A 68609-nucleotide genomic window follows, 5' to 3' on the forward strand; every position below is an offset into this window, starting at 1 on the left:
TTTTTGGTATGGGTGTCGATCGACACCCTTGGTGGCATCGATCGACACCAAGTGTTCCGGTTTGGTCGGGTTCGTTTTAATTGCTGATTGGTTCGGTTTTGGTTAATTAAAATCCCTAAATCGCATTTAGGTGTTAAGGGACGAATTAAGGGTTTTGGAGAGTCTCATTGTTGTCGCCGTTGAGTGAAAAAGAGAGAAAAGAGAGAAAAGAGAGAAAAGCGTTCTTGAGTTTTTCTGGGCTTGTTCTTGGAGATTTTGGAGAGATCTGAGGCAGTAGAAGTGTTAGCTGTTGCTGGAAACGAAGGGGGAGCTTCTGGGGGTGTTGTTTTCCACGTTCCTCAATTCAATCTTCCTGTTCTTGAGGTGAGTGCTTGACAATGGTTGATCTAAGCATGAGATCTCCCTTGTTTTGTGTGATTCCTTGTTATTTGTGGTGTTTGCTTGCTTGGGTACATTGTATTTGTGATTTCTAGTGAATTCCGAGATGGTTAGACGTGTTTGGAGTCGATTCTGTGTTGATTGGAATCGGAGTTCGTCGCTGAGTTTCGCGCAGATCGTGACTGCAGAAGAGGCATCGATCGATACCACTTTTGTGGAGCATCGATCGGCACCGTCTCGAGTAGCATCGATCGGCACCATTCCGGCATCGGTCGACACCAGTTCCTGTAGCATCGGTCGACACCGATTGAGCATCGGTCGACACTAGTACCTGCCGAGTCTTATTTTCCTGGTTTGATATATTGATTGTGTTATTGTTGTTTGTTGACTTGGGAGTCTCATATGCTTGTGTGTATAACCCAGTAGATGGGAGGACGGCCTCACTAAGTATTTATGATAATACTTACGCATCTCAATTGTTGTTTGTGATGTGCAGGTAAAGGCAAAGTGTGATCGTGGAATCAAGGCGATGATGAAGGGGTGTTCTAGAGGCTTGATTGATTGTGGTCTAGCTGATGTTAGGTTGCTAGATTAAGTCATTGGAACATTGTAGGATGTTAGCTTTTGGTTATTTCTTTGTTTGGATTATGATGTTGTTGGAATATTATTGGAATTGTTTTATTTGGTTATCCGCTGTTAATGATTGTTGTTAGGATGTTAGTGGGTATGGGACCACTAGTAAATGAGGTATAAAAAAAAAAAAACGGGAAGGGTTGTTTCATTTTGACACTATTAAATGGCAGGTAAGTCACATTTATTGCATCTTTACTCATATTAAGATTTATAAGTCTGACTTTATTTGGTAGAGTGTAACAAGTATATTCATTTGTAGGAATGAAACTGTAAAGTGTCTTGCAATGGATTACTATGCTAACCTTTTCATATCTTCATGGGAGTCATCTGGATGCCATCTCACATATCAAATTGAACCGGTGTTTTGTGTACTGCGTTTCTGGAGGGTTGGAGAGTATGAAGGTATGTACTATTAATAGAATTTGCTAGATTGAAAAAATTCTTAAGAGTAGGTTGTATACTCATCTAATTATCTTTTTAACACTTAAAACATCCCTAGGTGAACCGTGTATTGTAAACACGTTGGCCTCCTCCAAGATCTATTTAAAACCGGAGTTTGTAGGACTTGAGAATCACAAGGCTATGTAAGTTTTTAATGTTCAAAAATATCAAGTGGTATATCATGTTAGGGTCTAACTTATGGATGTGTTTTCTATTTTTTTAGCTCGGAATTTGCTGGACGTTATTACATTAAGCACATAATGCAGCATGAAGGGTAAACTGGAGAAGTTTAAGCTGAAGGCATATTTGTTAACAATCTTTTTGTATATGCTAACTTTATAATTATTTTGAAGGTTTGTATGATCAAGTACTACAAACCCTTTTAAGGGTTGCTTTCCAAATTTTCTTGATGGTTTAAACGAAATATTAAATTATTCTGACCCAACTTCTACCTAATTTAAATTAACCACATAATATGGATCAGGCTCAATGGATTTTTCCCATTTTGCAAATGGGCTTAAAAAATTTTTTAACAAGATAATATATATTGAAGACTTTAATTAAGGTTTTATTAAATACTCTTTTTAAATGTCCATTTAGAAATATCAGATTAAAAGTTTAAAATACAAAATTAATTACAATTTTGAACATAGGTTATTTTTTTTGACATTTAGTTTTTATTTAACTCTTGCCCGCACAAGCGTGCGGGTAACTCTCCTAGTTAGATTTTATTAACTCTTTCCCCCTTTAATGGTAGAATCTCATGGTTCTTAAGAAAAAAAATTTGAATTTTCTAAAACAATATATGTATGAAGTGTTGATAAACATTCAAAACAAGATTCATTTGAATACACATCAAAGACGAACTATACAAGTTTGCAGCAAACCATAACCTGCAGCAACATTCATTTTCGCATCCTTAGCGACTTCCCCCACAAAACTACCAGCTGATTGCTTGGCTTCGTTCCTAATTCAGTAAAAACCATCGTAAACTTTCCACCACAAACATACACACACACGCGCCAAAAAAAAGGGAGATTAGTACAAAAATCATCAAACCTGATGAAGAAAAACCTACTAGTCTTCTCTTGTCATTGTTGTGAGGATAGAGAATGCATTTTCCAATACCAAAACCTTCTTTCAAAAAACGATACATAACTTCTTTTAAGTCCAGCAAAATGAAGTACCTTCCACCTGCAAATGATCCATTTAGTCACACTAAAACGGACAATTTGTTTATACAATGCCAACAATTATAGCTCTACATACGAACCATCTTTACCCAACGACAACAACACAATCAACACAATGAGCAGCGTAAATCGTTGTCGCGCCTAGAATTTAACAATGACCAGAAGAATAAGAGGATTCCAAAGGCAATTTTCTAATATGTAAATGATTTAGAGAACCATAAATTTTTAAAACCGGACATATCTGTAGCCTATTTGAAACAAAGAGCATTTAATCTACATCATCCATCACCACATGATATGTCACAAAAGTTTTCCTAATGGGATTCAAGTAGACTACAAGGGAAGAAGGACAAACAACACCCATCACGAGTTCGGAATCGGGCAGCAAAAGTTTTCGGCTTTGCCTTATCCCATAGAGAGACAATCCTAAACAAAATTAACCTATGACATTAGTCTATTACATTTAATCTGTTTTAATACTTAAGCAACTTATAAGCAACTTATTAGACACATTGATGGAGATGGTCTTAGAGCTTGAATTAAAGATATATACTCATTTGTTATAAATAGAGGTTGCATGCCCATATTAGACTTGGGTTAACGTTAGCTTATAGCTAGAGCGATCTCATTATAAGAAATGGACGTATCTTGTGGGCAGGTAAAGTCAGTAGATACGTTCACGAAATTCATGTACAATTTAACTTAAAAAAAAACTTCTTGATTGGTCCACATGCACGTATACTTTATCAAACATACACTATATATATATATATATATATATATATATATATTTAATATATAATATCTGTAAGTCCATGCATGAGCATGACGTATATGCATATTGTATTTTTAATCCGGTATTTTCTTCATCACAGTAACAAAATCAATATAAACGCCAAGAAAAAAAAAGTCATTTTTTCTTAAAAGGTTTCTAGAAAAAGTCATTTAATATATGATCTTTTACGAGAAAACAATAGAATTATAATTTCTCGAAACTATCTAACAAAAATTCTCTCCAACGACCAATGAAGAATAATCAGTTTTTATAATTTTATTTTTGTGGCTTTGGTCTTTCACGAGTAAATGAAAGTTATTATTTAATGGATTTTGGTGAGAAGAATAGGAGCTAAAAGCACATGAAAATAAAATGTAAGTATTAAATGGTAGTTGTCGTTTCCTTTCGTGTAACGCCCAACCATGTATCCGCAGCACGTTACGACTACCTCCCTTTTTTTGTTGATCTATGTGTGTTAATGATCTAACCTAACACTACTATTACAGAGAAATAAAACTATATATTCCTTTGTCAAAATACTAAATTCCAGCAAAATCTGACACATAACCATATACTATTTAAAAAAGAATTTGCTTACATTTACACCAACAAAAGAAAAACTTAAATAAGAATTTGTTCTTTTTTTTTTTTCTTACCACAAAACGAAGTAGTAAAACTAGCAGATCTCATGCAAAAAACTTAATAAACAGAAAATAAAACGTTACAATTTACAAATGATTTTATTGATCATGATAGTCATGAGCCATCATCGACAAAGCATGCATTAGCATTACATGCACTTGAAAAAGTGATAGTTCTTTCCCTATAACACAAGATATTCAGTTAATTACCAAATACTAGATGATAGTATAAGAGTTTCCATATTTTGGCTTATAGTTTCTACGTTTGAATCCAATATATGATAACAGATGCGCATGCGAAACTTAATTATACTTTCATCTAAACATAATGGTCCCGAACAGTAGACCAATGTCGAGAATTTTCTTAGATACAAAACAAAACTAAAGAAGTTTTCTTTTACCTGTAAAATACAGAGTGGCAGAGACAGACACACAACGAAGAGTTTAATTTCAAAAAAAAAAAACTTTAATGTAGGCAAATATGGTTGTGAATGTGATCATCTTCTAACATGTTACGGTCCTACCAATTCTCTCTAGTCTCTACCCACCCCTTTTCATTTTTCAAAATTATATACTACTAATAATTATAACTAACTCCAATCGTATACTCCATAGTTTAATACTATTATTAACTCTGTGAAATGTTCAACTAAACGAGTAGGTAGGTTGCTAAATCATCAAAGAATCTTTCGACGAATGCTAATTAGAGAATTTTGACCAATTTTATTAACATAATACTAATAGTACTATTAAAAGAGGAAATTGAAGAAAACAAACATGGGAAAAGAGGATTAGGCTGTTGACTGCTTTCACTCCCTTTTACACCTCTCTGTCTCTCTGTTCTTCTTAATAAAGTTTTCATTTTTAAGCTTTCTCTCTCTTCTTCTTCTTCTTCTGAATCGTCGTCACAACAACACAATGCGAGTCTTTCCCAACTCGTCCATGGCGATTCTCTCTGTTTTTCTCTTAACCCTTCTCCTCTCTTTCCCTCTTCCATCAACACAAGACCTCAACGCCGACAGAGCAGCTCTTCTCTCTCTCCGTTCCGCCGTCAGAGGCCGTACGTTTCGCTGGAACATCAAACAGACCTCACCGTGTAACTGGGCCGGCGTCAAATGCGAGAGTAACAGAGTCACCGCCCTCCGTCTCCCCGGCGTTTCTCTCTCCGGCAACATCCCGGAAGGTGTTTTCGGTAACTTAACTCAGCTCCGTACACTCAGCCTTCGTCTCAATGCTCTCTCTGGCTCACTCCCTAACGATCTCAGAACTTCCTCCAATCTCCGACACCTTTACTTGCAAGGAAACAGATTCTCCGGCGAGATACCTCAAGTTCTGTTCAGTCTTACAAACCTCGTGAGGCTTAATCTCGCTTCCAACAGCTTCACTGGAGAGATCTCCTCTGGTTTTACAAACCTCACGAGGCTCAAGACTCTGTTTTTAGAGAACAACCAACTCTCTGGTTCAATCCCTGAGTTAGATTTACCGTTGGTTCAGTTCAACGTCTCTAATAACTCGTTGAACGGATCTATACCTAAGAATCTGCAGAGGTTTGAGTCTGATTCGTTTCTACAGACTTCGCTTTGTGGCAAACCGCTTAAACTTTGCCCTGATGAAGAAACTGTACCGAGTCAGCCTTCTTCTGGTGGAAACAGAACACTACCACCAAGTGTTGAAGGAAGTACGGAGAAGAAGAAAAAGAGCAAACTTTCCGGTGGAGCTATTGCCGGAATTGTGATCGGATGTGTGGTTGGTTTCGCTTTGATTGTTCTGATACTAATGGCGCTTTGCCGGAAAAAGGGTAAGGAGAGATCAAGAGCTGTTGACATTTCAACTATCAAACAGCAAGAAACTGAGGTTCCCGGCGATAAAGAAGCGGCGGATAACGGAAATGTCTACTCGGTGTCGGCGGCTGCAGCGGCGGCGATGACCGGGAACGGAAAAGCTGGAGAAGTTAACGGTCCAGCGACGAAGAAGCTTGTGTTTTTCGGTAACGCGACTAAAGTTTTCGATCTTGAAGACTTGCTGAGAGCTTCAGCGGAGGTTTTGGGGAAAGGAACGTTTGGGACGGCGTATAAGGCGGTGCTTGACGCGGTGACGGTTGTTGCGGTGAAGAGGCTGAAGGATGTGATGATGGCTGATAAAGAGTTTAGGGAGAAGATTGAATTGGTTGGTGCGATGGATCATGAGAACTTGGTGCCACTGAGAGCTTACTATTTCAGCAGAGATGAGAAGCTTCTTGTCTATGACTACATGCCTATGGGAAGCTTATCAGCTCTCTTACATGGTGAGTTTTTACATCAAAAACATTTAATAAGCTTCATCTAGGGTTCTTGTAGATTTAGTTTGCATTTACAATAGCTTTAGTGCTTAGTCTCGATTGAATTAGCATTGGGTGCTTTGCTTTGTTTAGTTTAGTTTTTATAATTGTCTTTTATCTGTTTACAGGAAACAGAGGAGCGGGAAGGAGTCCACTAAACTGGGACGTTCGATCACGAATTGCTATTGGTGCAGCTCGTGGCTTAGACTACCTTCACTCACAAGGCACTACGACCTCTCACGGCAACGTCAAATCCTCAAACATCCTCTTAACAAAATCCCACCATGCTAAAATCTCAGACTTTGGCTTAGCCCAGCTCGTTGGATCATCAGCAACAAATCCAAACCGTGCTACGGGTTACCGTGCGCCAGAAGTAACCGATCCAAAACGCGTGTCGCAGAAGGGTGACGTGTTCAGCTTCGGAGTTGTGTTGCTCGAGCTGATCACGGGAAAAGCTCCTTCGAACTCAGTGATGAACGAGGAAGGAGTTGATTTGCCGAGATGGGTCAAATCAGTGGCGAGGGATGAGTGGAGAAGAGAGGTTTTCGACTCGGAGTTGCTTAGCTTGGCGACGAAGGAAGAAGAGATGATGGCGGAGATGGTGCAGCTAGGGCTTGAGTGTACGTCACAGCATCCGGACAAGAGGCCGGAGATGTCGGAAGTTGTTAGGAAGATGGAGAATTTGCGACCTTATTCAGACCAAGTTGACGAAGCTGATTAAGTAAAAAATGTTTAATTATTGAAATTTTTAATTATTTAATTTTAATGAAATGGTTGGGGGAAAAATCAGAAATGAAGGGTTTTTAATTTTAATTTAAAATTTTTGACCCTACTTGTCAAAAAGGAAGAAGGGTTTTAGTGGTTAACTCTGCTGGCAATTGAAGTTGTGTTGTGTTTGGGCGTGAAGGATTTGGTGGTGATTTTTGTAATTATTGTTGTTGCTTAAATCTACTTTTCTAAATTGTTGCTAATCATTTTGTCTCTTATGTTATAATCATACTCGTGACTTCATATCGTAATGTAAAGTTGTGTATATAGTGGCAAACGCAGTTGGTCAGTGTTTTGTGAAAATGATGTATTCAGTTTGTCGAACAAAAATACAAATCTGTTTGGATTTAAAATATATTTTTGGTTGGCCACTTGTGGATCGCCCTTTTCCGGCAGATTTGATGCGTTTGATAGGTTTGTTGTACACTTTAGCTTTATCCACTAGAGAATAGTGTTATATCCGAAAACAACATTAGATCATTCGAAATGAAAAATTAGTTTAAAACTACTTGTTTAGGTTTCGCCTGTTTAGCACTTGTTCAGCTTATTATGGTGTGGTGGAAGTTATGTGTAATTTTATGATACCAATACATTAGTTTCGTCAACATGTGATATATAAAGAACATGCTATATAAATTATCTTTTGCTATCACAGAGACCCACATCCAATTTTAGTTCCGATGGAGAGACAGCTAATTATACCCAAAAATAAACACTTAACACATGATCTATAGAATGAATGAATCAATACAAATTTGCTATTACTGAAATGTGGACAACTCTTCAATTAAGTATACCGAACTTTGGAATAATTTGTTTTTTTTTCTCTTTCACAAAATCACTACTATGAGTAAAGAGAGGTTGGCTAGCAAACATTGGCAGCTTTATGAGTAAAGCATTTAATGCAAAAGGTTTAAATAGGTAGGAATGGGTGCAACTGTAACAGTACTAAGGCTGCTATAATTGTATGACTCTTTTCACAGAGGTCCCAAAGGTACACACATGATATAGGGGAGGGACCATAAAGAGAGAGAGAAAGATAAGAGGACTTTGAGAAACTGAGATGATTCTAATATATGAGCAACCCCAAAATAGGGTTTATGAAAGGGTCCTTTTTATAGACGTGGTCTCTTATACCTACATTTGCGGTTAATGCGGCTGCTAATTGCCTACACTTTTAGAAACCCGCAAACGCAATGGCTAACTGTGTATGGGTTTAAGAAGTTTGGACTGTGTCCATCAATTATGATAGGTTTTAAAACTTTGGTTTGGAAATGGTATCTCTCGTTCAGAATCTAATGAAAATATGCTAAAAGAGACAAATTGGGAATCTTTAATAATGAACATTGACATCCCTTTTCACTCGGTTTACTTTAAGACAACATTTCACAACCTTCTGTGAAGGTGGAACGCAATAGCCTCAGACCATGTACATAAATATGTTAAACCACAAATCTTAACAACTATCAAACCGCAAAACAACAATAAACCACATGTGCGGCTGTGCGTTGTGCGACCAAATAATGTTTTCCTTTTGCTTTTGTTTTTCTTCCTGTCTCTGCATCAGAAAGAGAATAACTCAAAACAAAAATCAGCTTGTTATGGATACCACAAATTTAGTAACCAATGATGACTGACTTACATGTACAGAATAATAAGTTATGTTCATTTGTTTGCTATCTTCGATGCGAACTTGGTTGAGTTTCATTCTTTGTGACCTTTGGACATCAGATCATAGTTGATATATGCCAGCTGCGAGAGGTTCTTCATACCATAAAAAGAGCTAGTCAGAATACTAAAACTGGTTCTTCTCTCTTGAGAACACCAGTTTCAAATGCTACTCGAATCACTTGCCATAATGGTACAAACTACAAGCCAGTTATTGACTTGAATTAGGTAGAAGCACAGCCCACAAGTTCATGACCTAGCAGTCTATAGTCTCAACCCAAACTCGAATCTATAGCCGAAGGATTCTGCAAGTCTGTTATAAAAGCTAACAGCCTATGTTTTACTTGAGGTGATGATACTAATACAAAGCCATCTTTGCAACTTTTACCAGGACCCAACTTATATAACTAATAAAGTTTGCAGCAAGATCTCAATTCTAAAATGAATATTTCTAGGGACTTTTTATACAACTGTATAAAACTATGATCAATCGTATACTTGGGTGACAAGGTATCTTAGGAAGAAAGTCATGAGACAATACCTTGAACGAGAAATTATTGAATGGGTAATTTTCAGAGATACCAGTTTCAGACTCCGCAGGTCCGCGGGGTATATCAACCTGCATATCATCATTGATCCAATTCAGGGACTTTATACATCTAAAAATTTAACGTTAATACTTCTGAGGGGGGAAAGAGAGTGGATCAGCCGATATTACCCCCTCGTCGTGATGATTGTTCAACCGACCACTGCTGCCACTCAAACTGTCACCATCACTAGAATCTTCATTCTCATTGGTTGATAAACATTCTTCATCCGGATATTTCTCCGAGTAGCGACTATGGAAGTAACTTGTGTCAAAAGCATTTTCTGAATCCGGCACAAATGCAGCCTAGAAAAAACAAGCATTAAAATGTCTAAAATAAAGAAAAAATAATATAATAACATGAGTATGAGCTTTGCAAAGCTTCGACTTTAACAGCAAAAGATAAATGAATGCACCTTCTGCTGTGCTAGAGTATGCCAGTTTATGTCTTTAAAGAAGATGTGCTGCTTGACCTGGGTCATGATATTTGTTTCATCACTACACACAATTTACAATAAACTAGAACCAGGCATCCAAGAAAAAAGACATCAATGTCACCTCAGCTGCCCCTCTAGCTCCAAGTCTCTGGTGAGGATCTTGCGTTAGTAACCTAGATAAAGCACATGACACGGTGTTACAGAAAATACTACTTGTCTTCTTCTCGATTTTGTTATAAGCTGATCTTGAACCAAACACTAAAATGGGCATTTACTCAGTCATAACTCGAACAAAACATGAGAAGTGAAGGGTTACTTATTAATGTTTACAACGGAGCTGGTGACAAATTTTGTAAAGACTATTCTTACTACGCATATAGAGACTGAACAGAGGATATTCACATACCGATCTATCAAATCACGGGCTTCATGGCTCATATCTTCAGGAATAGTAGGCCATTGTATATTACGGTTGAGAATATTGTCAAATATTTGCTAAAACCCAACAAAGAAGATGCAGATCAGATATGAGGGAGTTGGGAAGTGAGACTAGATATTAAATACTAGCTAGCAACATATGATGATGCTAACTGGTAGTGTTTGATAGTTAAGAGGCCAATACCAAACACATGACATTTGATGACCAGCCAAAATTATAACAATAGTTTTCAGAACCTTGAGAAACCTCTAGTTCCTCTAACAATATACTTACAAGAACGATGCAATATCTAGTCACTGACCTGAGGATAGTCAGCATTGAAAGGTGGAATCCCCACAATGAATTCATACAAAATGATGCCAACAGACCACCAATCTGCAGTTGCACCTGAACAGTTATGAAAATATATGTCTTTACAATTTTGGTATGTAATAACAAAAATTATATAATCTGATACTATAGTCAGACAGGTAGCAGAACAACAATTTAGTATGAACCTAAAGTTGGGAATAAGTTACGTATTCGAGCTTTCTACTTATACCACCACCAGATAAGTAGAACTGTAATCAACTTGATATATCACACATTGTTATTTAGATAAACAATCTCAACCAAGCACCAATTTTTATTCAAAAGTAAGATTTGGAATGATAGAAAGTAGCAAACAACAAGATGAGAAAGAAATGTGTATGCACCATGTCCTGTCCCCAAAAGAATTTCTGGCGCTAAGTAGTCAGGAGTGCCCACAGCAGACCGCTTATCCTCCAACGTTGGCCATTTTGGTTTCTGCTCAACAAGCAGCGACGTTGCACTGGAAACTGGCCCAGAAAGATCATCTGTGCTGTTGATGAGGCCAACTTTTGAAAGCCCAAAATCTGTCAACTGCTCAGACGAAACAAAACGGTACCATAAGGTCTACAGGGAAGCGTGGTTCTGATAATTTATCCATGTATTATATATACAGATTATAAATGCAGAGGCTAATTATCTGTGTGGATTTTACGAGATTCAGATAGGACTATATAATCGCCAGATCATCACATTGCATGACATCAACAAAACATTCTGAAGGCCTGATATATTCAATACAAGTTCCCAAATGGTTATTGTATTACCTTAACATGACCATCATGGGCGATCAACAAATTGTCAGGCTTCAAATCACGATGCACAACACCCTCGGAGTGTAAATACTCCAAAGCAAGGACCTGACACGAATAATCGACACTAAATCACAACATCTAGATAAATTACTTGTTATTACGGCATGATCTGTGAGAGCCTTCAACACTTACAACTTCTGCAATGTATACACGGGCATTAGTTTCATCCAAGCAACCAAATTTTCTCAACATTGAATAAAAATCCCCTCCATTAAGATATTCCATCACAAGATACAGGTTTTCGCTACAAGTAAAAGAATAGAAGAATCGAACCTGGTAAAAAGAAGGTTACGTTAGCATGAGAAATCTCAGCAGAGGACAAAATATACTTAAAGCTAGAACAGCTCACCACAAAAGGATTGCGGGCATGGATCAAAATATCTCGTTCAGCATGTATACTTTCCACAGCATTCTTGCGGATCATATCTGCCTTCTTTAGAACCTACGGAGTATGGCAGCACCAAAAAACAAGATTTAGAAAAACAGTTTGACTGATTTTGGTAACCAAGTCAGGCTTACTGCACAGACAAAATCTTTCACAAAAGTAACAGAAGCAAAACGAACTGAAATTTTGGAACACCTTAATCGCAAATAGGTCTCCTGTAGTTTTCTTACGAGCCAAGATAACATGCCCAAAAGCTCCCCTACTAATTTCTTTTACGAAATCAAAATCATCGACGGATATGCGGTCCCGCGGATGTACTGGGCTGGTCCTCAAGCTGCGAACAACATCATCTTCCAAAGGAGCATCTTCATCAATTATGGTGCTTGATAGATCAAAATTTTCATCACGCAGAAGCTCGCACAGCTGAAGATACTTTTCCCTAAATAATAAAGAAAAGTATTCTTTTTTTTTTTTTGGAACAAAGTAAAGAAAAAAATTCATTCAATAGATTCATAGCCTGAGCTATTCTTGCCTCAACTGACAAAAGAATAGTTCTGGAGACCAGAACACTTGCATTCCAATTTTCAAGCAAAGACAGCACTGGGTGAGAGCCAACAAATATATATTCAAGACAAAAGTGGTACTAGGAGGAACTCACCGTATCAACTTTTCTATGCGTGTACCAAAAGTTTCTATTATAAGTGCATCGAACTTTCTGTGCTCAATGACAACCCTCAAGTCTTCAAGACAAGAAAGTAAGAGTTGAATAGATTGATCATCAACTGGAATAGCATTTGATGCACATCTTGCAATATCAGCAAGTTCACTCATCTGCATCATCAGTTATCCACGGCTTTATTCGTCAGTGCACATATTCAATAACAAAAGACTGGGAAGATATGAAGATAGAGCAGAACCATCACAAACCTGTGAAATATCATCCTGGTCATGTAATATACCCTTGCCTACTAATATCAATTCAATTGGATCGCGTCTAGGGGTTGGAATAGGGGAATTAGGAGTCATGCTACCGGCAGATGAAGGAGTCATGCCTTGATCAGACTTGGGACCAAAACGAGTTCTGCATGACATTGAAGGTAAACATCTTATATCATCCATGGAAACTAAATTATTAGCGTCTGGAAGACAGTCAAGCATATCCTCCGACCCTCTTCGCGACCAATCACTTAGCTTCGGGGAGAGAACATCAAATTCTTCGCTAAAGCTTGCGTTAGATATTTTCATACAATCTGGGCTTTCTACTACTGCTAGGCTATCCTTTTGTGTTAAGTTCTCGGTTATCTTTTCAAGGGTTACAGCAACTGCCGCCAGCCGCTCATCAACACTCGCACCCTTTTGGTCAGATACATCAGCCAATGCACAGATTCTAGAGTGATCTTCCACATGGGTGGTGGGAACTTCCTCCTCGCATATACGGCAAATAATTGAGTTTTCCTCAGAAATACATGACTGATCTCCCCAATAACCCCAACAAATATTGTGCGGATGCTTGGACATATGTTCTTGAAGAGTGTCTGGAAACTTAGAAACAGCCATATCATCACTCATAGCTACTCGATTTTTAACGACCTGTGGAGGTTCAAATTTGCTATCATTCTGCTTTTTAGATACTGCAGCTTCTTTTACACACTTCGATGCTGGAGATGGAAGTCTTTTCCAAGATGACATTTTATCGATGTTTGCAGGCGATTCAGAATCCTTTGACATTTCATTGTATGGAGAGGAGAGAGATGCTGGACTAACAACAAAGCCCTCGTTCCAATTCAAACCACGCTGCTCCTGACAATAAGCTTTCTGGGTGGATGGTACCTTTAAGTTATTGGCAGAACTTGAACCCATACCGTCCCTAACTTCTCCAGTGGGGACTCTTTTATCAACAGGATGCAAGACTCTTGACTGACATAGTTGTACGGCATCTTCCTCCTGCCCCCAACTTTCCTTATGAAACTGAAGTAATCTGGTACATCTGGTAAGGATAAAAAGCATCCGAGTGTGAAGTTGCTTGAGCACGCCCGGAGGAAGCTCTTGACGTTTATCATCTAAGTCTTGTACTATGCCCTCACACTTACGCCAGAACTCTTCCGAAGTAGTCTTAGCACAAACCTTTGCCAAAACCAACAAGTCTTCAATTGTTTCTAGCAACTCAGGATGACTTTCTTTTTTTTTATCATAAATATCCAACAGATCCCCACCAAATGCAAAAAGGTCCGAATTTACTTCTTCCTTTGCTTTGTCAAATTTTGTTCGAATTAGATCCAAGATTTCCTGCATAAGACAAATCATTAGAGAAAGCACTGCACAGATTTTAGATAAAAGTAATACAAAAACAGGAGCGTCAAAACTACCTCCACGTTATTTGACCATCGAGGCTTCCAAAATGGAAAAGGCCGTACACCTTTAGAGTTGAGCTCATGAGAAAAGCTCTTGATGTCACCAGGAAGCCTCTTTCTTGGAGCACTGGTCATACGAAGTAAGGCTTGATAATGAGGCGACTCTGACACTTTTGTTTTTTCCAATTCATATGAATTCTAGAAAAGATAGACATCAAGTCACCAAGGTCACTTAGAACTGTCTATATATATACATAGCACATACTTAGTAAAAGAGAAAGGAATACCTCTGGCGTGCAAACTCCTGAGCTTCCTTCAGGGCTAGATATGCTAGGTAATACCTTCAGTTGACCTGCTTAGTAACATCAAAATCAAACTTGAGAGAAGCAAAAAAAACTGAAACATCAACGGGTGCCACGATAAAATGCAAGAAGTATTAGCCATACCATTTCCGATATCAGGAGATTTGTGATCAGCTTTGCTACTCCCAGCTTCCTTCTTGCCACTACCCGAACTAGTATCATCAAACTTCGACAGCTTGTAACACGGTAAGACCGGAAGTTCATTATCATTCCCAAAATTGAAGAAATTTTCCTGCGGCAACGGGCCAGACCTCGTCTTGATTCGATTCAAACCAAGAGACGAAGCCATGATAGGCGTTTCAGCAGCTAGCTTCTTCTTCGCCGCCTCAGAACCTGAAGATGACAGTTTCGATTTTCCAGGACTAGAAGAGTGAACTTCTTTACCCTTTGATGAGCCATCCTTCTTCGGGTAAGGGCTCCAAGTCTCCTCTTTGGAATTCGATTTCGGTTTCTTCTTATCGGATCCTCCAACCGGAGAATTAGAGCCAACGGATCGAGGACTGTTTGCGTTATTGGGACTAGACGATCCTGATTTCTTCGAGGAGAAGAGGAGTTTACTCTTAAACACCATTTTTTAATATTTCTTCTCCCAAGCGGAGAGATTTCAAAAAAACCTAATCCTTTACAATTTACAACACAACACGCTACGGCAAAACTCCAAACACCATCTACAATTCGAAAGAACAAATTCTCTTAATATCTTCAATCTCCGTTTTGAAAACCTTGAGAAATTTTCAAAACGAAGCTTTTCGATGAACCCGACGAAGAAGACGATGGACGTAACTGTTGTTAGGTGCGAAGCTAATCCTTTTTTTTAATTAAAACGAAGAGAGATTAGGGATAAACTAGTCAAACCTGTTAAAGACGCAGCTTTGACTATATAATGATTAAACGTTTAATGACTCTTTCAACTTAAGATTAAACATTTATATATGAGAGTAGAGGGGCAAAATTTTCTTATTTATATGAGTAGAGTTGATAAGATTATGATGAACATTGAACACTTTTTTATTTTTTCTTGAGGATTTTGTCATTAATGAATTTATTGTGTGACTTGTAAGTTTTCATTTGTTGAGAAAAATATACAAAGAAATTTCTAAGTTTTCTTTCTATTACGAGATTTCGCGCGTCATTTTGTATTTTAAACGAACAAATCTAACTAATTTTAGAATTTTCATGACCGTTGAGATTTGATATATTCACCTCTAATCGAATTATAATTGGTACATCCCCAAATTTCTTTTTATAAAATTATAGTTTCGATTGATATAAGAAGAGATTTCCTACGTTTTTTCTAAGTTTGAATGTATAAATCCAACTAATTTAAAACTTTTCAGTACTATCGAGATTTGATATAATCACATGAACAAGTAATATTTTGTTAGATAAAAAATTTAAAGCTATAGTTTTTGATTATCATAAGAAAACTTCTCCAGTATTTTTTTTCTAGATTTGAATGAATAAATCTAACTAATTTTAGAACTATTAATATTGTTGATACTTGATATATTTAATAATGGCTAGATACAAATTTAAAACTAGATTTGAATGAATAAATCTAACTAATTTTAGAACTATTAATATTGTTGATACTTTATCTATTTAATAATGGTTAGATACAAATTTAAAAAGTTATAGTTTTGATTAATACGAGAAGATTTCATGCCTATATTTCTTTTTATATTTGAGTTGATAAGACAAAAAATATATATAATTAATGATTGATATTAAAAATTTCCTTGAATAATAAGCATGTATTTTTGTGTATATTTGAGTGTATAAAATTAAATTATTAATACTAATTAATTTATTCAGATTTTATATTAATATTTGTTAAATTTAGTTGATATTTATTAAAATATTTAATACTAAACTGACGGTCTCTAATTTATTGCAATAGAGTTAAAAAAATGGGATCCAGTAATTTTTTACTCCCTCTGTTTCACTAAGAGTGTCCTTCTAAATATTTTTCCCTGTTTGATAAAGAGTGTCACTTTACAATTCCAATGTGTTTTTTACATTAAATTTTCTAATTTACCCTTTAAACCAAAGTTCATTTTCATTGAATTTAAACCATTAGTCATTTATTAAATAGGGGTAATCATGTATAACTATATATTTTCTTAATTTGTGTGCATTTTGTCAAAATGATACTCTTTGTGAAACATGAGTAATGTGTTTTTGAACCTTGAGGATTAGTAGCTGGGTAAGCGCTTATATCTCTCAAAGTATGCGGAACATCCGAACATGACACCTTTGAATGAGTTATAGTAACAATGCGATATATACAGTGTTAGATCAGGTTATTGGGTGGAAACTCATGTCCATACTAAAGAAGATGGAGAGATTATCCCACCTCCTGTGGCTCAGTTGCTTTAAAGAAGAAAATATGGGGACTGCAAATTGCTCAAGAGATTCGACATTTCCTATGGCGATGCTTATCGGGTGCTCTTGCAACACTAACTCAACTTAGAACAAGAACATTTTTGGTTGATCTCATGTCAAAGATGTCAAAAGAAGGAAACAATAAACCATATATTGTTTACGCGTACCTTTGCTCAAGTTATTTAGAAATGTGTAGACAGAAATGACAAACAATTCATAATATCAGATGGTCTAGAAGACAACGTTGGTTCTTACATGTTACTAAAATAATGGCGGACCTATGTAAAAGGAAGGGGGTCAATTGACCCCCCTAAAATAATAAGGGCCTGTTCGTTTCTCTATTTGGATGATTCAGTTGAATGGAAATGAAAAATGATGTTCGCTTTTAACAATTTAACAGACCATTTGGATGTATCAGTTAGATGACTTTTTCTAAAGTCATTAAAAAAATATGAAAAATCTGGCTGAGTCTGATTGGTGCATTCAACTGGAGATGATTCAGCCATAACTATTAAATGTCCAAAATACCCTTGCCTAATTTAAACAATTATACTATGTCACCATCTCTTTCCCCCGACACCGTAAAACACAGATCTAGGTTTTTTCACTCTTCGCCAGATCTCTCGCTGGAGTAATCATGTTTATTTCAATTCCCCTCCCTCTCTCTCGCTTTCTTTCTCTATCTCTACTTGTAGATTGCAACAAGAATACGAATTAGTTTTTGGGTATTGGTTACTTTGTTTGAGAAGGATTTTGAAGAGTATGAACTGGACTCAGTCTTAGGTTTGATTATTGATTTGAAATACTAGTCCAGATCGATATTGATATTGAGATTTTTGTAGTTTTGTTTGGTGTTAATGTTGATTTTTTCTTTATTGGAATAACATGTTTTAAATCTTATAAAAATTTGTATTTCATGAAAATGAAAATTTAGAAATGTCAAAAATAGTAATTTGTAAATTATTTAGGTGTATATATATTTTAGATTAATAATTAAAATTAACATACATTAAGATTTTTAAAAATGGTTATATCAAAACATGGGCATTTTAGTCATTTTTATTATCAAATCCATCTTAATGAGAAATGTAAATAAACAAACAAACACATTTTCATTCAAATGCATCATCCAAGTGAACCATATTTTTGTCTTGTTTGGTTGATCATTTGACATCCAAATGATTCATTTGGATGAATCATTTGAAAGGATCATTTGAATGGAAATGCCAAATGACTAAACAAACAAGGCCTAAGAGGAAGTTTTTTGCATGTAAATCAGTCAAGTATCTGTAGCACAATTGGTTTATTCCCCCTAGATTGACCCCCTAACCACATATCAATTCCCCCCTAATACACCAAAACAAATTATTTTTACATTTTAACAGTTTTCTAAAACAAATTGACCCCCCTAACTTTTTTTCCTGGGTCCACCACTAATAATCGTTACTCTCCACCAGCGTAACTACCGTTTTTGATTATGTGGAGACTTTGGAAATCGAAACGTTACGTTTCTCTTCCAAAATAATGCAGATAAAAGGATAAAAGAAGCGAGGTGTTCAATTTTAACAAAAAAAAAAAGAAAAAGAAGCTAACAAATGGATAGAGAAGCAAATAATGATAAGATGCATGAAATGTTTTTCACTCCTCTTGGAAGTAGACTATGAAAAGAGACAAAGGCTATCAATGGTCTCCACCTCCAAATGGATGGCTTAAGTGTAACGTTGATAGTAGATTTTTGTTCATGCATGGTCGTTCTTTTACAAGTATATGTGGCTGCTTGGATATATAGTTATGGACATGTTCTCCTGGCGGGTTATGCACAACAACACGCCTCAACTAGTCCGTTACAAGCCGAAACTCTCGGTTTTTTACATTTTCTTAAAATGGTGTGGACTCATGCATGGTCTGCGATATATGTGGTTTGAAAGCGGTAATAAAGTGTTAATTAACCACTCTAATTAACGGTGGAGAAGTCCTATGTCTTATTGGGATCTTTATTATATAATATACGATACTTGATGTCAAAGCTCCCCACCTCATTTTTTAGATCATGTCAACCGAGAGAGAAATAGTGCAGCGGACAAACTTGCTCAAGCCCATACTTTTTTCTCTCAAGTCTTACTTTGTATATATACGTTATACTCTGTTACACCACCTTTGGTTGGTTAAATTATTATACACCATCATATGTATAAACAAATTACAATGGAATGACTTGGGCCAGAAGCCCCGTAACCTTTGCGCTCAAATGGTTAATTGGCAAGTGGCAACCACATTAAACAAATTACAGAATTGAAAAGAGGTAGCTGAAACTTGAACCCTCGACAAAAAAGAAGATTAATATTTCCTTAATATTTTAACAATTGTCTAAACATATTATTTATAGTATTATACCACATAATTAATTAACTACCATCATGGTACCATGTTGTGTAGTAGAGAATGAGTCAATGCACTTCGTGTTTGCCCTCTTTGAATTTAAGAAGAACGTTTCATGTTATAATTGGTTTATCTCAGCAGCTTTAAGCTTTAGTATACTTGAAATATAAATAAATTAATTAATTAAAATATGATTTCTAAGTCCAATGATTAAATTTGTAATATTGGAAATCTTTATTCCGGAACAGGAAAGCAGACCTTAGATATAGTATATCGCATGGGTTGATTTGTATATTATTAGAAGAAAATTAAATTATATAATCTCGGCGGTGTGTGTAACTTCAACTCACGTTTTTCATTTTTTTTTCCTCCAAAGTCTCTTTTAGTCGTTTATATTCTCTCTATCATTTCTTGATCTCTTCTCCGATCCGGCGACTCTTCTCTCCGGTGAAAGCTTATTAATCGTTTCTTGGTTTCTCAACGATTTGCGTGATGGAGAGAGATTTTCTCGGGGTTGGATCAAATCTATATCCGAAAACTGTGAAAGAGGAAACTAACCAAGATTTAGGTAAAATTCCCCTACCAAATCCTCTCATTATGATTACTTATAAATCATAGCTTTGATTATGGAACACTTTATCGTTAAAGACGTACTCGATTAGGTTTTTTTTTTTGGTGGTTGTCTTGTTGAAGCTTGAACTTTTACGTCCTTGCTTGGGACTTCTATTTTCATGTTGTCTCTCGGGAAACGAAAAAAAGAAACATATTAGGTTAGCCAGACCTTATAATTTGTTTTACGTAGTCGATCTGTCGATGAAAGCATGTTTTTGGTCATCGATTGTTTAAAAACTCATACGTTTACTCGTGAATTTGTTGTGTTTTTTTTTTTGTTTTTAAGCTTGAGTTTCTAGAACTGTTGCCTGTTGGTGTTGATCGATCAGTGTTCTCAAAATAAATTTTTTTTCTTCTAACAGCCGACAATATAGATGCTGTTCTTTTTGTTTTTGTTGTTTCTTACGAAATCATATATTGGTATATGAGCAGTTTTCTCTATATGTATCTTTTTTTTCTTCGTCTAATTAGCCTGATTAGATTGAGAATGAAAACACTGGTTGCTCTTTTTGAAAAGTTTATATGCCATCGTTTTATTAATTTAAACTACTTGAATTCTATATATAATTTAAAAACGAAGACGTGAAATGTTGGGAAAAGAATGGATTAAAATAGCGACCGGCTGACGATTGAGAATTTAACAACAAATGCAAGTTGAATTGTTTAACTAAAATATATGCGATCCATCATCCATACATGATTTAAATATAAGCCAAGATTGATTGTGACTTGATTAATATCATTTTTTCTTTCCAATTGTAGACTAATTGATTAAGTTAGAACCATGTTGGGTGTTAAATTTAGCTTAATTTACAAATTTGGATGAATGATTTACCTAACCACGGGGAATTTAATAGTTCTTGTTTTATATTCTGAAACGTGCAATTTCTTGGAGGTAGTTGGGATTGTTATGTGTGTTTGGACTTTAATATGAGTCTCAACTCTAAGTATTTTTTAAAAAATATTGTGTTTTTGAAGTATTCGTATGATCCTTATATTCCCCAAGGTGTTAGCTTATTCAGATTTGTTTCATTGTTGGTGGATCTTTCCCTTCATCTGCGATGTTTCAAACTTAGATAAGAGTTGTCCACTTTTAACTTTAGCATTGATCTTGAGTGTTCTTGAGACATATTGCTCATGTTTCAGCCCCAAGTAGAGGTATGATGGAGTGGTCATTCTCAAGCAAAAGCTGTTCTGCTCCTCAGATTCTTTCTTTTGGGACATCCCATCAAGACAGGTGTAGAACTTCAGTCAGTGACCATTTGCTTCCTTGTGGTGATACTGATGTAAACCGGAGAACTTACTACAGCTCAGTTCAGGTTAGGGTAATTCTTGGAAAAACAAAACTGTATTTATTAAGTGTGATTTATTGACCTTAATTGTAAAAAAAAAACAACATGGCATTTGGTTTGGTATCTAGAATAAGAAAACTTTCTTGGGAGGCAAAAGCTTCATCAACGGTTTCTTGAACGACCAAACTTTGAGAGGATCTCCTACCATGGCACCTCCAGTTTCAGTCTTTCAAGCTCCAACCACTATTAGGAACGCAATGCTTTTATCTTCCTCTTCTTTACGTAGAGACACAACTCCTTGTCCCGTAGTTGACTCGAGCTTTCACTCTCTTTTTTTTTTGTTCCAGATGTTCTTCAAATCCTACAGGGTCACCACCTGAGCAGTTGACAATCTTTTATGCCGGTTCAGTATCTGTTTACCAAGACATATCTCCTGAAAAGGTAACCATTTCCCCCATGCCAATATACATTACATTTTCAAACCACTTTCAACGTTGGAAGCTGTCAATGAAAGAAGTTAGAGTTGGTGGGTGTGTTAGTAACATTAATTATAGGCTCAAGTCAGAAAACCTCTTATCTGGTTCCAGTTAGAAGGTGAATGATTCATTAATCTGATAAATAGTATAGTCTGCTTAAATCTCCATTTGTCCCTCATAGGCCCAAGCTATCATGTTGCTAGCCAGAAATGGACCTCAGGCTAAACCGATTTCAATGCCTAGACCTCAAAACCCGGTTCATCACTCTCCTGCGACCACTTACTCTCCAACTTCATTTCCCTCTAACCGAATCACTGGACTTGTACCCAGACAAAATATGGCGAGCTTAGTATCCACGTACAACAACCAAACCGATGCCTTAAATATGGCTCCACCAGGTTTACAATGAAGTCTTAAGATAACCTAATAATATTTTGTCGTCAAATTTTTTTATGTCAGCTTGATATTGCTATGATCCAATACAGTGGGTTTACCGCAAACGCGCAAAGCATCTTTGGCTCGGTTCTTAGAGAAACGCAAAGAAAGGTACTAAGCTACAAGATCATTGATCACTTCTTCACAGTGATCAAGTGTGATCAACACATGTATTCTGTTTTGCTTTTGTTTTCTTGCAGGGTCATTAACGTATCGCCTTATTACGTAGACAACAAGTCAACAATAGACTGTAGAACACTAATGTCTGAATGCTTAAGCTCTCCTTCAGCTCATCATCTGCGCTAAGACCAATATCCCGTCATGGTTCTAAAAGGCTTTTTCTTTTTTTTCCTCTGGCTATTTTAAGTATCTGTATCTTGTAGACTATATAGTATAGTTATAGCTTTTGTTTCTTCAGATTTGGTAGAATGTGCTTTGTAAGCAAGTTATAAGTTTAATTTTGGAAACTGTCTGCTTTTGTCTTTACTTTTTGTATATATGCGCATAAAAAACGTTAAGATAAAACTCTTCAAGATTTTGTTGAAGTCTACTTTGTTTATAATTCTTATTCCAATAATAGTTATAATAAAATATTTCCATATATTAGCGGGTGATATATAATATTAGATATAATATTAGACAGTTGAGGCCATGTGCAGCAAAACATAAGATAAAGATTTAATCAGTTGACCCAAAAAAAAAGAAAAAGATAAGGTCTTCCATCTTACTATTCTAGCTAGATTCTACTGGAATTGAATTCATCCAAGATTAAATGCCAGTAGACTGTCGACTAGTGTTGAAGGTCCAAGCTGTAATCGACTCATCATAATTTTGTTTTTCTATACCTTACTCATGTGAAACCGATGATGAATTACATGACAGTTGAATAACTTAATCAAACGTAGTCGTCGTCATAGATTGAATCTTGAAGGAGACAAAGATGACGAAACTCTTTTCTAAGACTTTAACGAGGTTTATCTCTTACAGTCAAAGGTCTTCTTCTTCTTCTAAAGCTACTACCAAACTCTCTGCTGCTCCAGAAACTCCCAACCTTGAGAGCAAATGGATTGTTTCGGTTACACCACCTGCAAGTAAGTATCTCGTGCGTGCTCTCTCTCAGCCAAATTTGTGATTAAGCTCTCAATCTTGTTGGATTTTTGTTTTTTAAAATGTTTGCAGAGATGAGAGTCAATGTTGTTATGGTACTTGGTTGGATCTATTACCTACGGTATCGGGGAGGTGTATAAGTTACAACAAGGAGAAGTGGTCTGTGATTTTCATTTATATATTAAACTATTCGATATATGTGTTGTTCTCTTTTCATTTGTATATATATATATAGATATTTCGAGTTGAATCTTTTGATCTGCTAAAGAACTTGTTCACACCCGATCTCTTGTTTCAAGGCCAAGAAACATGTGGATTTCAGACGACAATGCTTGGAAACAAAACCAAGGAAGCTGAATACAATGAAGAAAGTGGATGAGTTAGGATTTCAACGGGTTGTATGCAAAGGCGTTTTCGATGTGAAAAGATCGATCTATGTTGGTCCAAAGCCTAGATCCAAGTCTAAAGATTCCGAAGATGGGTTCTATGTTATTACATCTCTTTTGCCAATCCCAAATGAACCAAATAGGTGAGGGCTTTTGTGATCTCAATATCATCTTGATTCAGATATATCTTGTTGCTTGTGTATTAAGGTGTTGATTGTGTATGTGTTTGGATGCAACATCTAGACTACATGCATATTTTGCACGTTTCTTTATTTGGATTTTGATACTAATAAGATTGCACTCAAATGCAAATAAAAAAACAAGACTAACATGCTCTAATAATTTTTGCTTCTTCCTTTTGTAACTAGTGTGAAGTCCCCTGTTCTAGTAAATCGCGGATGGGTTCCTTCGGATTGGAAAGAAACGTCTTTAGAATCTCTAGATCCTGGTGTTGTTGTTGCTGCTGCGGAGGATGAGTCAAGAAAAGCTAATAAACTAATATCCTCTCTACAAAATCCCTTATCGAAGTTTTGGTACAAGTTTAACAACCCAATGATTTCTGAGGTTGGTATTTATTTCATAAGCTTAAAAAATAGTACTTAATCTCTCGTTAATTGTATATTTTGATATCATATAGATTAGTTTTGTGGGGTTTTTTTTAGCAGGACCATGCCTCTAGGGCTATGCATGTGGAAGTGGTTGGTGTGATTAGGAAAAGTGAAACTCCAAGCATATATACTCTAGTAAATTATCCAAGGTCGTTTGGGTGGTTCTACGTTGATGTTCCTAAACTGGCTCAAGCCATGGGATTTGGTGAGGACACAATGTATATAGAGAGTAACCACAAAGATATGGACGAAAGCAAACCTTATCCAGTTCCGAGAGACGTTATGAACTTGATCCTTAGTAAAGAGTTACCACTGGGCTATTACTACCACACGTTGTTATGGTAGTGAACAACATAACCTCAACTTTATTTCACTCGTTACAAGTTTATATGTTTGGTTAGTTTGTTGATGGTGGTGCGCGTGATTGTTTATATGTGCAGTTTTTGGAGCTCCCTGTTTTGCTTTGGCAAGGCCAAACTGATTCTTTTGGAGAAATATACAATTTATAGTAGTAAGCCAATGTTGATTCTAGTAATTTTTGTCTTTTATATACTTACCAAAATATACAGTCTTCGTAGCCTATTTAGTCAAATAGACACAATTGGTGTTGGGTGTGTCACTAAACTCGACTCCAACGAACACATCTGCCATAATGAAGGAGGAATCAGTTCGACAGATGTGAATCTTCTCAGTCCTTAGTCATTCTTCTCTTATCTTTTATGCAATTTGGTTTACTTGCAGTCCTGTTTTAATCATCCATATATGTAAGTTCTACGGCCAAAGGAAGAAATCAATCAACTATCTATTATTCAAACATATGTATTCTGTTTTGCGTTTGTTTTCTTGCGGGGTCATATTAACGTATCACCGTATTACGTAGACAATAAGTCATTAATAGACTGTACACATGGATGTCTGAATGATTAAGCTCTCCTCCGGCTCATCATCTGCACTAAGACCCAATTTAGACCCCTCATGGTTCTAAAAGTTTTTTTTTTTTTTTTCTCTGGCCAGTATCTGTATCTTCTAGAAACTATAGTATAGTAGTGCATAGTTTATGTTTCTCAGATTTTGGTAATTGGGCTTGTAAAAGCAAGTTTTAAGTTCAATTTGGAAGCTCTCTGTTTTTGTCTTTACGCTTGTATATGTGTATTAAAAACATTAAAATAAGACTACATGCTCTCTGAATTATTGCTCAAAGTCCATCTTACAATTGTAGTATCAAGTGTAATCAAGTAATCAACATGTGTACTCTGTTTTGCTTTTATTTTCTTGCAGGGTCATTAACGTATCACCTTATTACGTAGACAACAAGTCAACAATAGATTGTAGAACAATGTCTGAATGCCTAAGCTCTCCTTCAGCTAATCATCTGCACTAAGACCAATTTAGACACCTCATTGTTCTAAAGGGTTTTTCTTTTTCTCTGGCCACTTTAAGTGTATGTATCCTATAGACTATATATAGTAGTATAGTTATAGCTTTTGTTTCTTCAGATTTTGGTAGAATGGGTTTGTAAAAGCAAGTTATAAGTTTGATTTTGGAAACTGTCTGTTTTTGTCTTTAATCTTCTGTATGTGTATAAAAAACAATAAAATCTTTTAGATTTTGTTGAAAGTTCTAATTTGTTTATAATTTTTCTTTCGATAGTTGTTATAAAATATTTCCACCTACGGCAACACAGATGATAATAATTTTATAAGTTGGTGCCATGTGCTTTATAAATCAGAAAATAAAACATTAAATAAAGAGTTGGTCAAAGCTCGTCGAGTCGTCGTCGTCGTCATTATAAGATTTAGAATCTTGGACTTGGAGGAGACAAAGAGAAGAATCTTGAAGGAGACAAAGATGGCAAAACTCTTCTCTAAGACTTTAACGAGGTTGATCTCTCACAGTCACAGGTCTTCTTCATTTTCTACGACTAGCAATCTCTCTGCTGCTCCACAAACTTCCAACCTTGAGAGCAAATGGATTGTTTCGGTTAAACCACCTGCAAGTAAGTATCACGTGTGCTCTCTCTAAGCCCCATTTTTTGATTAAGCTCTCAATCTGGGTGATATATATATATATATATATATATATATATATATATATTCTCAAGGATGAAGATGGAATTTTGTTTTCAAAATGTTTGCAGAGAGGAGAGTAGGGTCAGTGTGGTTATGGTACTTGGCTGCATCCATTAGCTACGGTATCGGGGAGGCGTATAAGTCCCAACAAACAGAAGTGGTCTGTGATTTTCATTTATATATTAACCTATCCGATATATGTGTAGTTCTGCTAAAGAAACTTGTTCACACTCTTTTGTTTCAAGGCCAAGAAACTTGTGGATGTCAGACTAAAATGCTTGGAAGCGAAACCAAGGAAGCTGAATACAGTGATGAATGTGGATGAGTTAGGATTTCAACGGGTTGTATGCAAAGGCGTTTTCGATGTGAAAAGATCAATCTATGTTGGTCCAAAGCCTAGATCCAAGTCGTCTAAAGATTCCGAAAATGGGTTCTATGTTATTACACCTCTTTTGCCAATCCCAAATGAACCAAATAGGTGAGGACTTCGTGATCTCAATATATATCATCTAAGATTATTCAAATATCTTGCTACTTGTGTATTAAGTTGTTGATTGTGTATGTCTTTGGATGCAACATCTAGACTAGCTGCAGATTTTGCACGTTTCTTTATTTGGACTTTGATACTAATAAGATTGCATTCAAATGCAATAAAAAATCAAGACTAACATGCTCTAATAAAATTTTCTTCTTCCTTGTGTTACTAACTTACTAGTGTGAAGTCCCCTGTTCTAGTAAATCGCGGATGGGTTCCTTCGGATTGGAATGAAAAGTCTCTAGAATCTCTAGGTACTGGCATAGTTGTTTCTACTGCAAATGAGTCTAGAAAAGCTAATAATCAAAGTCTCTTGTCGAACTTCTGGTATAAGTTTAACAACCCAATAGTGGCTGAGGTTGGTCTTCGTTTCATAAACTTAAAAAGTACTCAATCCTTCATTGTATAATTCGATCATATCATATAGATTAGCTTTGTGTGGTATTTTTTTTAGCAGGACTATGTCTCTAGGGGCCCTAGGGCTATGCATGTGGAAGTGGTTGGTGTGATTAGGAAAAATGAAACTCCAAGCGTATATACTCTAGTAAATTATCCAAGGTCGCTTGCGTGGTTCTACCTTGATGTTCCTAAACTGGCTCAAGCCATGGGATTTGGTGAGGACACAATGTATATAGAGAATACATACAAAGTTATGGATGAAAGTAAACCTTATCCAGCTTCGAGAGACGTTCAGAACTTGATTCTTAGTAAAGATTTACCACTGGGCTATTACTACCACACAGTGTTATGGTAGTTAACAACATAACTTCAACTTTATTTCACTCATTAATTACTGGTTTTTGTTTTTGTTAATGGTGGTGTGCGTGATTGTTTATATGTGCAGTTTTTGGAGCTCCATGGGATTTGGTGAGGACACAATGTATATAGAGAATACATACAAAGTTATGGATGAAAGTAAACCTTATCCAGCTTCGAGAGACGTTCAGAACTTGATTCTTAGTAAAGATTTACCACTGGGCTATTACTACCACACAGTGTTATGGTAGTTAACAACATAACTTCAACTTTATTTCACTCATTAATTACTGGTTTTTGTTTTTGTTAATGGTGGTGTGCGTGATTGTTTATATGTGCAGTTTTTGGAGCTTCATTACACCTCTTAGCTATGGATTCTTTCATATTTCTAATCAAGTGTAGGAACGTGTGACATACTCACCTTTCAAAAAATGGTGATAAAAATGAACTTAGCTAATGTGTTTATTTGGTTCAGGTACTCTCTTTAGTCCCATCATATGAAGGCAAGTCTGTGCTGGAACTTGGAGCTGGTATTGGTCGTTTCACTGGTGAATTGGCTCAAAAGGCTGGTGAAGTTATAGCCCTTGACTTCATCGAAAGCGCCATTCAGAAGGTTTTTTTACTACTTTGCTAGCTGTTGTTATGTTAAAAAAAGTTTCTATGTTACCATGGCTGGCTACTCATGTTTGTTTATTTGGTGATGTTTTGTTTTTTGCAGAATGAAAGTGTTAATGGGCAATACAAGAACGTTAAGTTTATGTGCGCTGATGTAACAACTCCAGACTTGAAAATCGCTGATGGATCTATCGACTTGATTTTCTCAAACTGGTTGCTCATGTATCTCTCTGATAAAGAGGTGAAATCTGATTCTTATTTTACTCTTTTTGACTTTCTAGAGAAGAACTAATCTTTTGGATAATGATGATTGCAGGTGGCACTAATGGCAGAGAGAATGCTTGGATGGGTGAAGCCAGGGGGCTACATATTCTTCAGAGAGTCTTGCTTCCATCAATCTAGGTACAGCAAGCGTGAATCAAACCCCACACACTACCGTGAACCAAGATTCTATTATAAGGTTCAATCTTTTACATATCACTATTTATGTTACTGAGATCTAAATTTTTATATATTGTACACGAGTGTGAGACTAGCTACATGGGGTGACAATGTAATGTAATGCAGGTTTTCAAAGAATGTCAGACACGTGATGCTTCTGGAAAATCATTTGAGCTCTCTATGGTTGGCTGCAAAAGCATTGGGGCTTATGTGAAGAACAAGCAGAATCAGGTAACAAAGTTTCCCTTATCAGAGAGTTTAGTTTCTCCTTATCATTTGATCGGATCAAATTGATCCCATAGAGTTACAAGAGATCCTCTATGCGCTGGCAGATTTACTGGATATGGCAAAAACTTAGCTTGGAGAATGACAAGGACGTCCAGCGTTTCTTGGACAATGTTCAATACAAGTCTAGTGGGATCTTGCTCTATGAGCGTGTCTTTGGGGAAGGATATAATAGCACTGGTGGATTTGGTAATTCCATCTTTTAACTCTTATATTCATAAGGACATGCGTCTAAGTTCCTGGTTTCCTTAACAGAGACAACTAAAGAATTTGTGGCAAAGATGGACCTTAAACCTGGACAGAAAGTTCTAGATGTTGGTTGTGGTATTGGTGGAGGTGACTTCTACATGGCTGAGAATTTCGATGTTCATGTTGTTGGAATTGATCTATCGGTCAACATGATCTCTTTCGCGCTGGAGCGTGCCATTGGACTCAAATGCTCAGTCGAGTTTGAAGTCGCGGATTGCACCACGAAAACATATCCCGACAATTCTTTCGATGTTATTTACAGCCGTGACACTTTTCTGCACGTCCAAGTATAAAGCAAAACTACTACACACAACATATCTCCTCTTTTTCACTCTTGAAGATGCTTTTTTGGGTAATCATCCGATCCTCTGCATCATTTGTCTCTTTGTTCAGGACAAGCCAGCTCTATTCAGGAAATTCTTCAAGTGGCTTAAACCAGGCCGTAAAATTCTCATCACCGACTTTTGCAGAAGTGCTGGAACTCCGTCTCTTGAAGTCGCAGCGTACATGGAACGAAGACGATATGATCTCCATGGTGTTCAAGCTTACGGAAACGTTTGTGTTTCTTTTCCTCATCAAACCTTTCATCATTTTCTGAATTGAGGGGACACTTTATTTTTATAGATTCATGGAAATCTTATACCTGTAGATGCTGAAAGAAGCAGGCTTTGAGGATGTGATTGCTGAGGACCGTACTGATCAGGTGACTCCCACATACATTTTACAGTATACACATTTCTCAAAATGCTGATTCTAAACATAACCATTTATTGCAGTTTGCACAAGTCCTCAGGCGTGAATTAGAAAAAGTGAAGAACGAAAAGGAAGAATACATCAGCGACTTCTCAGAAGTAAAAAGAAAAACATTTCTCACTATTAAATACATTGCCTAAAACACCTTTGTGTTGCGTTAATTTCTCCTATCAATTCAATAATCTTATTACAGGGGGATTACAATGACATTGTAAGAGTATGGACAGCAAAGCTTCGAAAGGCTGCATCTGATGAACTAAAATGGGGATTATTCACAGCCAACAAGAAGGCTGCATCATATCCATGTTTGTTTTTACCCACAAATCTCTATAACCTATCCTCTGGTGATTCTCTACACTTCAATATTATCCTGGAAATGCAAATTGAAAGAAATGTGTTGTTCGATTTCTACTCCAGTCTTTGTTACGGACAAAATCTGCATTGCTTTGATTTTCATAGACATTTAAAAATATATGCATGAGATTTATTCTCCAGAGAATTCATCAAGCTAGGCTTGTTCTCAGTAAAATCAAGAAAGAAAAAAAAAAAGATATGGGATGAGTGATAATATATGACTCTACAGACAAGAGAGGAATTAATGTCCAAGTAAGAGTCAACTGGTTCCATCACTTTGTTTATGAGCCTGGGACTCCCAAAACAGTCTAACGGTGGAATAGATCAGAGAAGGCTCGGCCATTGCGCCATTACCGTAATCTCCACAGGCCAGTTTCTTCTTGATGGGGGGAATGAGAGTAATTCCAAGTTCATCAAGCAACACAAGGTGCCGTTCTGTGAAGGGATTGTTCCACATCAAAGTGTTCATCGCAGGTGCAACAAACAACGGTTTGCTATAATCCCACGCTCTTACTATACATGTCAACAGATTATCACATAACCCACCAGCAATCTGTAAAAAAAGAGAAAGAACAAGAGTTTTTTAGATCATGAAGAAACAGAAAAATATGGAGCCAAAAAGCTAAACTCTACATCTTCTTCTTCAGCTACGCACGCTACAGTTCATATGATTCTGTTTCTTGATGATAAGAATATGACCCAAAGATAACAAAAATTTCAGAACAGCGGCGACATATAAATGAACAAAAGAGAAGTAAATTTAGATCATTAGAAGCAAACAATCTCCAGAATTTGTAAAAGCTATATCTTCAGCTATAGCGCTACTTTAGGATCTTGAAAAAAGCAAAGAATATGGAGCCAAAGAACTTAACTCTAAGTTCTTCAGATACACACTACTTTGCATTTGCATATGGTTCTGTTGCTTGATGACAATAATATGACCCAGGGACTTACTCTAGACTATAGCTGGTATTATCAAACAACCTTGTAACAAGGATGTATCTGCTAATGGCGATACTTATATGATCAAGATAGAAGTAAGTCATTGCCAACTTTAGCTCTTCAGCTAAGTGCCTATGATTCTGCAGCTACTCTAGAGTCCACACTACTATCCAATACTAAAACAGGGAAGATCCATCTTAATGAGAATAGTATTTGTTATACCTTGCCTAAAGTGTTAGCAGACAAAGGAGCAATGATCATAACATCAGCCCAGCGTCTAAGCTCGATGTGAAGCACGGGATCACCAATCTTGTTCCAGCTAGACCATTCATCTTCATCAGTATAGAGAGTCACGTTCAGAGGAAGAGAAGGTTTATCCACGAAATTGAGAGATGATTTAGAAGCGACGGCTTTGACATCAGCCCATTCAGAGAAACAATAGCATAGATTGCTGAACTTAATCGCAGCTACACTTCCACTTGCAGCCAGTAAGATACGAGGCTTCCTTGTTACATCATCATCCACTTGCATATTTATCTCCGCCTCCATCTCTAACAATCTCCTGAAGAAATTGATCGAATCTATCACACACGGTCGATTATATATATATATATATATATATATATATATATATATATCAATTCGAACATGGATGTTACATGAAATCGATCAAAACGATCCTAGTTTGTGAAATCGGTAGCGAAACGAGAGAATCAATCAATGGATTGTTGTTACAGACGTTACCTTGTAAAGCCGAGGAAGGAGGAATCTGCGAGAAACCCTAACTGAAGGAGAGAGAAATCGAAATAAAATGCCGCGAGGGTTTTGTTTTGAGTTTCAAACAAAGACGGGAGAGACAGAGAAGTTATCACTGGTCAGTGGTCAATCTAGTCGTTGACTGACTGAGTCGGCAGAAATGGGCCTTACTAGGAACAAGAAGATTTCGATAGTATACGATCCAATCACCCAAATTAGGGAATTACACATACAGTAATGTTGTTTCTTTTTTTTGAGAATGCAGTAGTGTTGTTTTTATCTACAGATTTAATGTGATTGGCCGGTTAATTAGTTCAAAATGTGAATTTACACTAAAAATTTGAGAGTTTCAGAATTATGATTTTCAAATAAAGCCCTCTTTTAAATCTCCAAACAAATTTCATAAACCTCAAACGAAAATGAATTGTTAAAATTGTTGACGACAAAGACGTAGCAAATCTAATCGGAAAAGTTTCCCTACATCTCAGAGCTACACAAGGACCATTAAGTAACACTCTTCTGATTTAACCTCTGATAGCAAATCTCAACGAACGTACAAACAAACAATCCTAATGTGAAATATCAAACATCAACCAATCAGTCTTTCTCCCAACGAATGTAGATGAAGTCAAATGATAGCCTTTTACATCCCAGCCACTAACGCTTGGATCTCGTCAATTGCTGTAACTGCTGTTTTCAACTTGGCTGCAGCTTCCTTCACTTTCTTTTGCTGCAACAATTTTCAATTTCAACAACTTTATTATCAGATTCTTTCTTTTTTAGCTGAAAACTATATATACAATAAAAACCCAACCCCATCTTAAAAACCAACCAAATGACCATTCAATTCCATCTCCTAAGGGATACTGCATAGATGATAATGTACAATTCTCTCGAATATTAATGCTATACCATCTTTTGTGATCCACACAACATACATACATAATGTCTAAACCAAATTGATGCAAAGGATAGTGCTACCAGGAATACAGTAATGTTGACCAAGAAGCTAGTTGGGTATAGTTGACTTACTAAGAGTGCGGTTCTTTTCTTGAGATCTCCTGGGGCTGCAGCTACCGGTGCGACTGAAGTGCTCTTTTGTTCATGCACAGAAAACCCGATTTTGACATAAGTATACACAGTTGTATAAGCATCGTTGTGTCTTACATGAACTAAACATTTGTAGATAGATATTTACTCAAATGAAATGATAACGACTTACCACATAGACCAATCAAAATTTCATTTCACACATTATACAAAAAAATAAGATTTATGAAATACACCAAATCCAGATAAGTTTTTCAAAAAAATACAAATAATTTCTGCACTCATAAACAGACCACATTTGAGACCAGAGACAAATAAACACATTACTCTGAACTTTTTCCACTCTACGCAGAAGAAACAGTCAAGAAGAACTAAATAGTATACGACCGTTTTTACAAAATTATACAATCAAGATTTTGGAAAATATATCAAAATCCAGATAAAGATACACATTTTTCTAAATTGACAACATTAAAGACAAGAATCAAATAACACGTTTCCCTGAACTATTTCTACACTATATCTACGCAAAACAAACAGTTAAGAACAATGATGTAATTTGGTATAACACCTTTTTCTAAATCATTTTTTGACATTTTGTGGATAAAATGATAATGAAGTTGACATAGATAATACCTTCCTAGTCCTGCGCACAGGCTTTGCAGCAGCAGCAGCTACTTCAACATTAGGTTTCCGTCCACGTTTTTTAGCCGGAGCCACTGAAACAGTTGCAGCCGCCACGTCATCTCTCTTTGGCCTCCCTCGTTTTCTTGAACCCTCTCCAGTAGCAGCAGTAACCACAGACGCCGTCACAGACCTCTTTGGCCTACCAGGCCTCTTCTTCACAGCCGCAGCTACAGACGCAGTGGGAACAGCTGGAGCTGCGTTTCTCCTCGGACGACCAACTGGTTTCTTACTCGGCTCAGCAGAAACGGCACCGGAGTCAGATTTAGCCTTCGGAGGTCGACCACGGCCGCGTTTCTGAGAAGAAGAAGCAGTAACATCAGTGGCTGGGACGCCGGAGACATCAGGTTGAGGTTTGTCGCCAGACGGATCTCCGGGTGTATCGGATCTTGGAGCTTCGGAAACTGTGTTCCTCCTGGGAGAAGAAGAAGCTGTTCTCGCCATGAGATCTGTAGATCCGAATCAGACAAAAAAATGTGAAAACACGGCGGTTAAATCGGAATCTAAATCCTAGAAAACGAACTTCAACGGAGACTAAACTTAAGACTAGACAACCAAAAAAAACTCAATTTCGATATCACAAACCACGAATCTAGAGATGAAGCTAGTAAAATGCAGATTTCAAGCTCAGAGAAGAATTAATCGGAACCGGAACCCTAGAAAACAGACTTCAATGGAAGATTTCAAAGACTTATAAGCTCGATTTCATCGCTAAAAGCCAAAATCTAGAAACGAAGATAGTAAAAAGTACAGATTCAGAGTCTCTCGCGTAGCAGCAAGGAAAAGATTTCGTTTTTTTTTTCTTTTGAGAAAAGTTAGGGTTTTCGCAAATGTACGTACCTTGTTTCAGCTCAGGGAGAGAAGGATTCGCGAATGAGAAATGCTAAAGAAAGCTTGAAAAATTCTGGAAGAAGAAGAAGAAAGAAACTGGCGAGGAGAATCTTGACGGAGAAGAAAGATGAAAGAGACAGAGAGAGAGATGGTTATCGCGGTTAGAAGAAGAAGGTGACCATGGCTGGAGCTTGGAGTCTGGGAAAGAGCAGCAAAAGAAAACAAACGAGCCGAGAGGTTCAGAATCCGTTGCGTCAACCGATATGGGTCCACGCCTTTAGTCCTTCTCTTTTTTATATTATCGATAATTTTTGTTTTATCGGAATTAATTTTTTATAGATTTAAAAAAAAATAAATCACTTCATATTTAGGGGTTGCTGGATTTATTTTAATTTAAAATTTTTGGTTGTATAATATTTTAAAATCCTTTTTTAATGTTTAGGTGAAAATGAAGAAACCTTGTTGTATACAACTGTACATATGCCAATTATACAACTGTACATATGCAAATTTGGTGGTGATTTCTTTTTTTTTTTTTTTTCTAAAAAAGTTGATAAAAAAGCAAAATTGAAATGTACCCTGCTTTTTTTTTCAAATTCAAATTTTTTTGGAGACAAAAAGTATTGAAAAAATGGTTTTCTTTTCTCCTTTTTTACTTAAGTGGTATTTCATATTATTTATTGCTTTCAAATTACAACTTATACCAACAATAGAGACACCATTTTAGAGTGTCATTAACTGTAACATAGAAAAAAAGGGTACAATTTAAACAAGTAAAACACAAAGACATGTAAAGTTTTTAGTCATATAAGCTCAAAGTGAAGAAGCCCATTGTCTGTGTTGTAAAAGAGTCATAAACCAAAACATCATCCTCTTCATCTATGCCCAACTTGCTACAAGGTGTTAAATATTCCAAGATCTACAAAACATATATGCTGCAATGATCTTGAAACCACTTCTACTCCACAAACTTTGAATATCAACAGAATCCACCAGATTGATCTTTCGAAAGTTTTACTAAAACCTAAGTCAAAACCGAGTAGATGATGATGGATCATTTTATTAAATGGTGTGTTTCGAGTAAAAAAAGATGAAGGTGAAAACAGTTGTACCTACTACCTATTACCTAATATTTGCAGTAATTACATAAACCGGATTTCGAAGTTCAAGTAAAGCAACATTTAATTTAATGGTTTTAAGAAAAAGGAAGAACGCATCATAAAAGTGGGGGACGAGGTCATAAAAATTAAAAATTACATAAGCGGTTTGATAAACATCAACAACAAACTTCTAAAAAGCCTAAAAGAGACAAAATAGAACAAGAGCAAGAGTGAGTCTAAAAAAAACATGAGGAAACAAAGAGCACTAGCCTACACAGATATGGACGATGGAGAGAGATGGGGGAGCATAAACAATGGTAACATCCTACTTCACTTTACAGACGTTACCCTACCTCTCCTTGTTGTTTGGTTAAAGACACAATCATCATTCCATTGTTCTTTTTGTAATCTCTCCTGCAAACACTCCTTATAAGATTAAATATTCCATGGAACACACAACACGACCATCATCACCACTAGCTTTTTTGTGTCAAGGTTCTCTTTAGAACAGAGCTTCTTGCATTGCCTCTGCTTCTGTTTGTCCTTGCCCTTGTCCTTGCACATGTCCCTCGTCTGGCAGCTGCACCGTTTCCATGTGCTGTGGCTCGTTTGATGTCTCTGTTTCCGTTAACCCTTCCAGGTCCTGTATGGCTTGAATCACCGCTCGATTTTCACTTCCTCCCATCTCAGATTTCAACACAATAACAATATCCTTAGCTCTCGCTTGCTGCATAAATGAGACATCCAAACCAAGCCATAAGCAATTAAACATAGAAACCAAGAAGTGACCAATAATATTGTATTTCTGTTCATTAGATGATAATAATAACTTACAAACAACTCAAACTTCTTCTTAAGTTCTCCATAGTCACCATCTTGCCGTCCAGAAACTCCCGTTGACACCACATTCTATGTTTATAAAACGCAGTAATAAAAGATTTAATCAGATAACTCATCAATATAATAGTTCCAGCAAACTGTAATAGAAAGACTTGGAAACACACAAATTCTTTAACTTTGATTGATTAACCAAATTTAAAGAAAAACACAAGTTGCTGGACGTGTGTCTCAGTCTCAGAAGGTAGTTCCTATGTAATTCCCCACACATCAACTGAAACAATAAAGCGAGCTACCAACCACTTGCTCTTGATTACCAAACAAGGAGACGTCTTAAATTAATAGTACACCAAAAACCAGATATAATTATAGGCCAAAAGCAGAGATACGAATATAATTTAAACACTGTGAAACTAATTTAGATACTCTCCTACTACTCACACGCTCGAAAGAGACAATGTTCAGAATGGAAAGAAAGTGACATTTATTCACAAGACAAAAGTTCCAACTTTTCCTCTTTATCTATATTGACTCTTAGATTATTTGAAAAAATCAATTTGTTATAATAGAGATGGCAGAGACACTGAAAACAAAAACAGAAAAAAATTGTACCTTTCTGGGTCGTCCCACGGGTCTACCAGAACGAGGAAAACGTCTCAACGGTTTCATAGGCTTCCTGATAACACCTCCGACCTTAGGAGGCCGTCCACGTCCTCTTTTCTTGACTGCAACCTCCACCCCTCCACTCCCCGCGCTAACTGGTGGTGGTGGCGGTGGTGCAACGGAGGAAGAAGCACCAGCATCAACTCTCTTTGGTCTCCCTCGACGTCTAACGCCACCATTAGCAACGTACGGGAACACCGAAGTTGGAGCTGAGACTACTGCAGGCTTCCTCTCCCTCCCAGCAGCTCTTCCACTCGGAGGCCTACCTCTTCGTTTCACAGTCTCCACACCGCCGGAAACCGTAGCAGCAGCCTTCACCGTCGGGGGAGTTCCATCTTTTCTAGGACGACCCGGTGGTCTCTTAACCGGCGCCTGTGGCTGTATCTGTACCTGTGGCGGAGGTGGAGGCGGAGGCTGTGTCTGTACCACCTCCGGTCGAGAAACAGGTAATTCAGTTTGTTGTTCCCAGGTGGGTTTCCCGTTAGTCTGAGGTTGAACTTGAACATCGGGTTTTGGTTTTGGAGGTCGACCACGACCACGCTTCTGAGTCGGAGGAGTAGAAGAAGGCATGACCGGATCAGGTAAAGTTTGGTTCTCGTTGACTAAGAAATCAGATCTGGGAGGTTCAAGACCAGTAGCTGCAGCAGCAATAGCTACACTAGTAGGAGGAGGAGTAGCTGCTAACTTGTAAGACTTCTTAACCATCATAAGAATCCCACTGTTCTTCAAAGTCTTGAGATGGTGTGTCAACAAAGCACCATGAGTTGTAGGCATCCCAGTGTAAATCCTCTCTATGTACCTCGAAATCGCTTGCTTGCTTGACCCATCTGGTTCGTTCAACGCTGAAATCGCCGTACAAATCATCTGAAAAAAAATCAAAAATTAATTTTTTTTTTTTAAAAAACCCTAACTTTTTTTTTGAAGTCAAAATGTAAGAGTGAAGTCAGATGAGCTTTTACGTCGGAGTAAGGAGGATGGCTTAAGGATGGGTGAGTAGGAGCCGGAGATGTTAGCTGCTGCTGATGCTGCGGCGGAGCTTGGAACAGATGGTTGTTGTTTGGCGGCGGGACGGCGAAGAAGGGGTTGTTTGGAGAGGCGTAAGGGTTGGAGTTGGTGAAAGGAGGGAAAGATGTGGCGAACGGAGGAGGGTGATGAGGATCATTGGTTACAGAGAGAGAAGGATCCATGGATTTAGAGAGAGAAAAACCCAACCAAAAATACAGAGCAAGGAGGAGAGAAGGTGATGAGATTTTTGATTTTTAGGATTTTTTTTTTTTTGTTCTTTTAAATTCAGATAAAACTTTAAATAAAAAAAAAATAGATTTGTGGAAGGAGAAGATTAAAAAAAAAAAAAAAGTTAGGTTGGAGGAGAGAGAGTGGTGTGTGAGTGTGTAAGAGAGATGTGAGAATGACGAAAGGTTGCGAAGAGTTAGAGTAGTTTAAATCTGACTGTTGAAAGTGTATTTTGGTGCTGATTTACGACACGGATCGATGACGTGGCGTTTTGTTTTTTACTTATAAAAATTAAGTTTTGTGTTTCTTTGCAGTTTTTATGCTTCTATTTAACCATATTAAAGTAATATATAAACACTTTTTTTAGTTTTGAAAAAAAATTATTTCATACCAATACATTTTTTTAATTTCTAGAATAAGATTAATAAGTTTTTTTTCATCGAATAATAATTAATTTAATTCTCATAATCCAAATACAATTGTTGGGAAGATTAATAATTTTATTTAATTGAGTTTCTAACACGTCAATTTTTTTGAGATATGTTCTTATGTTTTAACTTTCTTTTAAAATAAGATTTATCATTTTTTTTGTTTAAAACGATTAATAATTTTGATTTCTAAAGATAAATTATGATGTGAATTAGCACCTGATAAATGTTGGTAGATATTATTTTTTGATTGGTTACGAAAAACTTTGAAATTTCTCCTTTCTAAATTGCTTGAGCTAATTCCTCAACTATCATATATGTATGGCCATGACTCGGTTTGGCAAACGTCGAGGCAAGAATGTCCAAGATCTCGGAGGAGTTGGTGGCATCATAGAGGTGATAAAATCAAGCAAAGCAATGTACACGAGTTTATCTTGTCTTTTTAGAAAATATAGTTTGGAATCTTTGGATTGACAATGATCGTCTCGTTGGTTTTGGTTGTTTTTGCTACTGGTGGCGCAGTGGTGGAGTCATCAAGATAGTTTGCGCATTCATAGTTATCGAACAAAGCGTTGATCTAAAGACTCCACGTCAAGTAGTTTGTAAAATAAAGTTTGGCGACATTAGAGTGTTGATATTGAAAAGCATTTGATGGTTGTTATTTATTCACCGGCAATGACAAGAGTATCATTAGCAGTAGCATGGAAGCAGTGGTGATAATTCGAATGTGAAGCCAAAAAAAATTAGTTTAAAGATCTGTGTCCCCTTTTGATCCCGATTTAACAATATTTTCTTTGTATTTCTAGTGTCTTTAGTTCCCATTCCATAGAATAGAAGTGTGGTCACTATTTGGATACACTTATATCCATTACCCTAAATGGATTGGATATACTTCTATCCTCCACCTTGTTTCTGCTTCTTTTTCCAGGTTTTTGGTGAAGAGCACTCAATCGCCATACTTGTTTCTGTGGCGGTTCAACTGCTGCTGTTGTTTTGAGCGGCCAGCATTTGTTATTAAGGGGTGCTTCCCAGAAACTTCTTTCTCTGATGGTTTCGTTAGCTTGTCAGCTTGGTGTCCTGTCACCTTTGTCGCTGCAGCCCAATTGTGGATTGTTTTATCTGCCCATGGGGTAGACTCAATCTCGTGCAACATCTCATCTCAGGTATGTTGTGTTGTCCAAAGTGTCTTCTCACTTATCTGCTTTATTGTTATCAAGGATCAAGGTTTCAACAATTTCAGTTATTGTCGATGTGTTAGGATTGCTTTGTTCTATCAATCTATCTGCTTTTATTCGGTTATTGATCTTGTTTTGGATCAGGGAGCTTTAGCTTTGATTCCTCCCTTTGTAACTTTCCCTCTTTGGAGGTTGATTTAGTATGATATAAAATCTTGGTGCACAAAAAAAAAAGTGTGGTCACTAAGAAAGGTGGCTGCTAAAGGGCTTTGACCCCTAATTCAAATCCATGTATATGAAACATAGATAAGAATTATAACCAATGTGCTACAGAAGATTTTTTATTATGATATGAATTCATAAAATATTTGTTTTGATAAGAATTAATATTTAAAGGAATATATTAGCAAAACATTCACTTTGTTGCTAACCGCCTTATTAAGACCCAAAGACATGAGAAGAAAGTGAAGTGACCTTAGTGCAGTGGCAGGAGGTAAGTCCATTTGAAGAAGGCACCATCACACCCGAGATCGAGTCCCGGTTCCTACGAATGTAGGAGTTTGGCTAATGGGCCGGCCAGTTGTGGCCCAATGGTTGACAAAAAAAAAAAGACATGAGAAGAAAAACAAAGGTATATTTATAAAACCTATATTTTAAATTAACAAAAATACTCCAAATTTTTTTTCCTGCTTCCGACCGTTGAACACAGAAAGCAAAGCTATATTTATTAAACATAGGTTTTGATTTTAACAAATGTGCTACAGGAGGAATTTTCATATTTCTCTTTATCATTTATCTCTAGAAATGCAAATGTAAGGGCGTATTTTTTGGCGCGTCAAGCGCGTACTTTTCCGCATCATGTTTTGTATGTAAACAGTTTACAATCCAATTGGCTCGTTTAAGATATTCTTTTGTTGACAAAAAATATACTACAGGAGATCTTTCGTTATTACTATATGATTTTATAAAGTATATATATAGATATATGCAAATATTTTGTGGTTATATTATGTACGCAAATACTTTGTTGTTAAGTGTCTTATTTAAAACGGAAGACATGAGAAAAAACACTATATATGTTATAATGTTGAATATTTTAGGGAATATATTAGCAAAGCATTCAATATGTTGCTAGATGTTTTTTTAGAACCAGAAGGCAAAAAACAACATGATACATTATAGAGTTTTAATTAAGAAAATATTAAAACAATTTTTTTTCCTACCGGGCTTTGAACCCAGATTTGAAAACCATATTTCTAAACCATAGAATTTGATTAGAACTACTTCATAAATATTGTAACAGCTTAGTTTCACGAAATATGATGGTGCATGCAAAAATGTTTAAAAGAATTGATTTGGTCACCTATGTCACTAAAGTGAACCTATATTTTTGGTCAACCATCTCAAGAGAACCCCACATTTAAACGTGCTAGAGCTGTGAAAATTTTAAGATGGGTGACCTTTCGAGAAGTGATTGTCGAAATCATATGACTGAGGTGAAGACAAAAAATGGGGAAATATCACATGGAGATTTGTTGGATCGGTAAACAAGTCTTTAAATCCTCTTCGACGTAGCAAACTGGGTATCAGATAGAGTAACCCCACAGGCTGAGAATAGAAATGCGGTCACTAAGAAATGTGGCAGTCCTAGCGTTACAATTATATATTTAGATATATTTGAATATTTTAAGAGATATATTAAGCAAATCATTCACTTTATTGTAGATGCATTCTTAGAAATTATAAAGAGATATGCTTAATTAAAGTAAAAATAAAACAAAAAGAATTTTCGCTGCCGGACTTTGAACCCGTAATTCAAATTTGAATCCATGTATATGAAACATAGATAAGGATTATATCCAATGAGCTACAGCAGATTTTTTATTATGATATGAATTCATAAAATATTTGTTTAGATAATAGTTAATATTTAAAGGAATATATTAGCAAAACATTCACTATATTGCTAGCCGCCTTATTAAGATCCAAAGACATGAGAAGAAAAACAAAGGTATATTTATAAAACAAATATTTTAAATTAACAAAAATACTCCAATTTGTTTTTTCCTGCTTCGGACCATTGAACACGGAAAGCAAAACTATATTTATTAAACATAGGTTTTGATTTTAATAAATGTGCTACAAGATGAATTTTCATCTTTTTCTTTATCATTTATCTCTAGAAATGCAAATGTAAAGGCGGATGTTTTGGCGCGTCAAACGCGTACTTTTCTGCATCATGTTTTGTGTGTAAACAATTTACAATCCAATTGACTCGTTTAAGATATTCTTTTGTTCAGAAAAAATGTACTGCTGGAGATCTTTCGTTATTACTATATGATTTTATAAAGTATATATATAGATATATGTAAATACTTTTGTTGTTATATTAGCTACGCAATTACTTTGTTGTTAAGTGTCTTATTTAAAATGGAAGTCATGAGACAAAACACTAGATATGTTATACCGTTGAATATTTTAGGGAATATATTAGCAAAGCATTCAATATATTGCTAGGTGTTTTTTAGAACTGGAAGGCAAAAGACAACATGATACATTATAGCGTTTTAATGAAGAAAAAATTAAAATTTTGTTTTTTTCTACCTGGCTTTGAACCCAGATTTGAAAACCATTTTCTAAACCATAGAATTTGATTAGAACCAATGTGTACAACATGTCCTTTCTAATCATACTACTTCATGAATATTGTAACAGCTTAGTTTCACGAAATATGGTGGTGCATGCGGAGATGTTTAAAAGAATTGATTTGGTCACCTATGTTACTAAAATGAACCTATACTTTTGGTCAACCATCTCGAGAGAACTCCACAGTTAAACGTGCTGGAGCTGTAAAAATTTTAAGATGGGTGACCTTTCGAGAAGTGATTGTCAAAACCGTATGACTGAGGTGAAGACAAAACTTGAGGAAATATCACGTGGAGATTTGTAGGGTCGGTAAACAAGTCTTTAAAGCCTCTTCGACGTAGCAAACTGGGTATCAGATAGTGTGATTCCTCATGCTGAGAATAAAAGTGGGGTCACTAAGAAATGTGGCAGTCATAGCGTTACAATTATATATTTAGATATATTTGAATATTTTAAGAGATATATTAAGCAAATCATTCACTTTATTGTAGATACATTCTTAGAATTATTAAGAGACATGTTTAATTAAAGTAAAAATAAAATAAAAAGAATTTCCGCTGCTGGGCTTTGAACCTGGAATTCAAAGCCATGTAAATGAAACATAGATTAGGATTATAACCAATGTGCTACAGCGGATTTTTTATTATGATATGAATTCATAAAATATATGTTGAGATAAGAGTTAATATTTAAAGAAATATATTAGCAAAACATTCATATTGTTGCTAGCCGTCTTATTAAGACCCAAAGACATGAGAAGAAAAGCAAAGGTATATTTATAAAACAAATATTTTAAATTAACAAAAAAGCTCCAAATTTTTTTTCCTGCTTCAGACCATTGAACATGGAAAGCCAAACTATATTTATTAAACATAAGTTTTGATTTGAATAAATGTGCTACAGGAAGAATTTTCATCTTTTTCTTTATCATTTATCTATAGAAATGCAAATGTAAAGGCGGATGTTTTGGCGCGTCAAACGCGTACTTTTCCGCATCATATTTTGTATGTAAATAATTTACAATCCAATTGGCTCGTTTTAGATATTCTTTTGTTGACAAAAAAATGTACTGTGGGAGATCGTTCGTTATTACTATATCATTTTATAAAGTATATATATAGATATATGTAAATATTTATATTAGCTACGCAATTACTTTGTTGTTAAGTGTCTTATTTGAAACGGAAGACATGAGATAAAACACTATATATGTTATACCATTGATTATTTTAGGGAATATATTAGCGAAGCATTCAATTTGTTGCTAGGTATTTTTTTAGAACCAGAAGGCAGAAGACAACATGATACATTATAGCGTTTTAATTAGGAAAAAATAAAAACAATTTTTTTTCCTACCGGGCTTTGAAATTTGAAAACCATATTTCTAAACCATAGAATTTGATTAGAACCAATATGTACAACATATCATTTCTAATCATACTACTTCATAAATATTGTAACAGCCTAGTTTCATGAAATATGGTGGTGCATGCGGAGATGTTTTAAAGAATTTATTTGGTCACCTATGTCACTAAAGTGAACTTATATTTTTGGTCAACCATCTCGAGAGAACTCTATAGTTAAACGTGCTAGAGCTGTGAAAATTTTAAGATGGGTGACCTTTCGAGAAGTGATTGTCAAAACCGTATGACTGAGGTGAAGACAAAACACTATATATGTTATAATGTTGAATATTTTAGGGAATATATTAGCAAAGCATTCAATATATTGCTAGGTGTTTTTTTTAGAACCAGAAGGCAAAAAACAACATGAAACATTATAGAGTTTTAATTAAGAAAATATTAAAACAATTTTTTTTTCCTACCGGGCTTTGAACCCAGATTTGAAAACCATATTTCTAAACCATAGAATTTGATTAGAACCAATGTGTACAACATATCCTTTCTAATCATACTACTTCATAAATATTGTAACAGCTTAGTTTCACGAAATATGGTGGTGCATGCAAAGATGTTTAAAAGAATTGATTTGGTCACCTATGTCACTAAAGTGAACCTATATTTTTGGTCAACCATCTCAAGAGAACTCCACATTTAAACGTGCTAGAGCTATGAAAATTTTAAGATGGGTGACCTTTCGAGAAGTGATTGTCAAAACCGTAAAAATTTTAAGATGGGTGACCTTTCGAGAAGTGATTGTCAAAACCGTATGACTGGAGTGAAGACAAAATACGGGGAAATATCACGTGGAGATTTGTAGGATCGGTAAACAAGTCTTTAAAGCCTCTTCGACGTAGCAAACTAGGTATTAGATAGAGTAATCCCACATGCTGAGAATAGAAGTGTGGTCACTAAGAAATGTGGCAGTTGTAGCGTTACAATTATATATTTAGATATATTTGAATATTTTAAGAGATAAATTTAGCAAGTCATTCATGTTATTGTAGATGCATTCTTAGAATTATATATAGATATGCTTAATTAAAGTAAAAATAAATAAAAAAATTTCCGCTGGAGGGCTTTGAACCCGGAGTTCAAAGCCATGTAAATGAAACATAGATTAGGATTATTGTAACATCCGCAAACCGAAATCCCGGTTTAGGGATTTTATCGGTCGATGTACTATGTGCATCAGTCGATGCAAGGTCGGTTTTTCTGCGGACGAGTTAAGTTAAACGCTGCGTTTTGGGTTAGGAAAACCCTTAACACGAGTTTTGTCTCATTCGTCTTGTTTTGGCCGTTTTTGAGAAAAAGAAAGAGAGAAAAAGCTTTGCTAGAGTTCTTGAGCGTTTGGGTAGATTCTTGGAGGTTAGTGGCGTTTCTTGGTGAGATCTGTAGCTGAGATCGTTGTAGGAGCGTCCTAGGAACATTTCTCCTTGTGTTTGGGTCGGATTTCTTCTGTGGCAAAGGTAAGTGCAGGACCATGGCTTATCTAAGCTAGAGAACTCTTTAATCTGCTTGTTGCGTGATGTCAGACTTGTTAGATCGTTGCTATGGACGTTAGGAAGCTTTCTTGTGGCTTGGGATCGAGTTTTGTGGTTGTAGGAACAAAGATCCGGTGAGAAGCTTCGGGGAAACACGTTGCTCGACATTGCGTCGGTCGATGCAAGTGCGAGGATGGCGCGTAAAACTCTAGGGTTTTTGTGTTATGTCGAGCATGCGTCGGTCGATGCGGATTGGGTGTCGGTCGATGCAGGTTACACTTGCATCGGTCGATGCAGCTTCTGCGTCGGTCGATGCATCCCCATGTGGCGTCGGTCGATGCATGTTGGTGTCGGTCGATGCAGTGTCCTAGTATGTTATTGTTGATTGTTGATTGTTGTTTGATGGTTAGAGATGACTATATTGCTTATGTGTATAGCCCAGTAGATGGGAGGATTGCCTTACTGAGTGTTTATAAAATACTCATGCATTGCAATATGTGTTTGTGGTGCAGGTAAAGGCAAAGTGTGATCGTGGAATCAAGGCAATGAAGAGGAGGATGTTCTAGGGACTCGATTGGATGTTGTCTGGCATTGCTAGGTTGCTAGAGTTGAGTCATTAGAAACATTGCTAGGTTGCTGGTTTCAAGTTTCTGATGATTGGTTATTAATGGATATTTGTTGGTATTGGTTATTCTGCTGTTGGTTGTGATTGTGGTTAGGTGGCTAGTGGGTATGGGATCACTAGCTGTAGTTTAATTATTTATTATATTTATTATTATTTTTTTTTAAAAAAAAAAGGTCGGTTGTGTGATTCCACGGTGAGTTTGTGTTTCTGTGTTATAATAGGAATTGTTTGCTTAGTCTTCTGTTCATGGTAGTGCAGATGGCTAGAGGTGATGTTGTGGCTGGTCGTGGTTGTGGACGCGGACGTGGTCGTGGACGCGGACGTGGTCATGGTAGGGGTAAAGTCCCAGTGGTTAGTGAGACTGAGGACCAGAGTGTGACAGCTGAGGGTGTTGGCGAGTCGCAGGGTGTTCCGGGGGATTCCGTGAGTGTGGCAGGAGGGGGCGGTGTTGATGCTCCAGTGGCCGGTGATGCTAGGGTCCCGGGTGTGGGAGTCCCAGCGGGTGGAGTCCCTGGTACTGACGTTGCGGCTATGCGAGCACAAGTGTTAGCGCGGTTACCACCAGTGGTACCGGCTCAGGCTCAGGTAGTGCACCAGTGGTGGCGGAGGAGCGGCAGCCAGTGGCTGCAGAGGCAGGAGTTCATGGACGTTATTTGTCTATGCTCAAGGAGATGAAGGGTCTTTTCACTGAGAGGTTTTCGGGTGGTACAGATCCTACTTTTGCGGATGCGTGGAGGACGAGTGTGGAACGTAACTTCCATACTCTGAGATGTCCTGAGGAGTTTTGGGTGGACATAGGGGTCTACTATTTGAGTGGTGATGCTGAGTTGTGGTGGAGATCAGTGGCTGCTAGGAGAGTGCAGCGGGAGATGACTTGGGCTGACTTCGTCTTTGAGTTCAACCGCAAGTATTTTCCTAGAGAGGCATTGTATCGGTTGGAGGTGCAGTTCCTTCAGTTGTCTCAGGGGACACGGTCAGTGCGGGAACTAGACTTGGAGTTCAGTCGACTTCTTTTCTATGGGGGTCGGGCTTTGGAGTCTGAGGAGGCTCAGATCAGGAGGTTTTTGAGGGCTCTACGTGATGATTTGAGAGTTCACTGTAGAGGGTGGAGTTATGCTACGCGTGCAGAGCTGGTTGAGACTGCAGCAGAGATTGAGGAGGATATCTGGGCATAGTCAGTGGCGGTAGCTCCAGCAGTTCAGCCTAGTAAGGCTCAGCAGCAGGGTGGTTCTAGCAGGGGCGGTAGGCCTGCACAGGGAACCAAGAGGAGGTGGGATGCTACGCAGAGGCCGAGTGGTGCGAGTTGTTTCAGTTGAGGGAGCAAGGATCACAAGGTTGCTAGTTGTCCCAAGAGAAGTGCTCCGACGGCAGGGCCTCGGGTATGTTATCATTGTAGGGAGACATGGCACATCAGGCCTTTTTATCCCAAGTTGCAGCTGGCAGCAGTGGCAGCGTTGCAGCCGGTGCAGCCTGGAGGTCAGCAGGTGGCACGGATTGAGCAGGCGCCACGGGTTTACACGACAGCAGAGACTGGTGGAACCAGTGCCGGGGCGATCACATGTATAATTTCTGGTACTTAAACTTTATGAATTTAGTAGGTTCAGATTTTATGTGTTTCCTGTGATAAAGTGTTAGGTTCTCAACACATTAGGTTTGTGTAGGGACCTTGTGGGTGGGCAGGTTTAAGTCCCATGTTATGTTTGATTCTAGAGCTTCTCATAGCTTCATTACTCCGGAGTGTGCAGAGACTGCGGGAATCAGAGGGGATCCCGGGGAGCGTACTGGAGTTGTCAGAGTTGCGGGAGGCAAGTTCTTGAGAGTTATTGGACGAGCTAGAGGGGTTGATATTCAGATCGCGGGAGAGTCGTGGCCAGCGGATTTGCTTATCAGTCCAGTGGAGTTGTATGATGTTATTCTCGGGATGGATTGGTTGCATCGGCATATGGTGCATTTGGATTGCCATCGGGGTATGGTGGAGTTTGAGCGTCTTGGAGGGAAGTTGGTTTTTCAGGGTATTAGACCGACTTCAGGGTGTCTCGTGATCTCAGCCATTCAGGCTGGGAAGATGATTTAGAAGGGCCGTGAGGCTTATTTGGTTACTATATCTATGCCAGAGTCAGTGGGGAAGTCTACGGTTAGCGGTATTCCAGTAGTGGAGGAGTTTGAGGATGTGTTTCAGTCTTTGCAGGGATTACCACCATCTCGGTCGGATCCTTTTACCATTGAACTGGAACCGGGGACGATGTCATTATCCAAGGCTCCTTACAGAATGGCTCCAGCAGAGATGGCAGAGCTGAAGAAGCAGCTAGAGGATTTGTTGAGTAAGGGATTCATCCGTCCTAGTGTATCACCGTGGGGAGCGCTGGTGTTGTTTGTCAGGAAGAAGGATGGGAGTTTCCGGTTGTGCATTGATTATCGGGGTTTGAACCGGGTCACTGTGAAGAAAAGTACCCTCTTTCTAGGATCGATGAGTTGTTGGATCAGTTGAGGGGTGCTACTTGGTTCTCCAAGGTAGATCTGGCGTCGGGTTATCATCAGATACCGATAGATGAGGCAGATGTGAGGAAGACGGCTTTCAGGACGAGGTATGGGCATTATGAGTTTGTGGTGATGCCTTTCGAGTTGACTAACGCGCCAGCAGCGTTTATGAGATTGATGAACATCGTGTTTCAGGAGTTTCTTGATGTGTCTGTCATCATTTTCATCGATGATATCCTGGTTTATTCTAAGAGTCCTGAGGAGCATGCAGTGCATTTGAGGTCAGTTCTGGAGAAGCTGCGGGAGCAGAAGTTGTTTGCAAAGTTGAGCAAGTGTAGTTTCTGGCAGTGTGAGATGGGCTTTTTGGGTCACATTGTTTCTGCAGAGGGGGTTTCTATAGATCCAGAGAAGATTCAGACTATCAGAGATTGGCCTAGACCGCAAAATGCCACAGAGATCAGGAGTTTCCTGGGGTTGGCAGGTTATTACAGGAGGTTTGTGCAAGGTTTTGCAAGTAGAGCACGCCTTATGACTAAGTTGACAGGGAAGGATGTTCCTTTTGTTTGGTCACAGAAGTGTGAGGAGGGTTTTGAGAGCCTTAAGGAGATGTTGACTACTACGCCAATGTTGGCTTTGCCTGAGCAGAGAGAACTCTATGTGGTTTATATTGATGCATCTAGAGTTGGTTTGGGGTGTGTGTTGATGCAGCATGGGAAGGTGATTGCCTATGCTTCGCGGCAGTTGCGGAAGCATGAGGGCAACTATCCTACTCATGATTTGGAGATGGATGCTGTAGTTTTTGCCCTGAAGATTTGGAGATCTTATCTTTATGGTGCAAAGGTACAGGTGTTTACAGATCATAAGAGCCTGAAGTATATATTCACTCAGCCTGAGATGAATTTGAGACAGAGGCGGTGGATGGAGCTTGTGGTGGATTATGATTTGGAGATAGCCTATCACCCTGATAAGGCTAACACGGTTGCAGATGCTCTGAGTCGGAAGAGGGTAGCTTCGGCTCAGGAGCAGGAGATGGAGTCCCTGGTGGGAGAGATCAATGCTTTGAGCTTGTGTGCTGTTTCACAGGAACCGTTGGGTTTGGAAGCAGTTGATAGAGCAGATCTTCTGAGTAGGATACGGTTGGCTCAGGAGAAGGATTTGGGGCTGGTGAATGCCTCTAAGGATGTGGATTCAGAGTATCAGATCTCAGATAATGGTACTATCTTGGTGCACGATCGGGTTTGTGTGCCCAAGGATGAGGAGTTGAGACAGGAGATTCTGAGAGAGGCTCATGCGAGCAGGTTTTCTATTCATCCAGGAGCGACTAAGATGTACCGTGATCTCAAGAGGTACTATCACTGGGTCGGGATGAAGAAGGATGTAGCTAGTTGGGTCTCGAGGTGCGATATGTGTCAGCTAGTGAAGGCTGAGGATCAGGTTCCTGGCGGGTTGCTGAAGAGTTTACCCATTCCTGAGTGGAAGTGGGATATGATCACCATGGATTTTGGGGTAGGTTTGCCAGTGTCACGGACCTTTGATGCTATTTGGGTCATTATGGACCGGTTGACTAAGTCAGCACATTTTCTGGCCATTAAGAAGACTGATGGAGCAGCGGTCTTGGCTAAGAAGTATGTGAGAGAGATAGTCAGGTTGCATGGGGTGCCAGGGAGCATTGTGTCTGACAGGGATTCTAAGTTCACTTCAGTGTTCTGGAAGGCATTTGAGGCAGAGATGGGCACTAAGGTGCATATGAGTACAGCTTATCATCCCCAGACAGATGGACAGTCTGAGAGGACGATCCAGACACTGGAGGATTTGCTGAGGATGTGTGTGTTGGATTGGGGTGGCCATTGGGCAGATCACCTGAACCTGGTAAAGTTTGCTTACAACAACAGTTATCAGGCGAGTATTAAGATGGCTCCTTATGAGGTTTTGTATGGGAGATCATGTCGTACACCATTATGCTGGACTCAGGTGGGTGAGAGGAGCATGTTTGGTGCTAGTTTTGTTCAGGAGACCTCAGAGAAGATCTGGGTTCTCAAGCTGAACATGAAGGAGGCTCAGGATAGGCAGAGGAGTTATGCTGATAAGAGGAGAAGAGACCTTGAGTTTCAGGTAGGAGACAGAGTGTACTTCAAGATGGCCATGTTGCGGGGTCCGAACAGGTCATTGACAGAGACTAAGTTGAGTCCGAGGTTTACGGGTCCGTTCAGAGTGATTGAGCGGGTGGGACCGGTAGCATATAGGCTGGAGTTGCCTGAGGTTATGCGTGCGTTCCATAAGGTTTTCCATGTGTCTATGTTGCGGAAGTGTCTCCGTGAGGGTGAGCAGGTGTTGGCTAAGATTCCTGAGGATCTTCAGCCTAACATGACTGTGGAGGCGAGACCAGTGAGGGTTCTCGGGAGGAGGATCAAGGAACTTCAGAAGAAGAAGATTCCTTTGATGAGAGTCCTTTGGGACTGTGATGGTGTTGAGGAGCAGACTTGGGAGCCTGAGGCGAAAATGAAGGCAAGGTTCAAGAAGTGGTATGAGAAGCAAGCCGCGACTTGAGCTTGTTTAGCCTGGTCCCATCTGTAATCCGTGGCTGGAGCGGGAATGGAGTATTCCAGCCCATCTCTCTTGTTTACTCGGTCGCTTGGGGTGGTTGGTTGTGCGACTCAGTAACAAGATGAGGTGGTGCTCAGGGTAAAAAGTTTCCGTGTGGCGGGGTTTTTGGAGGAAAGTTTCCTGAAATAGAAGTTTCCAGAAGTGGAAAGTTTCTAAAAATGGAAAGTACTAAATATGGAAAGTTTTACAGAAGTTAGAATTTGTCCATTTTAGCGGTAGAGAGCCTTGGAGGGGCTTGTGTGGCCTTAGTGGCGGACTTTCGAGTCAGTGTGCCCGTGTGTGGCGGTCTTTTTAGACATTGTGTGGCCTTTGTGGCGGGTTGTTTAGCCGTGTGTGGCCTTTGTGGCGGGCTGTTTAGCCATTGTGTGGCCTTTGTGGCGGGCTGTTTAGCCAATTGCGTGGCCTTTGTGGCGGGTTGTTTAGCCAGAGTGCCTGTTTAGGCGGTCCTTCGGGACAGGTGGTCTTTGTGACGGTCCTTTGGGACAGATGGTCTTTGTGACGGTCCTTCGGGATGAGTGGCCTTGGTGGCGGTTCTTTTTAGGACATTTGTTTGGCCTTGGTGGCGGTCCTGTTTAGAATATTTGTTTGGCCTTGGTGGCGGTCCTCTTTAGGGCATTTTGTTTGGCCTTGGTGGTGGTCCTCTTTAGGACATTTTGTTTGGCCTTTGTGGCGGCCCTGGTGGCATGTATATGATCCTTGTGTGGTCATGAGGTATTCCAGTAGAGGATATGTGGTTGGTAGGACATTGAGATGTTTTACGCGAGCCACGGGAAGGAAACCTAGATAGGGATAGGACTCAGACGTGTTTAGAATTGTTTGCTCGCGGCTCTTGGGGAACTTAGGTTCTCCTAGTACTGCCATATTCAGAGACTTTGTGGCTTGGGAATATGGTTGGTATATCGACTTCGAATGACGATCAGGGGGCGCGCTGTAGGGTGGCAACCCGAGAGACGAGTTTTGGATGTTTCCTTATATATATTATGGCATGCAGGTTTAGGCCCGATGAGGAGCCAACATTGGCATGTAGACTTAGATCTGATGAGGAGCCAATGAAAACTAAAGGTTTAGGCCTATGAGTAAAGGGAAGTCCAAAAAGTCGAGAGCAAATAATGCCTAGAGCGTGAGTTTATCGCCTAGAGGTGACCTTCTGTAGATCGGTCGGAGGAGTGTGGGCCGTGGAGATGGTTGCACGGGAGTCCTTGGCTGATGGTTGTTCGAGATTCGAGGACGAATCTAGATTGGTGGGGGAGAATTGTAACATCCGCAAACCGAAATCCCAGTTTAGGGATTGCATCGGTCGATGCAAGGTCTGTTTTTCTGCGGACGAGTTAAGTTAAACGCTGCGTTTTGGGTTAGGAAAACCCTTAACACAAGTTTTGTCTCATTCGACTTGTTTTGGCCGTTTTTGAGAAAAAGAAAGAGAGAAAAAGCTTTGTGAGAGTTCTTGAGCGTTTGGGGAGATTCTTGGAGGTTAGTGGCGTTTCTTGGTGAGATCTGTAGCTGAGATCGTTGTAGGAGCGTCCTAGGAACGTTTCTCCTTGTGTTTGGGTCGGATTTCTTCTGTGGCAAAGGTAAGTGAAAGACCATGGCTTATCTAAGTTAGAGAACTCTTTAATCTGCTTGTTGCGTGATGTTAGACTTGTTAGATCGTTGCTATAGACGTTAGGAAGCTTTCTTGTGGCTTGGGATCGAGTTTTGTGGTTGTAGGAACGAAGATCCAGCGAGAAGCTTCGAGGAAACAGGATGCTCGACATTGCGTTGGTCGATGCATATCTTGCGTCGGTCGATGCAAGTGCGAGGAAGGCGCGTAAAACTCTAGGGTTTTCGTGTTATGTCGAGCATGCGTCGGTCGATGCGGATTGGGTGTCCGTCGATGCAGGTTACACTTGCATCGGTCAATGCAGCTTCTGCGTCGGTCGATGCATCCCCATGTGGCGTCGGTCGATGCAGTGTCCTGGTTTGTTATTATTGATTGTTGATTGTTGTTTGATGGTTAGAGATGACTCTATTGCTTGTGTGTATAGCCCAGTAGATGGGAGGATTGCCTTACAGAGTGTTTATAAAGTACTCATGCATTGCAATATGTGTTTGTGGTGCAGGTAAAGGCAAAGTGTGATCGTGGAATCAAGGAAATGAATAGGAGGATGTTCTAGAGACTCGATTGGATGTTGTCTGGCATTGCTAAGTTGCTAGAGTTGAGTCATTAGAAACATTGCTAGGTTGCTGGTTTCATGTTTCTGATGATTGGTTATTGGATATGGTTTATGTTATGATATTGGTTATTAATGGATATTTGTTGGTATTGGTTATTCCGCTGTTGGTTGTGATTGTGGTTAGGTGGCTAGTGGGTATGGGACCACTAGCTGTAGTTTAATTCACTACAAGAAAACAGCCCATTTGCGACTACCTTTTGTGACTGATTTTTTAGTCGCAAACATTTGCGACGGTTTTGTGACTATTTTAAAACCTATTAACGACCATATAAAATACGGAAATAAAACCGTCGCAAATTTACGACGAAACGACACAGTCACAAAAACGTCTCACCTTTGCGACCGAATACATACTCTTTTGTAACTGATACTATTTCGTCGCAAAACAAGATGCATTTTGTGACTACTTTGCAACTACAATTTTGGTACGTGAGAGTCGTCGCAAATAAGTCGCAATATAGAGACTTATTTGCAACGACTTTTTCGAGTATCATGTAGTAGCAAAGTCGTCGCTGTATGTCGGCAAAAAACGTTGAGAATATGGAAGATATTGTACTCAACTTTTGCGACTACATTGAAAACGGTCGCAAAAGAGTCGCACCATGTCGGCAAAAAACGTGCTTAAAGTGTGTTAGGTGAACTGAAATTTTGTGACTTTTCTATAATAGTCGCATAACAGTGGCAAAATTTCTCTTATATATATGCCACCACTTCTTCTTTCATTTACATCAACTCTAAAGAGAAAAAAACGGGAGAAAGAAAAAAAAAAATTTGTGAGAAAGAAAAAAAAAATCGAGAGGAAGAAAAAAAAAAAAAAAAAGAAAATAATAATAATGTGGAACAATCCTTCAAGAGCATGGATGTACAATCGGATCAATCCGTTCACTAATCATATCTCATCTGATTATTCGGCGGGTGTGGAAGAGTTCATCGATTTTGCCTGTAGCCATGCACAAAATAGCAGAGGTAGGTTTTACTGCCCTTGTGTAGTATGTCACAATTCGAAGTCTTTGAAAGCTGCCTCTGTTTCGAATCATTTGCTAAGTAGGGGGTTTATGCCTAACTATTATGTATGGTATGAACATGGTGAAGATTATGATGTTGTTGGGGAGGGAACTAGTAGTCATTATGCTAATAATACAGATTATGCTAGTGCTAGTGAACCAACAGGATTTGATGGGGAGAATATATATGCTGGGATGGTGAATGATGCATTTCATGGTTCTGTACCATATAACGAGTATCATGAACATGAAAGTGGAAATGATCATGTTCATGAACAACCCACCCAAGAAGCAAAACGGTTTTATGATATGCTAGCTGCTGCAAACACGCCATTGTATGATGGATGTCGGGAAGGGCAGTCGCAGTTATCGTTGGCAGCTCGGTTCATGAACAATAAGGTCGACTATAGTTTGTCTGAAAATTGTATGGATTCATGGACAGGACTGTTTACGGAGTATTTACCAGAGGGTATTCAGGCAACCGGTTCATACTATGAGACGGAGAATTTGATGCGAAAGCTAGGATTACCGTGTCGTACTTATGATGTATGTATAGATAACTGTATGCTCTTTTGGAAAGATGATGAGAAGTTGGAGCATTGCAAGTTCTGCGGGAAACCAAGGTATAAGGCTAGTGAAGGAAGAACAAGAATACCGTTCAGTAAGATGTGGTATTTACCGATTGCGGAAAGGCTGAAGAGAATGTACCAATCTGAGAAGACTGCAGCTTTTATGAGATGGCACGCTGAGCACAGCTCTGAGGAGGGATTAATGTGTCATCCTTCAGATGCGGCTGAGTGGAAGAATTTTCAGCAATTGCATCCCTCATTTGCAGCAGAACCGCACAATGTTTATCTTGGATTATGTACAGATGGTTTCAATCCTTTTGGGATGTCGAAACACCATTCGTTATGGCCAGTGATATTGACTCCATACAACTTGCCTCCTGGGATGCGCATGAACATAGAGTATTTATTTCTGACGATTTTGAATTCAGGACCGAATCATCCACGAGCTAGTCTTGACGTTTTTCTCCAACCATTGGTCGATGAGTTAACAGAGTTATGGTATAATGGAGTGGAGGCATACGATGTGTCCTTAGATCAAAATTTCAACCTTAAAGCTGTCCTTTTGTGGACTATCAGCGATTTCCCAGCATATGGCATGTTGTCAGGATGGACAACACACGGAAGATTAGCTTGCCCAATTTGTATGGACGATACAAATGCATTTCAATTGCCAGCTGGTAGGAAGACATGTTGGTTTGATTGCCACAGGAGATTTCTTCCTGCTAATCATCCAATGCGAAAGGATAAAAAACACTTTCTCAAAGGCAAACACGCAGTGAACGACTATCCACCTCAATATTTGACGGGTGAACAGGTCTTACATGAGCGTATAAGAAATGCCGAGCCGCCAAAGACTTCCGACTGCGGAGGAAATGGGCATGAAAATAAAGTGGATGGTTATGGAAGTTGGCATAATTGGCACAAAGAAAGCATCTTGTGGAAGCTCCCGTATTGGACCGATCTTAACTTACGACACAATCTTGATGTGATACATATTGAGAAAAATATTCTCAATAATCTCATGTACACTGTTATGAATGTGAAAGACAGATCAAAAGACAATGTGAGGTCCCGCTTGGATGTTGCAAGATTTTGTGATCGAAGTCAATTGCATGTTGATGCTGGTGGGAGAGCTCCTTTTCCTATTTGGAGATTGAGTGCGAAAGGGAAAAAAAGCCTACTTCAATGGGTCAAAGAAGATGTTAAATTTCCAGATGGGTATGTAGCTGATTTAGCTAGTTGTGCAGACATCAAGGATGGAAAGTTTTCAGGAATGAAAAGCCACGATTGCCATGTGTTTATGGAACGATTGCTTCCATTTGTGTTTGCAGAGTTGTTACCACGTGACGTCCATCTTGCAATATCAGGTAAAAATTTGATATATATATATATATATATATATATATATATATAGCAATTTAATTTTATATATATGTCAAATTAATTAATGATTTTATTTATATATTGTAGGGATTGGATCATTTTTCCGTGACTTATGCAGTCGATCATTGGAGCTAAGTCATGTCCAAGTCCTGAAAGCGAATATTGTGATGATTTTGTGCAATTTGGAGAAAATATTCCCACCTTCGTTCTTTGATGTCATGGAGCACCTTCCTGTAAACCTACCATACGAAGCCGAACTTGGTGGTCCAGTCCAGTATAGGTGGATGTATCCCTTCGAAAGGTTTTTCAAATGCTTGAAAGGGAAGGCGAAGAACAAAAGATATCCAGCGGGATCAATCGTTCAATCATATATTAATGATGAGATATCATACTTCTCAGAACACTACTTTGCTTCAACCATTTCTACAGCTAGTAGAAGGAGGTATTTCATACTTACATTATAATATATAATGGTCTTTTAAATTAACATGTAAGGCTAATTAAAGCTTTAAATATTTTTCAGGTCATTGCGCTATGATGCAGGTGAGGTTCCTGTATATCTAGTACCGTACCAGATATATTCACTCAAGTCGGTCGTCCTAGTGGCCAAGTTACCGAGTTTTGGCTGTCTGATAAAGATCAAAAATGTGCACATGCATATGTATTGTGGAATTGTGATTACTTTCGTCCCCTAGCGAGGTATATGTTTCAGATTATTTTTCTAGCAATTTCTCTTCAATATATTTATGGATTAATTGTCTTCTATATGTTGGGAAAAACAGTGTGTTGGACGATCAAATTCGGTATGAATATCCAGAACTCACTGATGATGAAGTCACATCGAAAAGAGATGAAGATTTTAACGATTGGGTTTGCCAATATGTAAGTATAAGTAAATAATTTAATATAAAAAAAATATTTTATTGAATGGGTTCACTTCCGACAATTTATATTTATTCCTTATATTGGTGTCTACAATGAAACATATCCAAAGTTTTCCTCCATGGGTTCATGAATTGGTTGAAGGTCCAGAAAACAAAGTCAAGTCGTGGCTCATGTATTTTACCAGAGGTTACATGTTTCACACGCGTGAACACGGGCAGACGAAAAAGACAATGAATTATGGGGTATGTGTCCGAGGGAAAAATTATTCCAAAGCATCTATGGAGGATGATTTTTTGGGACCGTTGAAAACATAATCGAGCTCGAGTATCCTGGCATTATTAACCTAAAGATAGCACTTTTCTACTGTGACTGGTTTGACCCAACGGTTGGCAAAGGTATCCGCATGACAAATGGAGGCATCGTAGACGTGCTTCCGTCAAGAAAATACCGAAATTACGAACCGTTTATTTTAGGTTAAGTTTCTTTTCACTAAATATTTTAATTAATTTACCTACATACGTATATATATTATTAAATAAATATTAATTTAATATGTTCCGTTTCTTTATATAGGTTCTCAAGCTGATCAAGTGTGTTACATATAGGTTCTTTATATAGGTTCTATCATATCCATACACTAAACGACCTCGCAAATCGTGGCTTACAGTGTGCAAAGTTAATCCGAGGAATGTTGTTCAAGGGAAGTTTAACGATGATGATTTGGTTATATTGCAACAAACTGTTATTGAGGTAACTCCGACTTTGGTTGAAGAAATCATCATTGAGAGTTTAGTCGACGAGAGTCATCAAGATGAACCAATCGATTTTGAGATAGAAGATGGTGAAGGAGAAGACGAATTTCAATGTAACTTGTCAACATCCGAAGATGAAGATGAAGATGAAGAACTTGCATATGAAGACTAAATGTGCATCTGATTTGTAAAAAATTGTCTCTATGTTAAAATCAAATAAACTTATTTCAATTATAGTAAAACTTAAGAGCTTGATTAATCTGGCAATTTGCAAGTAAAATTAGTATCTTAAAGTAAACTATAGTCACAAAAGAGTCGCACATTAGCGACCGTTTAGTAACTAAACAATATAGCAACGTTTTGCTTTGCAACCGTATTGCGACGAATAAGCGACTAACACCTGAATTAGCAACGTTTGTGCGACTCTTTTCCCACTCTTGTTATTTTTGGGTATTAAATTTCATTTTTGAGATGTATTTACATCTTTAGATATACATTTATACTTGTATTTGACTGAATTTAGTAACTAAAACTTTTTTAAGGTCATAAATTTCAATGTTAACAATGAATACATGCATATGTTCCAAAGCCATCTTTGTAAAAACATGTCACCATGGAAGAATGTGTAGGACTTTAGGAAAATGTAATTCTTATGTTTTAAAAGCAATGTTTTACATGCTCTTCCTATTTTAGATACTGTTTACTACTAGTATGAGTGATGTATGGATGCAAATAAGCTCCTAATGTGTGAAAATCAAACTTTTAAATTGACTAGTAAAATACAGTCACAAAAGAGTAACACTTTGCCACCACTTTGCAACTGTCTTGAGACTGCTTTGCAATCGTTGCTACTGTTTTTGTGACTGTTTTGCCACCCTGTTTTGGCGGTTTATGTTCCCACCAATAATTTTGGGAAATTTGTCTAATTATTTACGCGTTTTTTTCCCCCAAAAATTTAATACTGCGACTCTTTTGCGACTACATTGCGACGTTGTTTCGTTAATAACTAGGCAAACACAAACGTTTTAACACTTCTTATTTTCTTTTTCAATCGATCTAGGGTTTTTTCTCTCAAACCTCTTCACTCTCCTTCTCTCTCAAACACATCGATCTCTCCTTCTCTCTCAATCTCTCAATCATCTATCGCTTTCTCTTTAAATCTTTTTCTTCTTCTCTCTCTCTCTCTCAATCGTCGATCCGATGCCTCCTAAGACCAAGGGTGCTTCCAGAGGTCGCGGTGGCAGAACCGCCACCGGTGTCCAAATCTTCAATGGTAGCAGAACCTCTTCTCATTCGTCGAACCCTTCTGAACGCACACACTCTGCGACACAGTCTGCAACCCATTCACATCAAAGCCGTCCTTCACAATTTCCCCCGACAAATCCAGCGCCAATAAGTAGTCCATTGCCGACTACAGATCCACCGTCGTTCACAAATCAACCGTTGAGGACAAACCAACCGTCGAGTAGTCATCCACCGTCGAGGACAAACCAACCATCGAGTAGTCATCCACCGTCGAGGACAAATCAACCGTCGAGTAGTCATCCACCGCGGAGGATAGTTACACCGCCTCCGATTCCTCAACAAGCGCCTCTTCCTGTTCCTCACCCTCAACCGCAACCGGAGCTTGTTCAGGAGGGAGATAACGGCGAAGAAGAAAACGAGGAGGAACAAAACCCTAATCAAAATGTCGATCACTACCAAGATCTGTTAGATGGTTTGCTAGCTCTTCCAGGCCGAGAACATCTACCACTCCTGTCTCAGCATCCTATCCCTGGAGTCAAAACTCTATGGTATAAACACTCTCTCCTCTTGTAATTTTTCTTTAAGTATACACGGTATGTCACAAAGAATCTTAAAGCATGAATGTGTTCAATAGTTTGATCTTTAAGTATACTCGGTAACACTCTCTCCTCTTGCGGTAATAGGTTCACTAATCGGTTGTTGTTTGATGTTCAATAGTTTGATCATGTTCAGTAATCGGTTGTTATTAGATATTCAATAGTTTCAATAGGTTATTGGTTCATATTTTCAAGTAGACTTACTCAGTTAATGTAACAGGTTTAACCGGCACAAAGGAAAGCTTTCTCGAGTCATTGCTGGAATCTTAAGGCGAAAGTTTGATGGGCCTTACTACAGTTGGAAGGTTACTCCACAACGCATTCAAGAGTGATACTTCAGGACATTTGCGGTAAGTCAAATTATAGTTTTGACAATGCTTTCAACACTTAACTCTATATATATGAATTGGTCAGTTTGCTAACTTAAATATTTTGTGTTATTGTAGCGGAAGTATAATTGGGATATCGGGATTACTGAGCTAGTTAAAGAAGGTTTCTTGAAGATAGCAAAGAACAGGATGAAAGGCATTGTCAGTCAAGTTAGGAGGAGTGGTGTACAACCACCATGGATTGGTGATAAAGTATGGCCTATTATGTGCGAATATTGGAACACCCCTGATGCCATTGAGAGGAGTGAGAATGCTTCTCAATGCAGAAACTCGAACCGTGGAGGCCTTGGAGTGCACAAACACTTAGCTGGTCAGAAATCATATGTACAAATTCATCAAGAAATGGTAACACTTCTCTTTCCATCCACTTCACCTCAAAGTTTTTCTAAAATTTTCATAATTTAATGTGTTTCACTATCATTGTAGGAGGAAGAGCTGGGGCGTCCTGTATCACTGGTCGAAGTGTTTCTTAAAACACACACTCGGCCAGATGGATCATTTGTGGATCAAAAAGCCAAACAAGTTTCTGAGACCTATGAGAAGACCATAGAAGACAGACAAACTGACACGGACAATGATGGTCCAGATGGTTCAGAGAGTTCAACACATCGAACTCTTTCCCTTGAAGAAAGAAATGAAATCTTCCTTGAGGTAATTCGTTTGTCTTTTGTGTGTGATTTTTCTTTGTCAATTTTGGTTTCTTAATGTGAATGATGATTGATGTTTATTCTTAGATTAACAGTCTCCTGGTTTTCTTAAATTTTTTTAATGAGCTATGCTTAGGAACCTAGAATATTTGATGTTGATTCTGCATTTGGTTTTCTGGTTTGTGCTGATTAGCGAATGTTTATCTTTTGGTTTAGTGTACTCAAACAGATAACAGAGGTAACCCATTTGGCCTTGGATCACTTGTTGAGACACTAAGGAAAGGAAAAAGGAAAGAGAGTTATGCGAGCTCTTCTGCAGAAACTCTTGCGGAGCTTCAAAATCAACTTCGGCGCAAGATATCTGAACATGAGTCTGAGAATGCACGACGTGATCAGGAACACCGAGAGTCTCAAGCTGTGATCAACAAGCTTGTCCTCTTCATCTCTTAAAAAATTTCTGAATACTCAGCTTTTACGGTTCCTCCTCCTGCAGCCACCCAACCAGCTATCGCGCTTACAACCACTGCACAACCCATCGATCGAGGCACCACACCACCCTCCAGTCCAGCTGCACAACCCACTGATGGAGGCACAACACCAGATGCCAATACCCCTACCTCTAATACTTCTTCCAACTAAACTTCTAATTCCCCTTTTCTTTATGTATGAACTTGCTTTTGAATATTGTTTCTTGGATGTTTAGGATGATCTTTTTGTTTTGGATGATAAGTTTGCTTGTGTGGTAGTTTCAATCATCATTCCTTTTGATTATTAGCATTTGAAATTCCCAAATTAATCACAATTAGGATTGCTAAAACGTTTCGCATTTGTGACTAAACCAATTAAAAAATGTGACTCTTTTGTGACTATACCAATTCAAATAATGTGACTATTTTGTGACTAACCCAATTCACAAAATGTGACTATTTTGTGACTAAACCAATTCACAAAATAGTGGCACAATAGTTACTAAACACGAACTCCTTAGCGACTACAAAAACAGTCTTAACATAGTCGCAAAAATAAACGACTAATTTGCGACTCAACTGCTACTAAACTAAAACACATTTGCAACCCTTTTGGGACTAATACGTCGTCCTTAATCCGTCGCTAAACCCAGACTCTACCGTTAATCCCAAAACGGTCGTAAACATATGACTGTTATACGTAGTCACAAAACTGTCCCTAAGTAGACTTTGTTGCAGTTTAGTCGGAAATGTACAACTACCAATTCTAGTCACAGTTTCGTCACAAATATACGACTATATAAAAGAGTCCGTAATCCGTCGCAAATAAACGACCATGTTGCGACCAACATATTTTGCGACCATTTTTTTGCGACCATCAGAATGAGTTGCGAAGTAGTCGCAAAACCCTTATTTGCGACTAAAGAGCGACTATAGTAGGAGTGGCAAATGGCCTCTTTTCTTGTAGTGATTATTTATTATATTTATTATTTATTATTAAAAAAAAAAAGTTCGGTCCTTTCAATTATAACAAATGTGCTACATCAGATTTTTTATTATGATATGAATTCAAAAAACATAAGTCGAGATAAGAGTTAATATTTAAAGGAATATATTAGCAAAACATTCACATTGTTGCTAGCCATCTTATTAAGACTTAAAGACATGAGAAGAAAAGCAAAGGTATATTTATAAAACAAATATATTAAATTAACAAAAATACTCCAAATTTTTTTCGTGCTTCCGACCATTGAACACGGAAAGCAAAACTATATTTATTAAACATAGGTTTTGATTTTAATAATTGTGCAACAAGAAGAATTCTCATCTTTTTCTTTATCATTTATCTCTAGAAATGCAAATGTAAAGGCGGATGTTTTGGCGCGTCAAACGCGTACTTTTCCGCACCATGTTTTATATGTAAATAATTTACAATCCAATTGGCTCGTTTGAGATATTCTTTTATTGACAAAAAAAATCTACTGCAGGAGATTGTTCGTTATTACTATATAATTTTATAAAGTATATATATAGATATATGTAAATATTTATATTAGCTACGCAATTACTTAGTTGTTAAGTGTCTTATTTGAAACGGAAGACATGAGATAAAACACTTTATATGTTATACCATTGAATATTTTAGGGAATATATTAGTGAAGCATTCAATTTGTTGCTAGGTGTTTTTTTCGAACCAGAAGGCAGAAGACAAGATGATACAATATAGCGTTTTAATTAAGAAGAAATAAAAACAATTTTTTTTTCTTACCGGGCTTAGAACCCAGATTTGAAAACCATATTTCTAAACCATAGAATTTGATTAGAACCAATGTGTACAACATATCATTTCTAATCATACTACTTCGTAAATATTGTAACAGCCTAGTTTCACGAAATATGGTGGTGCATGCGGAGATGTTTTAAAGAATTGATTTGGTCACCTATGTCACTAAAGTGAACTTATATTTTTGGTCAACCATCTCGAGAGAACTCTATAGTTAAACGTGCTAGAGCTGTGAAAATTTTAAGATGGGTGACCTTTCGAGAAGTGATTGTCAAAACCGTATGACTGAGGTGAAGACAAAACACAGGGAAATATCACGTGGAGACTTGTAGGGTCGGTAAACAAGTCTTTAAAGCCTCTTCGATGTAGCAAACTGGATATCGGATAGAGTGATCCCACATGCTGAGAATAGAAGTGTGGTCACTAAGAAATGTGGCAGTCGTAGCGTTACAATTATATATTTAGATATATTTGAATTTTTTTGGCGATATATTAAGCAATTCATTCAATTTATTGTATATGTATTCTTAGAATTATAAAGAGACATGCTTAACTAAATTAAAAAAAATTTCCGCTGCCGGGACCCGGAATTCATAGCCATGTAAATGAAACATAGATTAGGATTATAACCATTGTGCTACAGCGGATTTTTTTACTATGATATGAATTCATAAAATATATGTTTAGCTAAAAGTTATTATTTAAAGGAATATATTAGCAAAACATTCATATTGTTTATAGCCGTCTTATTAAGACCCAAAGACATGATAAGAAAAGCAAAGGTATATTTATAAAACAAATACTTTAAATTAACAAAAATACTCCAAATTTTTTTTCTACTTCCGACCATTGAACACGGAAAGCAAAAATATATTTATTAAACATAGGTTTTGATTTGAATAAATGTGCTACATGAAGAGTTTTCATCTTTTTCTTTTTTATTTATCTCTAGAAATGCAAATGTAAAGGCGGATGTTTTGGTGCGTGAAAAGACCCGACCCGTTTTTTTTTATAATAATAAATACAATATATAATTAAGCATCCCGTACTACTTAATTAACCAACCCAAACCACAACTTATCATTAAACCAACAATAACCATTAAGCATAGCGGAAACATACCAATAATACAAAACCAATAGACATCAATACAATAACGTTCCTAACCATTATATCCAACAACCTAGCACAACTCTATCCAAGTTTCCAACATAAACAATATAACCAACAACACACAAACGAGACCCTAAATCATCCTCCTCCTCATCACCATATTCCACACCACATACCTGCACACCACAAACAACAATTGAGATGCTTAAGTATTATCACAAATACTTAGTGAGGCAATTCTCCCATCTACTGGACTATACACACAAGCAACTGAGATTCTAATGGTTAACAAACAACGTAACAAACCAGAAAATCACGAATCAAACAAGTTGGTGTCAACCGACACCAGGTAGGTGTCGATCGACACTGGCCCAAACATGGTGTCGACCGACACCAACCTGGTGTCGATCGACTCCGACTCCACAGACGCGTTCTACTCGAAGCCGATCATCGAATCTCCGTTTCCAATCACCTCTAATCCGTTCAAAACTCACCCAAAAGCTTCAGGAACCTATAAGAACCTTAACACAACCACCACAAGCAAGAACAACACCACAAAACACAGCAAATCAAGCAAACAAAGGATTCTCAGGCTTAGATAAGCCATGGTCATGCACTCACCTCTTTTGCAAGAAGATTCTGACTCAACAACGACGAATCCAACCCTTAGAAGCCTTCTCCTATGTTCCTAGCACAAGATCTCCACTCCAGAGGAACATATCTCACCAAAACAGCTTAGAATCTCGTAATCCCCTCAAGAACACTCTCTCTTCTCTCTTTTCTCATAAAACGGCCAAGACAATCTGTTTTCCACGACCTACGTCGAGTTTTCCCTTATATACATCGGTTAGGAACTTCAATTGAACCAAACAAAGCCAAAACGACAATTCAAATAAAACTGGTCGAACCAAAAATAGATGGTGTCGATTGACACTCCCCTTAGTGTAGATCGACGCCCCTTCCCAATATCCAGAAATTGATTCGCGGATGTTACAGCGCGTCAAACGCGTACTTTTCCGCATCATGTTTTGTATGTAAATAATTTAAAATCCAATTGGCTCGTTTGAGATATTCTTTTGTTGCCAAAAAAAAATGTACTGCAGGAGATCGTTGGTTATTACTATATGATTTTATAAAGTATATATATAGATATATGTAAATATTTATATTATAGCTACGCAATTACTTTGTTGTTAAGTGTCTTATTTAAAACGGAAGACATGAGATAAAACACTATATATGTTATACCATTTAAAATTTTAGGGAATATAATAGCGAAGCATTCAATTTGTTGCTAGGTGTTTTTTTAGAACCAGAAGGCAAAAGACAACATGATACATTATAGCGTTTTAATTAAGAAAAAATAAAAACAAATTTGTTTTTTTCCTACCGGGATTAAAACCCAGTTTTGAAAACCATATTTCTAAACCATAGAACTTGATTAGAACCAATGTGTACAACATATCATTTCTAATCATACTACTTCATAAATATTGTAACAGCTTAGTTTCACGAAATATGGTGGTGCATGCGAAGATTTGGTCACCTATGTCACTAAAGTGAACCTATATTTTTGGTCAACCATCTCGAGAGAACTCTACAGTTAAACGTGCTAGAGCTGTAAAATTCTTAAGTGATTGTCAAAACCGTATGACTGAGGTGAAGACAAAACACGGGGAAATATCACGTGGAGTTTTGTAAGGTTGGTAAACAAGTCTTTAAAGCCTCTTCGACGTAGCAAACTGGGTATCAGATAGAGTGATCCCACAGGCTGAGAATAGAAGTGTGGTCACTAAAAAATGTGGCAGTCGTAGTGTTACAATTATATATTTAGATATATTTGAATATTTTAAGAGTTATATTAAGCAAATCATTCACTTTATTGTAGATGCATTCTTAGAATTATAAAGCGACATACTTAATTAAAGTAAAAAAAAATTAAAAAAGATTTCTGCTGCCGGGCTTTGAACCCAGATTTCAAAGCCATGTAAATGAAACATAGATTAGGATTTAACCAATGTGCTACAACGGATTTTTTTATTATGATGTGAATTCATATAATATGTGTTTAGATAAGAGTTAATATTTAAAGGAATATACTAGCAAAACATTCACATTGTTGCTAGCCGTCTTATTAAGACCCAAAGACATGAGAACAAAAGCAAAGGTATATTTATAAAACAATTATTTTAAATTAACAAAAATACTCTAAATTTCCTGCCTCCGACCATTGAACACGGAAAGCAAAACTATATTTATTAAACATAGGTTTTGATTTGAATAAATGTGCAACAGGAAAAATTCTCATCTTTTTCTTTATCATTTATCTCTAGAAATGCAAATGTAAAGGCAGATGTTTCGGCGCGTCAAACGCGTACTTTTCCGTATCTTGTTTTGTATGTAAATAATTTAAAATCCAATTGGCTCGTTTAAAATATTCTTTTGTTGACAAAAAATGTACTGCAGGAGATCGTTGGTTATTACTATATGATTTTATAAAGTATATATATAGATATATGTAAATATTTATAGTATAGCTACGCAATTTCTTTGTTGTTAAGTGTCTTATTTAAAACAGAAGACATGAGATAAAACACTATATATGTTATAACATTTAATTTTTTAGGGAATATATTAGCGAAGCATTCAATTTGTTGCTAGGTGTTTTTTTAGAACCAGAAGGCAAAAGACAACATGATACATTATAGTGTTTTAGTTAAGAAAAAATAAGAACAAAATTTTTTTTCGTACCGGGATTTGAACCCAGATTTGAAAACCATATTTCTAAACCATAGAAATTTGATTAGAACCAATGTGAACAACATATCATTTCTAATCATATTACTTCATAAATATTGTAACAGCTTAGTTTCACAAATATGGTGGGGCATGCAGAGATTTGGTCACCTATGTCACTAAGTGAACCTATATTTTTGGTCAACCATCTCGAGAAAACTCCACAGTTAAACGTGCTAGAGCTGTGAAAATTTTAAGATGGGTGACCTTTCAAGAAGTGATTGTCAAAACTCTATGACTGAGGTGAAGACAAAACACAGGGAAATATCACGTGGAGATTTGTAGGGTCGGTAAAAAAGTCTTTAAAGCCTCTTCGACGTAGCAAACTGGGTATCGGATAGAGTGATCCCAAAGGCTGAGAATAGAAGTGTGGTCACTAAAAAATGTGGCAGTCGTAGCGTTACAATTATATATTAGGCATATTTGAATATTTTAAGAGATATATTAAGCAAATCATTCACTTTATTGTAGATGCATTCTTGGAATTATAAAGCGACATGCTTAATTAAAGTAAAAAAAAAATTAAAAAAGATTTCCGCTGCAGGGCTTTGAACCCGGAATTCAAAGCCATGTAAATGAAACATAGATTAGGATTTAAGTAATGTGCTACAACAGATTTTTTATTATGTTATGAATTCATAAAATATATGTTTAGATAAGAGTTAATATTTAAAGGAATATATTAGCAAAATATTCACATTGTTGCTAGCCGTTTTATTAAGACCCAAAGACATGAGAAGAAAAGCAAAGGTATATTTATGAAACAAATATTTTAAATTAACAAAAATACTACAAATTTCCTGCTTCCGACCATTGAACACGGAAAAGCAAAACTATATTTATTAAACATAGGTTTTGATTTTAATAAATGTGCAACAGGAAGAATTCTCATCTTTTTCTTTATCATTTATCTCTAGAAATGCAAATGTAAAGGCGGATGTTTTGGCGCGTCAAATGCGTACTTTTCCGTATCATGTTTTGTATGTAAATAATTTAAAATCCAATTGGCTCGTTTGAGATAGTCTTTTGTTGACAAAAAAATGTACTGCAGCGGATAGAGTGATCCCACAGGCTGAGAATAGAAGTGTGGTCACTAAAAAATGTAGCAGTTGTAGCGTTACAATTATATATTTAGACATATTTGAATATTTTAATAGATATATTAATCAAATCATTCACTTTATTGTAGATGCATTCTTAGAATTATAAAGCGACATGCTTAATTAAAGTAAAAAAGAATTAAAAAAGATTTCCGCTGCCAGGCTTTGAACCCGGAATTCAAAGCAATGTAAATGAAACATAGATTAGGATTTAACCAATGTGCTAAAGCGGATTATTTATTATGATATGAATTCATATAATATATGTTTAGATAAGAGTTAATATTTAAAGGAATATATTATGAAAACATTCACATTGTTGCTAGCCGTCTTATTAAGACCCAAAGACATGAGAAGAAAAGTAAAGGTATATTATAAAACAAATATTTTAAATTAACAAAAATACTCCAAATTTCCTGTTTCTGACCATTGAACACGGAAAGCAAAACTATATTT

The 68609-nt window shown here is 37.5% G+C and overlaps 9 protein-coding genes and 1 pseudogene across 15 annotated transcripts; 6 read left to right on the plus strand and 4 right to left on the minus strand.

Moving 5' to 3' along the window:
• Positions 1-4605: 4605 nt before the first annotated feature.
• LOC104758151 (putative inactive receptor kinase At1g48480) lies at positions 4606-7349 on the plus strand. The gene is made up of 2 exons (XM_010480972.3): positions 4606-6345; positions 6507-7349. Exons 1-2 carry the CDS (start codon positions 4980-4982, stop codon positions 7097-7099), a joined length of 1959 nt encoding a protein of 652 aa, XP_010479274.2. The 5' UTR covers positions 4606-4979; the 3' UTR covers positions 7100-7349.
• Positions 7350-8788: 1439 nt separating this feature from the next.
• On the minus strand, positions 8789-15539 carry LOC104758154 (putative serine/threonine protein kinase IRE3). Its single transcript, XM_087494719.1, is given in 18 exon segments — positions 8789-8852; positions 8854-8910; positions 9356-9433; positions 9533-9706; positions 9817-9873; positions 9959-10010; positions 10244-10332; positions 10578-10663; positions 10972-11158; positions 11392-11484; positions 11572-11712; positions 11789-11881; positions 12020-12263; positions 12483-12655; positions 12752-14110; positions 14191-14373; positions 14463-14527; positions 14622-15539. Coding segments are annotated over 18 exon segments (3648 nt in total). The 5' UTR covers positions 15109-15539; the 3' UTR covers positions 8789-8822.
• Positions 15540-19622: 4083 nt separating this feature from the next.
• LOC104758155 (protein TIFY 6A) lies at positions 19623-22661 on the plus strand. 2 transcript variants are annotated; one of them, XM_087493821.1, is made up of 7 exons: positions 19623-19869; positions 21060-21232; positions 21334-21453; positions 21551-21646; positions 21863-22079; positions 22167-22227; positions 22317-22661. In XM_087493821.1, exons 1-7 carry the CDS (start codon positions 19794-19796, stop codon positions 22420-22422), a joined length of 849 nt encoding a protein of 282 aa, XP_087349947.1. In that variant the 5' UTR covers positions 19623-19793; the 3' UTR covers positions 22423-22661. The 2 variants fall into 2 exon arrangements, with proteins under 2 accessions (XP_087349947.1, XP_087349948.1); XM_087493822.1 differs by lacking the exon at positions 22317-22661 and having other exon boundaries at positions 22167-22234.
• Positions 22662-22761: 100 nt separating this feature from the next.
• LOC104758156 (surfeit locus protein 1-like) lies at positions 22762-25033 on the plus strand. Of its 3 annotated transcripts, none has more exons than XM_010480978.3 (6): positions 22762-23207; positions 23296-23382; positions 23523-23752; positions 23978-24173; positions 24275-24558; positions 24658-25033. In XM_010480978.3, the coding sequence occupies exons 2-6, from the start codon at positions 23308-23310 to the stop codon at positions 24914-24916; spliced, it is 1044 nt and encodes a 347-aa protein (XP_010479280.1). In that variant the 5' UTR covers positions 22762-23207; positions 23296-23307; the 3' UTR covers positions 24917-25033. The 3 variants fall into 3 exon arrangements, with proteins under 3 accessions (XP_010479280.1, XP_010479279.1, XP_087349949.1); XM_010480977.3 differs by having other exon boundaries at positions 22855-23207; positions 24272-24558; XM_087493823.1 differs by having other exon boundaries at positions 22927-23222; positions 23303-23382; positions 24272-24558.
• An 885-nt stretch (positions 25034-25918) lies between these two features.
• Positions 25919-27575, plus strand: LOC104758158 (surfeit locus protein 1-like). Of its 2 annotated transcripts, none has more exons than XM_087495730.1 (5): positions 25919-26213; positions 26355-26446; positions 26532-26764; positions 27002-27179; positions 27276-27575. In XM_087495730.1, exons 1-5 carry the CDS (start codon positions 26066-26068, stop codon positions 27573-27575), a joined length of 951 nt encoding a protein of 316 aa, XP_087351856.1. In that variant the 5' UTR covers positions 25919-26065. The 2 variants fall into 2 exon arrangements, with proteins under 2 accessions (XP_087351856.1, XP_087351855.1); XM_087495729.1 differs by having other exon boundaries at positions 25988-26213; positions 27279-27575.
• Positions 27576-28058: 483 nt separating this feature from the next.
• Positions 28059-30419, plus strand: LOC104759843 (phosphoethanolamine N-methyltransferase 2-like). Its single transcript, XM_019239007.2, has 10 exons — positions 28059-28190; positions 28296-28433; positions 28509-28652; positions 28760-28864; positions 28966-29107; positions 29174-29454; positions 29561-29722; positions 29817-29870; positions 29944-30018; positions 30114-30419. The coding sequence occupies exons 2-10, from the start codon at positions 28335-28337 to the stop codon at positions 30399-30401; spliced, it is 1350 nt and encodes a 449-aa protein (XP_019094552.2). The 5' UTR covers positions 28059-28190; positions 28296-28334; the 3' UTR covers positions 30402-30419.
• LOC104758157 (putative phosphopantothenoylcysteine decarboxylase) lies at positions 30340-32267 on the minus strand. Of its 3 annotated transcripts, none has more exons than XM_010480979.3 (3): positions 31961-32267; positions 31439-31778; positions 30340-30827 (listed from the first exon to the last, which is right to left on the minus strand). In XM_010480979.3, exons 2-3 carry the CDS (start codon positions 31763-31765, stop codon positions 30534-30536), a joined length of 621 nt encoding a protein of 206 aa, XP_010479281.1. In that variant the 5' UTR covers positions 31766-31778; positions 31961-32267; the 3' UTR covers positions 30340-30533. The 3 variants fall into 3 exon arrangements, with proteins under 3 accessions (XP_010479281.1, XP_010479282.1, XP_019095277.1); XM_010480980.3 differs by having other exon boundaries at positions 31439-31797; positions 31961-32092; XM_019239732.2 differs by having other exon boundaries at positions 31439-31775; positions 31961-32070.
• Positions 32268-32351: 84 nt separating this feature from the next.
• LOC104758159 (putative DNA-binding protein At1g48610) lies at positions 32352-34990 on the minus strand. Its single transcript, XM_010480983.3, has 4 exons — positions 34547-34990; positions 33659-34155; positions 33005-33067; positions 32352-32702 (listed from the first exon to the last, which is right to left on the minus strand). Exons 2-4 carry the CDS (start codon positions 34148-34150, stop codon positions 32616-32618), a joined length of 642 nt encoding a protein of 213 aa, XP_010479285.1. The 5' UTR covers positions 34151-34155; positions 34547-34990; the 3' UTR covers positions 32352-32615.
• Positions 34991-35760: 770 nt separating this feature from the next.
• Positions 35761-38677, minus strand: LOC104758160 (uncharacterized). The gene is made up of 4 exons (XM_010480984.2): positions 38097-38677; positions 37087-38001; positions 36472-36546; positions 35761-36364 (listed from the first exon to the last, which is right to left on the minus strand). The coding sequence occupies exons 1-4, from the start codon at positions 38322-38324 to the stop codon at positions 36140-36142; spliced, it is 1443 nt and encodes a 480-aa protein (XP_010479286.2). The 5' UTR covers positions 38325-38677; the 3' UTR covers positions 35761-36139.
• A 16537-nt stretch (positions 38678-55214) lies between these two features.
• On the plus strand, positions 55215-58188 carry LOC147924691 (uncharacterized; annotated as a pseudogene).
• Positions 58189-68609: the final 10421 nt, after the last annotated feature.

Source organism: Camelina sativa, chromosome 17 (genome assembly GCF_030686135.1).
Source record: "Camelina sativa cultivar CO46 ecotype springtype chromosome 17, ASM3068613v1".
In the NCBI taxonomy this organism is placed as follows: domain Eukaryota; kingdom Viridiplantae; phylum Streptophyta; class Magnoliopsida; order Brassicales; family Brassicaceae; genus Camelina; species Camelina sativa.

What these genes read in the sequence shown, in the direction of transcription:
- LOC104758155 (XM_087493821.1), top strand. Translation starts at nt 19,794, where the DNA reads ATGGAGAGAGATTTTCTCGGGGTTGGATCAAATCTATATCCGAAAACT. An exon ending in AAGACATATCTCCTGAAAAG is followed by an intron (nt 21,647 to 21,862) that starts GTAACCATTTCC and finishes TGTCCCTCATAG; the next exon opens with GCCCAAGCTATCATGTTGCT. An exon ending in TTAGAGAAACGCAAAGAAAG is followed by an intron (nt 22,228 to 22,316) that starts GTACTAAGCTAC and finishes GTTTTCTTGCAG; the next exon opens with GGTCATTAACGTATCGCCTT.
- LOC104758159 (XM_010480983.3), bottom strand. Translation starts at nt 34,150, where the DNA reads ATGGCGAGAACAGCTTCTTCTTCTCCCAGGAGGAACACAGTTTCCGAA. An exon ending in CTGTGCGCAGGACTAGGAAG is followed by an intron (nt 33,068 to 33,658) that starts GTATTATCTATG and finishes CATGAACAAAAG; the next exon opens with AGCACTTCAGTCGCACCGGT. An exon ending in AGAAAAGAACCGCACTCTTA is followed by an intron (nt 32,703 to 33,004) that starts GTAAGTCAACTA and finishes AAATTGTTGCAG; the next exon opens with CAAAAGAAAGTGAAGGAAGC.
- LOC104759843 (XM_019239007.2), top strand. Translation starts at nt 28,335, where the DNA reads ATGTGCGCTGATGTAACAACTCCAGACTTGAAAATCGCTGATGGATCT. An exon ending in TGAAGAACAAGCAGAATCAG is followed by an intron (nt 28,865 to 28,965) that starts GTAACAAAGTTT and finishes ATGCGCTGGCAG; the next exon opens with ATTTACTGGATATGGCAAAA. An exon ending in ACACTTTTCTGCACGTCCAA is followed by an intron (nt 29,455 to 29,560) that starts GTATAAAGCAAA and finishes CTCTTTGTTCAG; the next exon opens with GACAAGCCAGCTCTATTCAG.
- LOC104758157 (XM_010480979.3), bottom strand. Translation starts at nt 31,765, where the DNA reads ATGGAGGCGGAGATAAATATGCAAGTGGATGATGATGTAACAAGGAAG. An exon ending in CTGCTAACACTTTAGGCAAG is followed by an intron (nt 30,828 to 31,438) that starts GTATAACAAATA and finishes CTTTTTTTACAG; the next exon opens with ATTGCTGGTGGGTTATGTGA.
- LOC104758151 (XM_010480972.3), top strand. Translation starts at nt 4,980, where the DNA reads ATGCGAGTCTTTCCCAACTCGTCCATGGCGATTCTCTCTGTTTTTCTC. An exon ending in CTTATCAGCTCTCTTACATG is followed by an intron (nt 6,346 to 6,506) that starts GTGAGTTTTTAC and finishes ATCTGTTTACAG; the next exon opens with GAAACAGAGGAGCGGGAAGG.
- LOC104758158 (XM_087495730.1), top strand. Translation starts at nt 26,066, where the DNA reads ATGGCAAAACTCTTCTCTAAGACTTTAACGAGGTTGATCTCTCACAGT. An exon ending in AGTCCCAACAAACAGAAGTG is followed by an intron (nt 26,447 to 26,531) that starts GTCTGTGATTTT and finishes TTTTGTTTCAAG; the next exon opens with GCCAAGAAACTTGTGGATGT. An exon ending in ATCCCAAATGAACCAAATAG is followed by an intron (nt 26,765 to 27,001) that starts GTGAGGACTTCG and finishes CTAACTTACTAG; the next exon opens with TGTGAAGTCCCCTGTTCTAG.
- LOC104758160 (XM_010480984.2), bottom strand. Translation starts at nt 38,324, where the DNA reads ATGGATCCTTCTCTCTCTGTAACCAATGATCCTCATCACCCTCCTCCG. An exon ending in GCCATCCTCCTTACTCCGAC is followed by an intron (nt 38,002 to 38,096) that starts GTAAAAGCTCAT and finishes ATTTTTTTTCAG; the next exon opens with ATGATTTGTACGGCGATTTC. An exon ending in AGAAGAAGTTTGAGTTGTTT is followed by an intron (nt 36,365 to 36,471) that starts GTAAGTTATTAT and finishes TCATTTATGCAG; the next exon opens with CAAGCGAGAGCTAAGGATAT.
- LOC104758156 (XM_087493823.1), top strand. Translation starts at nt 23,057, where the DNA reads ATGACGAAACTCTTTTCTAAGACTTTAACGAGGTTTATCTCTTACAGT. An exon ending in AGTTACAACAAGGAGAAGTG is followed by an intron (nt 23,383 to 23,522) that starts GTCTGTGATTTT and finishes TCTTGTTTCAAG; the next exon opens with GCCAAGAAACATGTGGATTT. An exon ending in ACAACCCAATGATTTCTGAG is followed by an intron (nt 24,174 to 24,271) that starts GTTGGTATTTAT and finishes GGTTTTTTTTAG; the next exon opens with CAGGACCATGCCTCTAGGGC.